At 47.7% G+C, this 72,089-nt stretch overlaps 1 protein-coding gene across 1 annotated transcript; it reads left to right on the top strand.

Moving 5' to 3' along the window:
* The first annotated feature begins 32,729 nt into the window (after positions 1 to 32,729).
* Positions 32,730 to 69,988, top strand: LOC147662078 (protein FAM200A-like). Its single transcript, XM_086951126.1, has 5 exons — positions 32,730 to 32,829; positions 35,389 to 35,484; positions 51,929 to 51,933; positions 68,879 to 68,938; positions 69,557 to 69,988. The coding sequence occupies exons 1-5, from the start codon at positions 32,730 to 32,732 to the stop codon at positions 69,986 to 69,988; spliced, it is 693 nt and encodes a 230-aa protein (XP_086807252.1).
* Positions 69,989 to 72,089: the final 2,101 nt, after the last annotated feature.

The raw sequence follows: 72,089 nt of genomic DNA, 5'->3' as shown, positions 1-72,089 counted from the left end.
AATGCCAGCGCAGTCAACTTGCACCCGAGAAAAACAGACGCCCGCCATGATGAGTGAGACAGACTTGCGTTACTGTACCAGTCCAGGACATGCAGGTGGTGATGCTCTTACTTTTCTATTACGGGTGGCACTGAGAATACTCTGTTACAAGGTCTACTGCTTAATTAATTTAACTTTCACCCTACAGTGCCAATGAATACTAGAAAAGGAAAATGAAGAAGATAAATAATCTGATTATCTATCACTGCACATGGTATGTATTTGCGTACATATGGGATGACTTTAGGTGCTTTGCTTTTTATTGAATGAACAGTGATACATCCACACATGAATGACCGAGTTCTTCTAAACTTATTAACAGAGGTAGCGAGTGGCCATCGTAATAGCCGGATATATGCTGTGCTTGCAATACAAACTACTGCTACTATTCATGGTAGTATTCGGACAAAGTTACAACTTCTTTTCCTTGCCTTTCCTACACTGGGACGGACGTGCGAGTGCGGTGTTACATGCTCTTCAAAGTAACACTTAGGTCATCCAGTGACCGTCTACTCTCTCTAGATACACATATGCTATCTAAGAGTCAGATAGTACCATGATCCAGGCATCCATCCATTCAAACTATATGTCAATCATTCTTCTTCATGTCTCTCATCTGGACAAACCTTACGTTTTCTCACGGGAAAACAACCTTTTCATTTTATTTGGGAAACCGCAAGCCATACATCCGTGCTTGACTTGCATTTGAATTTCAACCAAAGCATATATTGCGCACACATACATTTTCTGTTTCACCCACCCAGGCTGTTCTCCTTCCACCCATCCTTGCTTCATCCTTCACCCAGGCATGCATCAAATTCCTTCCCAGCCACCTCGGGCACCACTCAAACACGTATCATTCTTCTTTGTCAGTCATCATCACTTTTAACTCGCTCGTCCTTCCACACTTACTTACACCCTTCTTTCGCTTTTCGTTCATCCCATCCATCAAGTTCATCTCAGATCTGATTTGGATTCTCGAAAAAAAATTCCCCGCTGAGTTGAAGTAAATTTAGAGGAGGCTACTACCTGCTTGATAAAAACTTTGTTCTACATTTGAAAGTCTGCTTAACTGTATAGTAACTTAACTGTAGAACATATATGCTACACCCGTGCAGAGAGCACACTATGCAGTCTGCAATCTCAATAAGTAAGGAATATAAGAGCTTACCACTGCCCGCCACTACCGTGGCAACCTGCACAGCAGTTTCGTCCGGCACTTGCACCGCCTCCTCCCCAGAAGTGTCCTCCTCCACCTCCGCGCTGGGCCCAGCACCAGATGTTCCACCTACAAAGTACATTTAAGAATGTTAGATGTCATAGACATACACCACTCACTAGTATTTTGTCTAGGAATGAAGAAATGTGAATACAGAAACCAATTTAATAATTTGTGACTGTCTACTCTAAAGTAAAAATGTCCCTTTTTCCAGGGAAGGGTGTTGTATTGCTGCACTTTTTGGCACAATTGATGAATGCTTGCTTTTTAACACGCACCATTTTTCTCATAACAGACAGAAGCTTCACTTCTAAGAACAAATCATCATCACTAGAACGGAGTGACCAATGATTCAGCACCAAAAAGAAAAATTAAAGTTCAAACCAGGTAAGGGCTCGGCTCGCCCACAATAGATGTGTGAAATAAATCACTAAGCACTTTTCCATTTTTAATCAACCGTTTATGTTTTATGACAAGCTTGATTTTAATAAATATTTTTACTTTTAACCAAAAGCAAAGTAGTATCTTATTCTTTCTTGGTGGTCATTAACCTTTTTATTGTTGGTAATTGTCAAAGCAGAAAACTTGAAAAGACATTATGGACAATCCCAGAGGACTGCACTCAGTGCATAGAGCTATTGCTGACTAGAATGGGAGTTTTGTTTAACACCTTTTGCCAAATGTGCAATCTTAGTTAGCTACACAGACAGACTAATAAGAATAATCTAGTAATACCATAGGGAGTCATAGTAGAGGCAGGGTAAGAATTTAGATACAGTCTATAAGAAGATCAAAGACGATTTAGAAAAAATTAAATGAGGACCGCTAGGAAAAAATAGGTACTCTTTATTAAAATTAAAACTTACCGGGCCAGCAAAGGAGCCCTCGCCTGACCGATCCTGGCCTTGAACAGCAGCAGCAGCCGATAACCCCTCCTCCTCTGTCCTCTTGCCCCTGGGGGGAGCTGATGTACAACATGAAAGAAAGAAAGACCCGAAAACATGGATGATTGTTGTCAACCAAATCAAACATTTCAAAAGAACAATAACAAAATATTTAGGCGAAATAGCAAATAGACAACTATTCCACAGGATATATTGACCCATCTCATGTGGTCTACTACGATATTAGTATTGCTTGATTTGCGGACCGTCGACTTGGAAAGTTATGTAACTCAATAAACAAACTACTAAAAAGGTTCACCTAGGACTGCCAGGTAGCAGTCCGCAGCACGCGAAGTGACAGGCAAACTCCATTGTGATTGCAGATCAGCGACAACACTAAAAAATTTCCTACTACATTAACCAGTCATTAAAATACCCAAACTATCAATCCACCACCACCATTTCTTCTTATTGCCAGGTGTACAAAGGAAGGACTGGACTTGAGTCAGTAGGGGCAGATTTACCAGCCCCTTGCGGCTCTTTTGCTCCATTGTTGCGTTTTTTTTTTGGCGCAGCGGCAGAACAAAAGAGGCGCCACGGTGCGGCGTATATTAACAACTTGACACATATGGGAGATGCATCACGGTTTAAAGCCCTGCGCCATCAGGGGGCGTTCCGGCGCAAGGGAGGGCGTTCCTGCGCAGGAACGCATCCTAAAAGTGGCTGAGGGAAATCTACAAGATTTCAATCAGTCACTTTTAGGATAATGATGCGTGACTCAAACCCTGCGCCTGCTTGAAGCAGATGTACGGCTTGACGCCGCATTGGGAAGATAGGGCACCCCAGAGCATTGCTGGAGCTGCGCCATCGATGCGACGCAACTCTAGCAATGCGCCGCCTTTACGGCACAGATGCGTAACGCTTCAGTGACGTTTTGGGCCCAGGGTGCGCCGCATTGTAAATACGGCACACCATGGGTGGTGGTGGCGTGGAGCACAATTACTGGTGCATCCCTGCTACTTTGCAGGGATGCGCCGGTAATTGCAAATCTGCCCCTTAGTGTCTAGCATTACGCAGTTCTTTAAACTACACAAAATCGAAAACAAATAAGCATAGTAGCAACGCTACTGAGAAGTAGAGTAGTGCACCTGAAATGCACAGAAGATTTTGAAATATAATTTACCTACAATGTAATCAGCAGCATTATTGCTCTTGGTAAAAAACAAAAATTTGCAATATAATAACACACAGAGCAGGAGAAAACAGAGTAGTGATGAAATAGCTACTACTACTCACCAAGCCCGGGGATCTCGATGCCGAGCAGGTCGAGCAAGTCGCATTCCCGGTCCAGGAGATCCGTCCAACGGGGGTGGCCTGGTTGTAGGTGCGCCGGACCTGAGAGTGTTGATACATGGCCCGGCACACCTTCTCCCACAGCTTCCGGCGCTCCCGGAGCCCTTAGCCGCTAGCGATCTTGCCGCCTGATGATGGTCCTGGGGAGGCGGCGCTGGGCATAAAACACTAGTGCGGCCACCTCCTCCGCGCTAAAGATCTCCCGTGGCATCACTAGCTCCCCCTCAAACGCCTGCATGGGAGCCGGGCACGGGGTGCGGGACCCTTCCCCTTCTCGGGCTGCTTCCCGGCTCCCTTTACCATGGTCTGGGCAGAAAGGAAGGTAAATAATAAATAAGAAATAGAATAGGGAAGAAGAAAAGAAAAGAGTTTAAAAAGTAGTTTAAAATTAACCAAAAGTAGCAGAAAACACAAAAATATAGAGCTAAAGAAATAGAGGGATAGATAATAAGTAAAATAGATAAAAAAAACTTCAAACAAGCAAAGGATGGCAGAGATTGAAAGAGGATACAGAAAGCATGCCCAGAACCATAGCAATGAATGAAAAACAAGATGGCCGCGCCCGTTCACGAACGCGTGGGTAAGTTTGCGCAAGATTTTCCTCGCGATCACACGCGAACTTGTACTAGCAAGCCGCACACTTTGCGAGATTACACATAGCGCCCGGAAACGGAAATACGTCACGCAAACAAGATGGCCACACCCATGTACGACCGCTAGGGTAACTTCATGCTGTTGCGCTACAAGCGGCTCGCTAAAACGCACAAAACCACGCGCATATCTTGCGCATATTCGCGCCCCACGAATCCCGCAAAATTGCAGAAAAACTGAAAGCACTCAGCAGGTGCAAAAGTTCAAGCTCATCATTAGTAACCATTCCCAGTAGTGCTTCCTGAGGGCCCCCTCCAGAGTTCAGTTGCCTACTTGCAACTATTCTATGACCCTGCTCTGACCCTCACAGCAGGCTCAGATAATAGCTACAAGTATGCCACAAAGGTCCTGTTAGAAAAAATTACACTGCAACAGAAAGCAATTACAGATAAGGAAGCAGGTACCAGACTGGAAGTTCAAATTCAGTGACACATTAATCAACCCCTAATTCATTCATGTCAGTTGAGGCAGGGCAGGTTCCCCCCATAATCTACAGTGATGAACCAGAGGGTGGCAGTGATGTACTAGAGGGTGGCATGGGTGAGACAGAGGGGGGCAGTGGTGAAACAGAGGGTGCTGTGATGAACCAGACGTAGAAACAACATAGTCGCGACCGTTACGACCCGACAAGTAAGTTCGCGTGTGCGAACTGGTAAAAAAACCCTCGCGAACTGGCAGAAACCCTTGCGAACACAAAAAAAAGAAAAAATTCGCGAAAGTTCGCGGATTTTGCGGATTGCGAATTTGTGAATACGCAAATTCGCGAAGCGCGAATTCGCAAAATTCGCCCATACTTAGTATATTTACAAGAAATGACATATCCCTGCACTGTGGCAGCAATGCATGTACATTTCTTGTGCCTGTATGAAAAGTCCTTATGAGGTAATGGATGCGCAGTATTTACATAACAGGACACTATGGCGCAAGGTTCCAAGGATGCCTCATAAAATCTGATGTATCTGTGGGAAGGATGCTGCAAGGCATCTGGCCCAAAAGTGAAAAACTAAGGTGATCCGTCAGTTTTGACTGACCCAAGTAACCTATTCGTATGGGACCAATATAATAGTGTCACAAGGTGAAAAACTCACAGTGCACTCTATCACATTGGTCCTGGATGACACATGTACAAGTGGGCATAGTGAACTTATCTGTACCACTATGCCTACGTATGTGTGACATAAGTCATTAATGGTGTATAATGTGTGATTTACTGTTACCTACCTTATGTGTGCACTTACCTGTTGAGGGAATGTGACTTGGTTGCAGATTGCACTGTTTTAAGTCTCTTTAGGTAGTCAACCTCCTCTGAAACAGCCCATGTGTCATTCCTAAGAAAAAATCATAAATACCACTGTGTCTATTTTACAGTAGATTTTAGGTGGGAATGCCTACCTTGCATAAATTAAAAAAACGTGATGCAGACGATTCTGAAAAAGAACAAAAATGACGCAGGCCAATTAAAAGTGACGTATCAGCCTAGATATGCCCCATAGTGTCCTGGGAAAAGCTTTTTTGATGTGCCTATATCTTTGGTCCCGTTTGACAAATCCACCAAACAAAGAAGCACTTACTTCATATAGTTAGAAAGAAGGACACTTGTTCGGTGGAGATTTACCTCTTTTTGGTTTCCTCTTACGGAAAATTCATGTTATCACAGATTTCTAGATAAAGACACACAAGAAACAATCCCATTGCCAAAACGCACACAAGGTTACTGGTGACATTTCCTCCTGGCCCATTGTGCAACTGTAGTGTAAAGAGTGTGCTGAACATGTACCCAACGAGGTAGCACTTAGTAATTAACCAGTAGAAAGTACTCCACTTGGGTAGAGATTTTATGCAAAACTGTGGACTCTTGTTGGATAAAGGGGCAGGTGTGGTTCCATATGGCTTAGTCAGTCACACAGCTACTGACACACTCACACAGACACTTAAACACCCACTCAGGCACTCACACCAACTGACAGACCCACTCATACTCTGATACACCCATTCACAGACTCATTCAGACACACACACACACACACACACATTCATATATCCAATCACACACCCACTCACAGACCTACTCACACTCATGCACCCACTCAGGCACTCATGCACCCACGCACAGAACCACTCAGATACTCTCACATCCATTCACAGACCTAGTCAGACATTCATGCACCCGCTCACAGACCCACTGAGACATGAACACCCACTCACAGACCCACTCAGATACTCATGCACCTATTCACAGAACCACTTGTGCTCTCTCACAGACACTCAAACACTGATTCAGAGACCCACTCACAGACTCACACACCCACTCTTAGATCCACTCGGAGACTCACACACCCACTCACAGACCCACCCAGACTCACACACCCACTCACAGACTCATTCAGACATTCATGCCCCCACTCACAGACTGACTCAAACACTCATGCAGGTGCTCCTAAGGCTACTCAGACACATCTCACACCCACTCACAGACCTACTCAGACACTCACTGAGACACTCATGCACCCACTAAGACACATAATCAGAGACTTACACACCCACTCACATACCCACACACCCACTCACAGACACACTCAAACATCCAGATACCCACTCACATACCCAGTGAGACACTTATGCACTCACTCTCAGATACTAACACACCCATTGAAACACTCAACTACTCTCTCATACACCTACTGAGACACTCATGCACTCACTCACATATCCACTGAGACACTGACACTCCCACTCACACTTAGTCAGACACTCATGCACCCAATCACAGATCCTCTTAGCTACTCATGCATGCACTCACAGATCCACTCAGACACTTATGCACCCCCTCTCAGACCTGCACAGACATTCACACACCCAGCCACTCACAGACCCACACAGAAACTCAAACACCCACTCACCAACCCATACTGCCACTCACACACTCAATGTCAAAGGTTACATAACCTTGGAATTTCACTGAAATAACAAAGGTTACATGTATGTTATAGTTAGGAAATAACAATAATAATAATAATAAACAAATGTATAAAGTGCATGGCTACACTAACTAGTGTGTCCCCGTGCTGCGGCATAAAATACCTTGTTTAGGAGCAGTGCAGTGAAACAGATTAGAAGGGAAGGCCAATGGACGGAAAAAGCCAAGTCTTGAGTTTTTTCCAAAAGAGTGTCTCCGAAGACTTCATCCGGAGACCCGGGGAAAGTTTATTCCAGTGTTCGGCCATCAGGAAATGGAAGGATCGGCCACCCATTCTTTCTGTTCTGATGGCCAGGATACTAACCTGTCCTGTCCCACTTAATCTTAACCGGCGGGTCGGTATGTAGGGAGTGAGTACATCATGAAGATAGGTAGGCCCTTTCCTCTGTAAGATGCGGTGACTGACACACAGGGCTTAGAAGAGAATTCTTTCCCTCACCGAAGCCAGTGAAGGGAAGCTAGGGCCTGGTTAGAGGTAGCTCTCCTGGGTAGCATTAGAATGAAACGAGCATCTGTGTTCGGAATGCATTGGAGTTTTGCACACAATTGCTACTTGCCCCCAGGTAGAGGACGTTATCATAGTCTAAGTGTGAGTTTACCAGAGCGTGGACCATGGTTTTCCTAGCTGTCACAGGAAGTATAACAAGGGTCTTCCGGAGTCCTAGCATTACCCCAAATCATTTCCCTGTGACCCGCCTGGTGTGGTTGATGAAGGATAGTTTAGTATCCAGCCACATACCTAGGTTCTTAACCTGTTCGCAGGGTGGTGGGGTCGGTCCCAGTGTCTGAGGCCACCAGGATGAGGACCAAATCGAGGTGGCTCTGCCTATCACTATCACTTCTGTTTTGTTGCCATTAAGTTTCAAACAGTTGTTCGATATCCATGATGCCAGTTCTTGTAGGCAAGTCGAGAAGTTGATGGCTGCCTCATTGTGGGCTTGTGTTAGAGACACCACCAATTGCGTGTCATCAGCATGTGGCACGACACTGATGCCAAATTTTCCAATAATCTCTGCCAAAGGGGTGATGTAGAGATTAAAGAGAGGAGGGCTGAGTATGGAGCCCTCCGGGACCGCTTGGGCCAGCTTAATGCTCCAGGAGTGGTATGGTTGCTGATACACCTGAAAACTGTGGTCATGTAAGAAGGACCCCAGCCACTCTAGGGCTCGTCCAGCCAGACCTCCTTTCCTGAGGTGCTGAAGGAGTGTTGGATGGGCTACAGTGTTGAATGCGGCACTGAGGTCTAAGAGGACTAGGGCGACCATCTGGCCCTCATCTACATGTTTGCGGATGGTTTTTATAGATAGGAGCAGTGCTGATTTCGTAGAGTAGGTTTCACGAAAACCCGACTGTGTAGGGTGAAGTAAGTTGTGTTTATTAATATGGGCTGTCCACCTTCTCTGCTATTTTGGCAAAGTAAGAAAGAAGTGAAATTGGACGCAAATTCTCAATATATTTTTAGCCAATAATTTTCGTTATTAGCCTTGCTGAATTAATTATGTTTTCTCTGTTTTACCATGACTCCTTTGTCTGTCCAGTGTGTGTATTTGTGTGTTTGCCATAGGCCAACATTTGCCTTTGTTCCAGAAGCCAGGCGGCCACTGGCCAGGAGCCATTTTGTATAGTCAGTGCACTGTCCCAGCCTAGGCCTGCATATGCTGTTTGATTGTTTTACAGGCTTCCTGCCTCTTGTTGTGACCATGTGGCTGGCAGCCATTTTGTGTAGGCAGCCAATGTGCTTTTGCCATAGGCCTGCATGCGTTCTTTGTTGTAGGCCTCCAGCTTCTAGCTGGGAACATGTGGCTGCTGGCCATTTTGTGTAGGCAGAGAGTGTGTTTTTGACTTAGAACCTGCATGCATTCTTTGTTGTATGCCTCCAGGTTCTTGTTGTGACTGTTAGAACTGGGGGTCTCTAGTTGGCAGAGGTAGGTACCACTGTCCAAATAGGGACCCTTGCTGCTAGTCAGGGTAAGGAGGATACACTCTTTAGATAACCCCTGCTCACCCCCTTGGTAGCTTGGCACGAGCAGTCAAGGCTTATCAAAGGGAATTTGTAAAGTATTTGTACCAACACTCACAGTAATACAGTGAAAACACCACAAACTGACTCCACAACAGTTTAGAAAAATAAAGGTATTTAATCTAAACTACACAAGACCAAAACCTCAAAAATCCAACATACACAGTTCAAGAATATGGTTTCAAAAGAGTTCTTAAAGTTGCAATAAAATAATCCACAGTTGCGTAAAAAGTTCACAGTTGCGTCACGTTTAGCCAACAGTACCTTTAAATGAGACAAAGTTACAAAACAGAAACTAGTGCGGTGGAAAACAAGCAATGCGTCACTCCTGACACCCTGGGTAGGCGATGCGACAGCCCCACTGGATGTAGCGGGCGTGATGCGGTGACTCCGGTCTGAATGGGGAGGGTTGTGATACCTTGTATGGATTCCGGTGCGGAGGTTCCGTAGTGAAGAAGCTTGCAAAGGCACAATGCGATGATCTTTGGAGTTGCGACGATCTCCGGGGCGATGATGCGCGGACCAGCGGAGATATTCCTCTCGCAGCTCCTCTATGCGATGGCTTCCGCTATGACACTCGCAGCAACGTGATGCGGTTTGCAAGCAAGCGGTGCGACGATCTCACCAACCGACGACAGGCTCTGCGACGACACTCGCAGCGATGGTAATTTTCCCGCACCGTTCTGGTGTGTCCCTTAAACGAAGGATGCAACGACTCTGGCAGCAGCAACAGGCGCTGCGACGATCTTGGCCTTCATAGTGGTGGGAAGTTCCTCTCACTGACAGGGATGCACTCCGCAAGCCAGCGATGCGACAAAACTTGCAGAAAGTCTTAAAAAGCTTAGTTTCCAGCTTCCAACACAGGTACAACTTCCAGAGGCACCACAACTGGCCCAAACACTCTACGAAGGATATAACTGTCTCAGCAGAGTTCAGGGAAGCTGGGGGTGAAGCCTTTTTTAAGCATGGGTGAATTTTGCGAATCTGGCATTCGAGAATTTGCGTATTCGCGAATTCGCAATCTGCAAAATCCACGAACTCTTGCGAATTTGCGGATATTTCGTTTTTTTTGTGTCCGCAAGGGTTTCTGCCAGTTCGCGAGGGTTTTGTACCAGTTCGCAATTGCGAACTTACTTGTCGGCTCGCAACAGTCGCGACTATGTTGTTTCTACGTCTGGTTCATCATCACAGGTTCACAGCACCCTCTGTATCAACACTGCCACCCTCTGGTTCACCACTGTAGATTATGGGGGGGGGAAAGCAAGCACACCTGCCCTGCTTCAACTGACATGAATTAATTTGGGGTTGATTTCTTAATGTGTCACTGAATTTAAACTTCCAGTCTGGCACCTGCTTCCTTATCTGTAATTTGCTTTCTGTTGCAGTGCAATTGTTTTCCCAGGACCTTTGTGGCCTACTTGTAGCTATTCTATGAGCCTGCTGTGAGGGTCAGAGCTGGGTCATAGAATAGTTGCAAGTAGGCAACTGAACTCTGGAGGGGCCCCTCAGGAAGCACTACAGGGAATGGTTACTAATGATGAGTTTGAACTTTTGCACCTGCTGAGTGCTTTAAGTTTTGCAAAACTCGTTTTTCTGCAGAAGAGCAACTGTAATGCCCCAAACAAACTTACTTGTGAAAGTTGATTTCTAATCCAAAAGTGATCCAAAGAAAGTCAAAAAGGCCTCAAATCCAGAAAAGTGCAAGCAAATGTCAACCTGAGGAGTTATTCTGATAAAAATCATCATTTTCAGAATGCTGCTTGCTGGTGGATTTCTTGTGCAGAATTGCAAATTTTGTAATTTCGCGAGTGCGAGATTGTTGCTGCCCGCCGCATCTACGTGTTCGCAATTGCGAACTCCCGCGATACGTGATCACGGCGTACTCGATGTGCAAGGTGGCAAGCCGCGATGACGTAATCGCGGTCGCCAAACTCCCGCGGGATCCCGCAGTAAGATCCAAAATGGCGCAGCACTCGCAAAATATCGAGAAAAACAACTCGGCAAACGCTGAATGACGGTAAGTGAACGCCGCGCTTGCGAATTTACCGAAAATCCGAGAAATCAGCGGAATCCGCAAGCGGAACGGATTTTACGCCCATGCTTAGTCCTTTTATTCCTGGACTTCTTAACAGGGAGCCAGCTCTTCTCAGGCCCTTGGAGATTCCCTCAAGACAGGGGACACAGCACCAAAAGCAAAGTCCTTCCCCTCTCCTTGGCAGCAAAGCAACAGGAGGTCAGTCCAGAAGAGCAACAGCAGGATAGTCTTCCTTCTTCAGTTTCAGCTTTCTCCTTGGCAGAGGTTCCTTCTTGATTGCAGGATGATCTATTTTTCTGTAGTCAGGGGTCCTGTACTTATACCCCTAAAAGTCTTTGATCCCTTTGTGCAGGAGGGCTCTGAGCCCGGTCTGAACCAGTTCTGGATGTTCCTTGAGCACTTTGTTTTCCTGGCCTCTCCTTTCCTTTCAGAGAGAGGGGCAGGGTTGTCAGCTGCCCAGTAGGAGGTGGAGCCAGCATTGTGGAAGGTAGGCACAGCCCTATTCAGGCCCAGGCGCTACCCTCTCCCACCACTCTAGATGCAGATGGAGCTATTCAGCCCAGGGATGGCCCACTCAGACTCTGGGAGCCACCCAGCCCCTGTCACTCACAAACCAGACAGTCAATTCACAAACAGGCCAAGGCACACAGAAAGGTCAGACAAGAGTACAACAACTTTCTAAAAGTGCTGTTTTCAAACACAGGATTTAAAAACAACCTTTCCTAAAAGATGTGTTATTAAATTCTGAGTTCAGGGATACCAGACTTGTATGTCCTATCTTGCTCCTATGGGAAGATATGCTGGTAGCCACTGTAACAAGCATCCTCCATGATAGCCTATGGGGCAAGATAGCCTTACAATAGTGAAAAACGAAAATGGCTGTAATTCATTACCAGAGCATGTCACCTGCACAAGTACATGCTCTACCTTTCAAATACACTGCACCCTTCCCAAGGGGGTACCTTGGGCCTTCCATAGGGGTTACCAATGTGTACAGAAAGGGAAGGATTAAGCCCGGCCAGTGGGGACACTGACCAGGAGGACATGGAAGTTCACAGACTGCACAAAGGCACTGTGGTGGCAGGCCTGAGACACCATTTTAGGGCTACTCATGTGGGTGGCACAATCAGTGGTGCAGGCCCACTAGTAGCATTTATTATCACCCGCCCTGGCACACTCAGTGCACTTTACTGGGGACGTCTGGGTGACACAAATATGCCACTCATGGATAACAATCATAATATCAATTTACACAGGGAGCACTTGCACTTTGACACTGGACAGCAGTGGCAAGTGCCCAAAGCATCTAAACTAGCAAAATCGAAATCCAGCACAGCATAAAAAATACAGGAGGTAGAGGCAAAAGGATAGGGGGAAACTATGCCAAAGATGCCAGGTCTAACAGTGACCATGTGGCTGGCGGCCATTTTGTGTAGGCAGCCAGTGTGCTTTTGCCATAGGCCTGCATGCGGTCTTTGTTGTAGGCATCAGCTTGTTGTTATGACCATGTGGCTATTGGCCATTTTGTGTAGGCTGCCAGTGTGCTTTTGCCATAGGCCTGCATGCGTTCTTTGTTGTAGGCCTCCAGCTTCTTGTTGTGTGACCAAGTGGCTGTGAGGTGGCGGCCCCGCGGGCCTCCCAGGACGGCTGTTCTACCCCGCACCTACCTCGGTCTCTCCCACTACCGGGACGGCAAAAGCGCACACCATATCCTACGGCAAAGACAGAGCTCGGCGATCCGGCCATAACCCACGAGGCTCCGCCCTTCTCTCTTCCCCAGGGGCCAACCAGAACCAAGAGCCCGGAGGAAGTATATCCCTCCGACCCCGGAAGTCCCGCCTTAGCGGCAGAGTCAGCACAGGATAAAAGCGGGATCCAAGCGGAACACCCTGTCGGAGTTTTGTGGCAGGAGATTCGGACTGGAGCTGAAGAAGGAGAGAAGACGTGTGACGGAGACGTGTGGACCGAAGAGTGGTGGAGCCCACAGGAGGTGGCTGAAGAGCAGCCGTAACTCACTTGGAGAGTTACGGCGGACCGGGTGAGTGTCTTAAGCCTTCCTTAACCCCATCTCAATAGGAGTCCTAGTAACGCCCTGTAAATACACCCTTCTCTTTAGCATCACGTACCCCCTCACTGTAGCATATTTGTACAGCACTTGCACTGTTTGAAGTGACCCCGTGTCCCCTTTCCCACACACCCCTTCCCGACACCCTTTCTATAAACCCCCTTGTGTTCCGACCTCCCTACACCCTCCTTTCCTCACGATATCCTTTCTCTTCCCGCCCCCTCACGACCCGGGTGACGGTGTTCGATATAACATCTGACAAGGATAAGACTAACGGTCCTTTGTTTCTTCTCTTACTGCCCTCCGTGGACCTCCCCTACACCGGAGCTGTCGGAGAATCCCAGACCCAGGACTACACCCAAGACCCGGAGCGGACTGCGAACCCGGAACCCTTCTTACCTTCCTTTTTGTTGTGACATTGATTCTGCCTCCTTGTATAAATAAACCTACAGAATAGCACACTACATACGGCCTCCTCGCCTGCTTTTCCGGCCCGCAGATCGCCCACCATTACATCTGGTGTCAGTAGTGGGATCTGCTGGAGGCATGGAGGCCGTGGTAAAACAGATGGCGGAATCCCAGGAGCTATTCAGGAAGCTTATGGAACAATTCCTCAAGACCGCTGAGACCGACAGGGGACAGCTCCATGAGGTCCTTAAGGGTCAGGGGGTGGCCCATGAACAAACAATGGAGAAGCTAACTACCGCCCTGGGACAACCTAGACCGGTTTCCTCTTTCCCGTCAGTCGTTTTACAGAAGTATGTCCCGGGAGAGGACCCGGACTACTTCTTCACCAACTTTGAAAGGCTAGCCCAAGCGGCCAACATGCCTGCGGATCGATGGGGTCAATACTTAGGTCCCCTGTTGACCGGCGACCTACAAGCGGCCTACCAGCAGGCCAACATCCAAGGCACCACCCCGTATGCAGATATCAAACGGTGTATATTGGAACGTTTGGGCATCGATGATGACACCTACAGAGTTCAACTGCGACAAGCAAAGGAGAAACCTCAGGAGAATCCGAGAGCTCTCTCCTTTTGGATCAAGGATCTCGCCAACCGATGGCTCCGACCCGAGACATCCACCAAAGACAATATCCTTGAAAAAATATGTCAATTTCTGAACTCCTTGCACCCGGCCACCCAGCGATGGGTAAGGCAACACTCTAGACTCACTCTGGAAACCGCCATAGAGATAGCCTCTGCCTACAGCCGGGCTCAAGAGCTCCAACGGGGAAAGGAAGAACATTCACACAAGTATTCCCACAGTATGGTCTCACGTCCCCCTCGTCCCCAACCAGCACGAAGACCGGAACCTCCACCTCTTTTGCCCTCACCGGTCCTGTTCCGACCCCCCAACCCCGGTCCCCAGTGTTACTCATGTGGTGGGTTTGGGCACATCGCACGGATGTGCCCGCAGAAGGAGGAGCCTATGGAGATCGGCCTGGTACGGAACTACCGGTGTCACCCTCCCGGGGCCGCTCCCCCGCCATTTCACTGTCAGGTGTCTGTGGACGGACGACGAGTGATGGCCCTGGCTGACACTGGGTGCCGTCAGAGTGTAGTAAGACCCCAAGATCTGGCACATCCTGTCCAACAACCTACGGGAGTAGTGGCCATCCAATGTGTCCATGGGGACACTAAGCACTACCCTACCACTCAAGTGCGGATCCATCATCAGAAGGATCCAGGAACCAACCTCACCGTAGGCCTCGTACCTGCTCTCCCTGAACAAGCCATCCTGGGGAGTGACTATCCGGGATTACCCACACTACTTCAGGAGACCTCGGATTCTCTGACCCAATGGTGGAAGGATGCTCCTTATCAGGGACAGTCTACCCCGGAGTCTACACCCAAACCACATAAACCCAAAAGCCAGAGGAGAAAAGAAAAGAAAGAGTATGTCAGCGCCTATCCCGTGTTAACTGAAGACCATCCCTGGCAGACCGATAGAGAATTCAGGGCGGCACAACAGGAGGATCCCCTCCTGCAGGAAGCCTGGGGAAGGGCCCTTGACCACGAAGATCCCTTACAAGTAGGTCCTTACTTTTTCAAGAGAAACGGGCTGCTGTACCGGGGAGGGGGGACACAACAGAACGCCCAGTTGCTTATCCCAGGTCCCTTCCAGCACAAAGTCCTCTTCCTTGCTCATAGCCACCTTTTAGGGGGTCACTTTGGGGATGAGAAAACCAGTCAAGCAGTCCTGGAGAAATTCTATTGGCCGGGGGTGCACCAAATGATCAAAACCTACTGTAGGGAGTGTGAGGTCTGTCAGAAAAACAGCCGTTACCGACCACCCAGAGTCCCTTTACAACCCCTACCCCTCATAGACGTCCCGTTCAGTAGGATAGGAAAGGATATCATAGGCCCCCTCCTACCTTCCCGCAGCGGGTGTCGCTATGCGTTAGTCATAGTCGACTACGCCACCCGCTTCCCGGAAGCCATACCCCTGCGCCAACCCACTATCCAGGCGATAGCAAAAGCCCTGATCACCCTGTTCTCTCGCGTAGGCTTTCCCAGAGAGATCTTGGCTGATCAAGGTACACCGTTCGTGTCAGCCCTTATGAAGCGGGTCTGTGCTGAGCTGGGGATTAAGCAAATCCGTACCTCTGCCTACCATCCGCAAACGGATGGTTTGGTAGAACGGTACAACGCCACTCTCAAACAAACACTCAAAAAGCTTTTGGGTTTGGAAGCAAAAAGGTGGGAAGATATGTTGCCACTGGCTCTGTTCGCCATACGCTGTAAAACGCAGAGCAGCACCGGCTATTCCCCTTATGAGCTGCTGTATGGCCGACCTCCCCGCACCCTGTTAGACATGGCCCAGGAGGCCTGGGAAGCAGAGCCGGATCGCACTCGGCCGCTTCCAGAATACTTGGATAACCTCAAAACACATCTAGCCATGATACGGGACATAGTCCGACAGAACCTCGAAAATGCCCAAACCAGCCAAAAGAAACAATATGACAAAGGCACCCGTCCCCGAGTATTTGCTGTTAACGATCTGGTCCTTCTTATGATGCCCTCGTCCGACCAGAAACTCCTAGGTCGTTGGCAGGGCCCTTACACCATTCTACAACAGGTCACGCCGGTTACCTATGAGGTGGAACTGGATGCAACACGCGGTGTCTCCCAGATATTCCATGTGAATCTGCTTAAAAAATGGGAAGGACCCCGGCCGGTGTTAACAGCAACTGGCCCGACCCTGACCTTTCCTTTTGACCCTTGTGTAGACCCTGAACTGCCTCCTACTCTAGTCCAGGAACTCCGCAAAGCCCTAGGACCCCTTCAGAGAGTCTTCTCCTCTTCCCCAGGTCGAACCAATATCACTGAACATTCCATCGAAACTGAGCCAGGAAAGGTGGTCCGGCTACGACCCTATAGAGTACCCGAGGCCCGTCGGGCGGTCATAAGGCAGGAGATAGAAGACATGCAAAGGATGGGAATCATAGAGCCCTCAGTAAGCAACTGGAATTCCCCTATAGTCCTTGTCCCAAAACCCGACGGGTCGGTCCGCTTCTGTATCGACTTTCGGGAGGTCAACAAAATATCCTCATTCGATACCTATCCCTTGCCCAGGGTGGGCGAAATGATAGAGAGGATAGGGAAGGCGAAGTATATTTCCACCCTGGACCTCTGTAAGGGGTATTGGCAAATACCCCTCAGGGAACAAGACAAGAAAAAGACAGCTTTCTCCACCCCTGAGGGGTTATACCAGTTCCTAGTCATGCCCTTTGGTCTTCACGGGGCGCCTGCCACCTTTCAGCGTGCAATGAACCATGTTTTGAGACCCCATGCACAGTACGCAGGCGCCTATCTAGACGACATCGTCATATTCAGCGACGATTGGCCACAGCATGTGCAACATCTATGCAGCGTTGTCACTTCCCTGGGTTCTTTTGGTTTCGCCATAAATCCCGCCAAAACCACTCTAGCCGCAAAGACTGTCAAATACCTGGGGTATCTTCTGGGGGAGGGGCTAATAAGACCTCAGGAAAGCAAAACCGTGGCTATCAGTTCCCTATCCTTTCCACAAACAAAGAAAGACCTTCGAGCCTTTTTAGGGCTTCTCGGGTATTATCGGCGGTTCGTGCCCAACTTCTCCCAGAGAGCCGCCGCCCTGACGGATCTTCTCAAGAAGACTAACCGTTCGGATGAGCTGTTACGAAACCAATCTCCCGAAGCCTGGCACGCGTTTGTTGATCTAAAAGAAGCCTTGACCTCAAGCCCTGTTTTGATACCCCCTGACTACTCCTTGCCCTTTATCCTGCAGACCGATGCTTCCGAACATGGGCTGGGGGCGGTGCTGTCACAAAAAGATCCCCTAGGTAACGAAAGGCCCATTCTCTATGTTAGTCGTAAACTATTTCCCAGGGAAAAACACTACGCAGTGGTGGAAAAAGAAGCCCTGGCCATAAAGTGGGCGATAGACAGCCTAAGGTACTACTTGGAGGGCCGAGACTTAATCCTCTATACTGACCACGCTCCCTTGGAGTGGATGGCCCGGAACAAAGGCCAGAACGACCGGGTCCTCCGCTGGTTTCTTTCCCTTCAGCCCTTCCACTTCAAAACTCTACACAGGAAAGGGGCAGATCAGGGCAATGCCGATTATCTGTCACGCTACCCTCATACTCCATCCAGTACAAGAAGGACAGCTAGGGGAAGGGTATGTGAGGTGGCGGCCCCGCGGGCCTCCCAGGACGGCTGTTCTACCCCGCACCTACCTTGGTCTCTCCCACTACCGGGACGGCAAAAGCGCACACCATATCCTACGGCAAAGACAGAGCTCGGCGATCCGGCCATAACCCACGAGGCTCCGCCCTTCTCTCTTCCCCAGGGGCCCCCCAGAACCAAGAGCCCGGAGGAAGTATATCCCTCCGACCCCGGAAGTCCCGCCTTAGCGGCAGAGTCAGCACAGGATAAAAGCGGGATCCAAGCGGAACACCCTGTCGGAGTTTTGTGGCAGGAGATTCGGACTGGAGCTGAAGAAGGAGAGAAGACGTGTGACGGAGACGTGTGGACCGAAGAGTGGTGGAGCCCACAGGAGGTGGCTGAAGAGCGGCCGTAACTCACTTGGAGAGTTACGGCGGACCGGGTGAGTGTCTTAAGCCTTCCTTAACCCCATCTCAATAGGAGTCCTAGTAACGCCCTGTAAATACACCCTTCTCTTTAGCATCACGTACCCCCTCACTGTAGCATATTTGTACAGCACTTGCACTGTTTGAAGTGACCCCGTGTCCCCTTTCCCACACACCCCTTCCCGACACCCTTTCTATAAACCCCCTTGTGTTCCGACCTCCCTACACCCTCCTTTCCTCACGATATCCTTTCTCTTCCCGCCCCTCACGACCCGGGTGACGGTGTTCGATATAACATCTGACAAGGATAAGACTAACGGTCCTTTGTTTCTTCTCTTACTGCCCTCCGTGGACCTCCCCTACACCGGAGCTGTCGGAGAATCCCAGACCCAGGACTACACCCAAGACCCGGAGCGGACTGCGAACCCGGAACCCTTCTTACCTTCCTTTTTGTTGTGACATTGATTCTGCCTCCTTGTATAAATAAACCTACAGAATAGCACACTACATACGGCCTCCTCGCCTGCTTTTCCGGCCCGCAGATCGCCCACCATTACAGTGGCTTACAGGCATTTTGTGAAGGCAGCCAAAGGGATTTCCTCATAGGCCTGCAATAGTTCTTTGTTGTAGGCCTCGAGCTTCTAGTTGTGACCATGTGGCTGGCAGCCAGTGTGCTTTCCATATAGGCCTGCAGGTATTCTCCTTGTTTCCAGTGTTCTTGAAGCCCATGTGGCAAAGTGCCTGTCTAATCTTTTGGTGCTTTTAGTCCTCTAGATCGCTTTTGACACGGTCAACCATGTCATCTTAATGGACCGTGTCAGACAGGCTGGCATCCAAGGCTCAGCCCTCAGCTGGATTGGGTCCTTTCTCAAGGTCCGCACCCAAGCGGTACGTCTAGCCCTATTCACCGCACCTAAGTTAACCATCACGTGTGGGGTCCCTCAGGGATCTTCACTTTCCCCCCATCTGTTTAATCTTTATCTCCTATACCTGATCCAGTCTCTGAAAGAACGGAAGGCCATCACCTTCAACTATGCGGTTGACCTACAGCTAATCTTTACCATAGATACCTCCCTCGAATCAGTCCTGGAATTCCAGTCTGCCATGGTCCATATCCACCAATGGATGGACCAAAACCACTTAAAACTGAATCCAGGCAAGATGGAACTAGTCCTGACTGGGAACAGTCAGACCTTCTGGGGCCCACACTACTGGCCGGCGGAACTCAGTCCCCCCCCAAACCTTCCACCTCCGTCAAGAACCATTAATAACGACAAAAATATCACTAAAAACACAAGTGGGCACAGTGGTCTCTATTTCTTCCAGTTACGTAAGATCAGGAAGATCAGCCGTATGCTCTCTCACACAGCACTGATTCAAGTCGTGATAGCCCTGGTACTATCACATCTAGATTATGCCAACTCAATATACCTTGGCATGCCACTTTTCTTAATCAAACAGCTTCACCTGGTTCAGAATCAAGCAGCAAGACTGATCCATCAGCAACCCAGATGGCAATCCGCCAGACCCCTGTTAAAAAAACATCACTAGCTCCCCATTCCCCAAAGTATGGCCTTCAAGACGGGTTATATCATCTTCATGTCTCTTCACAGCCAGAGCCCTAAATTCATTAAACGTCTCTTACCTAGGTACACTCCCGCCCTCACCTCCATTCTGCCCACCTCCAACTTTTGATTACCCCAGCTAAAATGTCAGGGAGGTTGCAGGTTCGCGGCCTTGGCCCCCAGACTGTGGAACTCCTTTCCACTAGAGATTCGATCATGTACTAACCTGCTGAGCTTCAGGAAAATGCTCAAGACATGGTTGTTTACGGAGGCCCACGCTTAACTCCTTCCATTGGTCCCGGCACACACTAGAGCCAGCGCCATGAAACCTTCTGGTGTACGTGCGCTATATAAGAAATTGGTAACATAACATAACAATGAATGCCTTTCTGTTCAGTCATGTTGTTGATGACAATGTGGCATAGGTTGGCAGCAATTTTATGGATGCAAACAAATTCAGCCTGTTTTGCCATAAGCTGAATGGATGGTTGAGCAATGAGATAGCAGTTTAACAATACATTTTTATGATATATTTAAGGATAACTTCAATTATGTTTAATTAGTTAAATTTTTCCAATTTTTGTTAAAATGATATTGTGAATACTGTTTTTAAATAATTTTTTATTTTTATTTTGTGGAATTTATAAAAGTATTCTTTCTTTATACAATTTCCCACTACATCTTGCTTCAATCAAATCAACCAAATGTCTGCTATAATTGCACAACAGCATTCATTGTCTAGGGATTATTCCTTCCAATTTCATTTGTCAGGTGCACCTTTCTTAGAGTCAGTGCCACATCTTACGTCGTGAGTGAGATGACATCACATGCCGCACATAAAGCAAACAGTTTAATCTGTATGTTGTTGTTGTTGTTTTTGCTCTCTCTTATTTTTCCTCAGTTTTCAGTCACCATGAAAGCAATTATATGTTTGTATGGGTTTACGAATGAGTAATTATAGTATTTTTAATTGAGAGCATTGCTCCGCCGCACCAGCCGCAAAGGGCCGGGCCTTGCTCCGCCTGTTTCCCGGCCGGGCTTGGCTCCGCCGGGCCCCTCCCACCACCAGTGACGCCCACAACAGCGCCAGGAGGCGCATAAAGGCAGCGCCAGGGCGAAGTGCAGTGGGGGTTTGTGTTCGAGGAAACTTCACGGCCGGGCATTGCTCCGCCGCACCAGCCGCAAAGGGCCGTGCCTTGCTCCGCCTGTTTCTCGGCCGGGCTTGGCTCCGCCGGGCCCTTCCCACCACCAGTGACGCCCACAACAGCGCCAGGAGGCGCATAAAGGCAGCGCCAGGGCCAAGTGCAGCGGGGGTTTGTTTTCGAGGAAACTCCATGGCCGGGCATTGCTCCGCCGCACCAGCCGCAAAGGGCCGGGCCTTGCTCCGCCTGTTTCCCGGCCGGGCTTGGCTCCGCCGGGCCCCTCCCACCACCAGTAACGCCCACAACAGCGCCAGGAGGCGCATAAAGGCAACGCCAGTCCCTCGTCCTGCGGGACGCGCCGGGCGAAGCCCGGGCAAAGGGCGGGCCCTCTGTGGCCCTCAGAGGCCTGAAGAGACTGGACTGGACCGAAGACCCTGGTCCTTTTTGAACAGACCCCTCATAAATTTCCTTTCAAGTGAGACTTTATTATTTCTTAATATCTGTGTATAAGTCGCATTGTCATTTAAACACTCCTGGTGGCCCCCCGCCCTGGGCACCGCACCCAAACCGACTAACCACGCACGCAACCTGGGCTTCATCCTGGACTCCTCCCTCTCCATGACCAAGCAAGTCAACGCCGTCTCCTCGGCGTGCTTCAACATCCTGCGCATGCTACGGAAGATCTTCTGGTGGATCCCCACAGAGACCAGGAAGACCGTCACCCAGGCCCTCGTCACCAGCCGACTGGACTACGGCAACGCCCTCTACGCCGGAACCACCGCCAAGCTCCAGAAGAGACTTCAGCGGATCCAGAACGCCTCAGCCAGACTCATCCTCGACATCCCACGTAACAGCCACATCTCCGGACACCTGAGAGACCTGCATTGGCTCCCCGTCAACAAAAGAATCACCTTCCGTCTCCTCACCCACGCACACAAAGCCCTTCACGATCAAGGCCCGAGCTACCTCAACAATCGAATCAACTTCTACGCTCCCAAACGCCACCTCCGATCAGCCAGCCACGCCCTCGCCGCCGTCCCACGCATCCGTAGAGCGACAACAGGAGGAAGGTCCTTCTCCTACCTTGCCGCCAAGACCTGAAACTCCCTCCCGACCGACCTGCGCCTGACCCAAGACCACCTCTCCTTCAGGAAGAAGCTCAAGACCTGGCTGTTCGAGCAGTAACGGCACCCCCTCCCCCCCCCCTTAGCGCCTTGAGACCCTACGGGTAAGTAGTGCACTCTATAAATGTCTTTGATTGATTGATTGATGGTTTGTATTTTAAGTCAGGATGTCTAAATCTAAAAATGACAAACCTGCCACTGGCCACAGCACTATTGAAAATTACATGGTTAAAAAGGTTAGCCAGATTAATAGTGAATGTCGGGCATCTCTAAGGAAGGGGACCCCAGCACCGGTTCTGGGTGAGCCGCCTCCGATAGCGGTGGATGCTGAGGGTGAGGCAAGTACCAACGGCACAGCTAGAGAAAATCCGATAACACCGATTGTGGTGAGGGCTGAGGTCTACTTAGATAATCATGACACATCAAGTGAGGAACTGGAGAAAGTTCCACCTGCCCTAAGGCCGGTACGCACCTGTAGGAGAGCGCAGACAAAAAGGGGTGGGAAACAGAATAACAAAAGAACCGCTGTAGAACCTGCAACTAGTAATGCCCCACTGAATAACCCCTTTGTATTTACTGGTAATAAGGGAGACAGCTCAAATTTAAATCTTTAACAATTTGCTGCTCTTATAAAAAACCTAGAGTCCAAATTAGAGGCGAAGTTAGAGGAGGCGATCAGACCTTTAACCATTAAGATAGACACCCTGACTGCGGAGGTGGCCAGGCTAGGCGGCCTGGTATCTTCTTATCAGGCTGCAGCCACCGGCACAAGGGTTAATCCTGGGGAAAGAAGGCAGGCAGTGGTGGTGCGTGGTAAAACTCAGTTGAATTCCGGTAATACTGTAATAGCACCCACTATTGTGAGCATAAGCTTTGCAGCAGAGTGCTGTCCACACTATTCACCTGACAACAGACATATGGACCTGTTGTCAAGCGACTGGTTACACGTGTATCATTGCACACTAGATCTGTGGGAGCTAGAGAAAAAATATTTACAGGTGTTGACACTGCAGAGATTTTTAACGCTGCTTGGAAGCATGCCACAGTAGCGATGTTCGCAATGAAGAAATCACACACAGCTGCAAACCTTTTGGAAGACTTTAACAACAAGGTCATTGAATGGCTGTGACCAAGAGGGCTTCAGGCTGGATTTGTTGCGACAGACAATGGCAGTAATATAGCAAGTAAGTCCCGGGCACACGCGAACAAGGTGTGAATCAAATGATAATTTGTTAAAGTTTCCAAAAAAGTCTCAAAGTTTAATCTTCAGTATATTCTGGTTGTTTATTCAAGGCAACGCACGAAAACCAGCCGACACATGTTTCGTCGCTAATGGGAGTTATACCGCGACTTCCTCAGGGCTGGAAAAGATACAAACAATACTGTCAACGTAGGAAGACAGTAACAGTTTATACGTTCAGGTAAGTTAAGTGCCTTAATATAAGTGACTTCCACCTTAAAGTTGAAACCCTAAATCTCCAAATAAAGTCAAATTACCACAACAAAGCAATACAAACATGCACAGTTTTGTGACTACCTTGTGTCTTTAAAAACACTGTGACAGTGTGAACTCATTCCTGAGTAACCATGTGTAACTATTCACAATTAAGGATGTGTATCGGGAAAGTTGCGCCTCACATTATATTTGTAAACGCCTCCCAAAGGGCAAGACCATAAGAGCCCTAAATTATAAAGGAAAATGACACATATACCATGAAAAAATCTTTCATAATTCTTTGGGCAACTCTAATTGGGCGTAAATACATCGGAAAAAGTTGTGATAGTCTGGTAGAAACTGTCCTAGTTTCTGTGTCCCAACCTTCAGTTGCTGATACATATATTATATTTTTTTGCCCTTACAGTTTCTAACAGACTATCACCACTTTCTCCGAGGTATTTACGCCCAATTAGAGTTGCCCAAAGAATTATGGAAGACTTAGCAGAGCACCTTTTTTTCTTCCTGAGTCACTAAAAACCCTTCATATACATTGCAATGGCAGTAATGTAGTAAAGGCCATGGCCGACGGTGGTTATTTCAGGGTCCTGTGTTTGGCGCACTGCCACAACATCATTATACAGGGCACTCTCAAAAAAGAAGACCAAGTAAGCAACTTACAGCCCACCTGCAGAATAATCTGCACTCATTTCAGCCATTCATTTAAAGAGCGGAAGCAGCTAAGGGTCATTCAGCGTGATAATAGAATGTCTGTTAAAGCACTCCTACAAAAGGTGCCAACACTATGGAACTCCACTTATTACATTCTTGAACGCCTGTTTGAGCAGTACAGACCTATCAATGAATATGTCATGCAAAGAGGAGATGCAACTTTAAAAGGCATGATCATTGAGATTGACCAATGGGGCCTATTCAAATGCCTGACAGAGATGCTACTTCCTTTTGAGGTGTTCACACAGGAAGTCAGCAAAGGGGACAATAACATGGGCCAAGTAATCAAGTTGTTGCACATGCTACAGGAACAGCTAAAGGAGGTGTCTGCAATGTATGCAGGTATGGAGGAAAAAAGATGCATATGACTTGGTGGAGAACCAAATCTTTCTCTTGTCTGCTAATACAAAGGTGCAAAGAGACATTGTGTCCTCCAAACATTACATCTGTGCCACAATTCTTGATTCCCGGTACAAACGATTACTGTCTACTATCATTCCATTTTCAGACGGGGATGTTAGAAAATACAAAACACGGATAGCTGAGCAAGGCCGTGAGCTAGAAAAGCAAGAGGCAGGGAATTAGAGGCCCACTGGTCCATGGCACAAGCCCTGTGGTGCAGCCTTCAGGTTCAGAGTTTGAGGGCAGTGCTGTTGGCTCACATCAGCCAAAACCGATGCCAAGAACACCATCAACAACACCAAGACCAGGAGCACCAGCCCCCAAATCTGTGAGTGGTTTCTACTGAGAGGGCTTAAATCCAGCACAGAGGTGAAAGCAAAAGAAGTCAAGCAAAGTAGAGCACCACCAATGAACATTGAGTTAATGATCTAGACCTATGTGGATGACGCGACAGAGGTGTACCTTGATCAAAACCCATTGGTGTATTAGTATAGGAAGAGGCGCCAATGGCCAGTGCTCAGCAGTCTGGCAATAAACTATCTGGCTTGCCCTGTAGCCAGTGTCTCCGCTGAGCTTGTTTTCAGTGCTGCTGGTACTGTTGTCACAGTGAGAAGGAGCAGTATATTGCCCCAAAATGTGGAGAGATATACCATGATCAGAATGAATCAGCACTTTATACCACCGGATTACCTCATACGTGAAGTGCCACAAGTAGAAGATGATGGAGACTCAAGTCATGGAAATAGTGTGTTAGATTACCTACTTCTGGGTGAACCACTAGAGTTTGAGGATGAGCTCTACTTCCCTACTGGGCTTTCTTTCTTTGACACCCAAAAAAAATTCTTTATAACTAGGGAACATTTACTTTCTTATTTGTGTGTCAACTGTCTGGTTGACCAATTAATCCCACCAACTTACAAAGAAGACACATTTTTATTGCCAGATTGGAGTTGCAACTGAGTGCAGTCAGTGAAGAAGTCCAACTACCTACTCGCCCTCCAAAGCCATTTCCCTCCAAACCTGGGCCATGACTATTAATGCTTGCCTACCCTGGAGAGTCTTAACAAAAAGTGAATCGATCTTTCCCAAAATTGAACTGCTACAGGACGATCTGTTGCATTTTGACTTTGAGTGGGGACACTCACACTGTTGGTGCAAAGTTGTATACCATACTCAGGATCAGACTCAGGAGGATCAGAAATGATTGAATGACTCGGGGCTTGGGCGATAGCATGACTACGGCCAGAACTACCACCAGATGAAGATGGATGTTTTCAAATTCAGTGGAACCAACTGATTTGGATGATGATGACTTTGAAGTGACCTAAAGGTAAACAACAGTACCAGACCTACACAAGTCTGTGTAGTGGTGGTGGTGAGTGGTGTGACTGACAGTGTGTTGATGTTCTAATTGAGTGGGGAAAATGCTAAGTTGGTATGTGTGTGTGCTCACTGCTCAGTGCCGTCTGGCTCCAATTTATCGTATAATTCGCAGGTAAGTGGTGGTTGTGTGGGGTGCCTATTGTTGAAGTAACTGCCGTAAACAGACCTTTAGCCATGCTGCCTCTGAGTCTTCTCTTCTTGTTGTACACTCCTTTTAATGCAGTGTAACTTTTCTTCTTGACTCTTCAATATCATTTTTGCTTTTCAATCTACAGGCCCTGGCCTTTACCCTGCGCCTTACTGGAAAAACAATGTAGCATGCTCACACCTACTTAACCAAACCACACCTGCCAGGCCCCTAAGATTGACGGACAGTCCAAGAGGAATGCAGATGCAACTCTCAATTTGGCAATACACGGCATCCCTCTCTCTGTATTATGGGTCATAAGCCCACAGACCCAACAATCAGTGGTGTTCATTACCAGCTGATGCTGATGCAATAACTGAATAAATGAATTATTAAAGTATTCTGTTCTTCTAATCTGCTCATGTTCTGGGAGTGTATGAAACCGATGTGGAGAGGCAGTGGTAGGAAAAGACAAGGAAACAGAAGTTGGAACAGGTGCTTGCTGCATAGTGTAAACAACCCAACTTACACACGCCAATAAAATACATGAACATATTAAAATACATAAGGTTATGTCACACGGACTAACCAATAATTTCTTACATTTACTTTTCATTTTTTCGTTATTATCGTATATTTCCACTTGGGTATCCATACTCTAAAGCGTTGCTCACGGCAATCTTTCTAGATCACTTAGCTGTGATTATTAGCCGTCCTATGACACTGCAAGAACTGCAGACCTACTGACACTACTCAGGTCACAGCTTAAGACTCCTACCGTGACCCTGCAACTTGATGGATAGTGGAAAAAAAATGTCTCTCATAAAAAACGTAATCAGAAAATGAAAAAGAACAATTCAATTGTCTTTCATTAGTCTTGTTCGTTAAAATTGAACCGAGTCTTATTAGGGATTGTTTGCTCCTTAAACGAAGTTTCTGGATTCACTGTGTTCAATCGCAGATATGATGGTACAGCTTCTTGCAACACGTCGTCGTCTTCTTTGTCAGAGTTCGTTTGATCCAGGCGTGCACTACTAAAAGGTACAAATCGAGGGACCCTTTTGCCTTCACTGTCACTCATGCCCTTACGAACCCACTGATCAAAAGGTAGAGGCAAAGGTACCCTCTTACAGTGCAAGCCGTGGACCCAGTTCTTTTTCCCGACGACCTTTACTGCTGTACGTGTTGCTAACAAGACTTGCTGAGGCGAGCCCCAATGAGGTTCCAGATCCCTTTTTCGCTGGAAATTCTTCAGACAGACCCAGTCACCGGGTTGGATGGAGTGACCTGGATCCGCAGAGGCCTCTGGCAGAGCGTTTTGAACCTGTTGATGAAGAACACGTAATTTAGTGGTGAGGTCATGCAAGTAATCAAGCAACATTGGGTATGGGATGTCGGAATACTTTTTAGGTCGAGGGACTCCCCAGACATTAGCTGGGCGCCCAAAAACGACCTCATATGGGCTGAGTCCTAAACGAGAATGCACAGTAGTTCTTGTAGATAAAAGTGCCAAAGGTAAGGCACCAAGCCAAGCAAGACCCATGCCGGCCTGAATCTTTGCCAATTTAAGCTTGAGAGTGCCATTATAGCACTCTACCAAACCTGCTGACTGAGGGTGGTTTGCCGCATGGAATTTCTGCCTAATACCAAGACCTGTACACACTTTCTGCCTGATTTGGCCTACAAATTCACTCCCATTGTCACTCCAGACAATGCGCGGCAAACCGAACCTCGGGAAAAACTCCTTCAAAAGGACTTTGGCAGTAGACAAAGCAGTATTGTCCTTTAGGGGGTAAACCTCTATCCATCTGGAAAAGGCACACACCACCACCAGAACATACTTGAGGTTTTTGCAACGATCCATATGAATGTAATCGATTTGTAATACCTCGAAAGTGTACGTAGGGGGAGCAAAATGACCTGCTGGAGTTGGCGTTCCTTTTCCTGGATTATGCATTAAACAAACAATGCAATGCTTCACCACATTTTCCGTACATTTAGGAATTCCTTCATTCTGCCATACTAGAGGCAGAAGTTTACATATGCCTTTTGCACTAATGTGGGCTGGACCATGCACCATAGTAACTACAGGTAGTACATAGGCGTCTGGTTACAGCCAACGCTGATGCTCTGACAATTCCGTCCAACACCCTGTCGCGTCCAACATTCCCGTACTTTCTTTCGACTTACTCAATCCCTTCTCAGTAGCTTCTTCTTGAATCGTTCTCACACTTTCTATTGTGTCCTCAAGCATTCCTCCCTCTCTGACCCATCTTGCATGGCCTGCAACACACATGCGACTCGTAGCATCTCTCGCCGTTTCTTTTGCTACTTCATCTGCAAAAGCATTCCTGCGACCCACATCATCAGTAATCTTCTTATGTGCACTACACTTGACTTTTGCTATTTGCATAGACAGAGCAAGTGATTAGAGAAGGTCAGTCACCAACTGGCCATGCTGTATCTTAGTCCCATGGGATGAAAAGAATCCTCTTTCCTTCTACAAACGACCGAAGCTATGAGCCACACCAAAGGCGTATTGGCTATCAGTGTAAACATTCACTCTTTTTCCCTTAGCCAACACACACGATCTCGTTAGGGCAATTAGTTCTGCTGCTTGGGCTGAATTCTGTGGAATGCGTGCTGTCTCCACTACCGTATACAAGGTGGTAACAGCATAAGCTGCAGTCGTCTCGCAATTTGGAAGCTTAAAACAAGACCCATCCACCCATAGGATTCCATCCGGGTCCACAAGTGGTGTGTCTTTTAAGTCTATTCTGCCTTTCGTTTCCTCCTCTGTTCGAAGAAAACAATCATGTGGTTCTTGAATGCCTTTCTCGTCCGGAATGGGCAACAAATGTTGCTGGATTCAAAGTATTACACCGCTTGATGTGTATATGGCTAGCCAAGAGTGTCAGCTCTTATCAAGACAAGCGAGCACTCGTGAGGTGTTGTGTTTTTGTTCTATTTAAAAGAGTATCTACTGCATGTGGTACCATAACAACAAGAGTGTTATCTGATACCAATCCAGCAGATTGACGAATTGAGATTGCTGCCGCTGCTGTAGCTCTGAGACAACTAGGCAATGCCTTGGCTACTGGATCCAACGTAGCCGAAAAATAGGCACATGGGCGTTGTTTGTCTCCAAATTGTTGTGTTAAAACTGACAACGCGCAACCCTCTCTTTTGTGAACGTAGAGTGTGAAAGGCTTACTGTAATCTGGAGTACCTAACACAGGGGCAGAACACAAGGCAGTAAGTAAGTCAGAAAAACTTTTCTGACATTCATCAGTCAAAGGAAGAGGTTGGGGTGTATCTTTCAGAGTAAGTGCCAACAGAGGTTTAGCCAACAAAGAAAAATTCAGACTCCACTGTCTACAATAGGAGGTAATGCCCAGAAAGGCACGCACCTCCCTTTGTGTGGATGGCACAGACATTTGCGCAATTGCTTGAATACATTCTGGGGTCAATCGTCTTCCCTCCTTCGACAAGAGATGACCTAAATAGGTAACCTCTTGGCGATAATATTGCAACTTAGAGGGGGACACCTTGTGATGCAGGTCAGACAAATGACGTAACAGTGAAACAGTCACATCCTTACAAATGTCCTCCGAATCAGCAGCAACTAACAAATCATCCACATACTGAAAAAGAGTTGCACCTGGGGGTAAAATGAAAGCGTCAAGCTGATATTTCAAAGCCTGACTGTAAATGGAGGGACTCTCAAAATAGCCTTGAGGTGCACGATTGAATCAAAAACTTCGACCTCCAAGAAAGAAGCCAAATATATCCCTACTTTCCTCAGCAATAGGAATGCTAAAGAAAGCCTTTTTGAGGTCAATAACCGAGAACCATGCCGCTGAACCGGGTATCATAGTAAGCAAGGCAGTGATATCTGAGACAACAAGAAACTGGGGGACAACAATCTTGTTGACCTCCCGAAGATCGATCACAAAACGATATACAGGAGGCTGAGAAGGATCAGTGCGTTTAAGAACATGTAGAACAGGACTATTGCAAACATTACCTCTCGTCTCTTCAACCACACCTTTCTGAACCAAATCATAAATAATAGCCAACAAAGCTCGTTCACCATCATTGGAAATCTTATACTGGGGAATGCGTGGTAATTTAACATCAGGCTTAATGGTAACCACGTAAGGTGGAATCTGGAGCAAACCAACACATCATTGGGACCCGTAGCCCAAAGCGTAGCAGGAAGAGACTGCAATTCAGGCGGGAATCGATCTTTAGATAAATACATAGGAGAAACCAATTTCGCACCCAAGGTAAGATACACACCAGAAGGAGAACAATAAAAAGTTGCATGAAGACGTTTCAACAAGTCCAAACTAAACAAGTTCTCTCCGCAACCAGTCGTTAAAATAAGCAGAGCTTCCAGATCGTAAGGACCAACTGAAAGAGGCAAAGGACAAGAAACCGGGTTAGTAACTGGGGCGCCAGAAAATCCTACAGAAACATTCATTAAGCCAGACAAAGGTGCCCCAGGGAGTTTGGAATGAATGATAGAACTTCTCATTGCATCAGTATCCAAAAGAAATGGCTCTGCAACACCCAATGCAACAACTTCAACATAAGGCCCATTCTAATCCACTGGAACTGATACGACTCCCTTACTTTGTCCATGGCTGTCCTAACTAGAATGAAAATCCTGAACCTCACCCTCAACACAATAATCGTCATTATAATATTACGCAGACTGAATACTCTGCTGATCAAAATAATTTAAAGAATTCTGAGGGAGAAAGGGACGCTGTCCTTGAGGCAACACACCTCGCCATCTACCTCTAAGTGCTGATTGAAAACCACCACGGCCTCGCGGCCCTGGGTATCCACCATTACGCTGCAATAAAACCGGACAGCTATTCTTAAAATGGCCTTCCTCTTTACAATAGGCACATTGATTAGGACCAAGCAAAGGTCGCGGAACAAAAAGTACAGGTTTCTGTAACAACCTCTTTAGCTGGGGTGGCTGTTGAAACTTGTGCTGGCCAGAACGAGGGGGAGAAGTCTGTTGAAGAAGAACTTTCATTTTTAATTCCTTAGTCTTCTTCTCAACCTTATCTTTCTCCTCTTTCTCCCTATTCTCAAAATACTGATCAGTGGCTAATATCTGTGCAGACGAAGAAACAGCCCATGAACTTTCGGAGTCTTTCAACTTATATGATAATTCAGGAAGCAAATTAAATACAAATTTATCCACAAATAATCGCTGTCCACCTTCAGTACTCATATCCTGACCACTGTGATCAATAAACGTCTCCTCAAAACGAGTAAAGAAATCAGAGGCACTCTCATCTTTCTTCTGTTTACACGCAGCTAACTTATCCCAGTTAACGCGTAAGTCAGGCATCATCGTCTTCATTAAAGCGAGGATTCTACCAGGCAATTGTGTAATCAAATCATCTGGCTTGGCACCGCCCACTTGTGCTGCATCTGCGGCAGCAATAGCTACCCAAATACCACCTAAAGCTTGATCATGGTCTTCCCTACGAATCCGGGCCCACAACGCTTGTGGAACCACATTCCCCATCAGCATGTCAATATCGGCCAAAATCATAATACATGCATCAACAGTCTGGGACAGCTCCTCATAATACCCAGCAGGATTTGTACGAGGGTCCGGTAGAGACTGTTTGAGTGCCAAAACTTCAGATCGTTTCCAGGGAACATGTACCCATATACGCTGGAAATGAGCAGGGATAGCCTGAACAGCACCTGCTCGTAGAACCTCTTCTCTCCATACTGGAGGAACTTCTCTCATAGGGTACTGTTTCACTTTCTGTCTAACTGCAGGATCAGGTTCAAGAATAGTCTGAGAGGAATATAAAGACCTGAAAGTGACAAGTGTCTTTACAGCGTCCTCAACTTCGGAACCCACAATAAGTCCTTTATCAAACCTATCCTATATATCTAACAGACCCTGAGGAGTTAAATCCAACTCCATATCCGCCCATCCTTTGACAAGAGCGTCACACATGACATTGAAAACATATCTCTGCATGGGCGCATTCCACTGGAGAAAGGTACTCAGAATATCAGGTACACTATACAGCAGACCACCCATGATCCATTTATGAGCAAGAGAGTCCAATGTAACTCGTTTGGCAGAATCTGGAATTTGACTACGGGATTGCCTTCGAGAAAAAGCAGGAGTCCTATTAAAAGGCCTAAAGAGGGGGGAGAAAAGACTGGAAACAGTATCAACCAACCGATTAGGAGTTGGGGAAGAAGCAGACAGTAAAACTGGAGACGCGGTATTAAGCAAAGGAAGAGAAGGACTAGCCGTCACAAGAAGGACTGAAGGTGAAGGAGACTGAGGTGCAGAAGTTGGTGGCAAAGGAGGTGCAGGTAGCAATGCAGGAAGGGGCAATTGCGGAGGAGCCGGACCAGCTGGCTGAACAACAGGTTGCTGCGCAGGTGGCAACAATAAGGGTGCATTAGCACCTGGTACATAAGGCGGCGGTAATGTCAACAAATGGGACATCAAGGGATCTTCGTCAAGATCCTTACTCTGTGGAAAAATAGGCAACACAGGGTTGCATCTATCCATTACCATACGATATTGTCTGTCGATCGCTCGATCAGTCTCATTGTCCTTAAACTGTTGGGCAGCCTGTATGATTGTCATATCTTTCGCTTTTTTATCTCTTTTTCCCTGCTTAATTTCTCTCTGTTTGGCTTCTTTACGCCAAAGGCGGAAAGAGTCAAACATTGCCGGCCGGGCTTTTCTCTTTAACAAAATTGTTTCTAAATGATCTAATATATCAGGATCAAAGCTACGATTTTGTGGCCACCGTAAAACACCATCTTTCTTCGTGTATCGGATCCATGCCTCATTAAAGGCAGTGGGACCAACACCATGTTTAGAATAGAGCTCATAAGTGGGAGTTCCAACCGAAGGAATCGGACATGAGTCCTCGAGCCGGGAATTCCTATTACAACCAAAACAACAAAACTTCCTAAATCCGCTAAAAACAGGCATCGTAAGTTCACTGGTCCGTTTACCAGTGAAAACAGGAGTGAAAACAAAGAACACAGTACAAATGTACTCACCCCTTGGCTTCGGCTATTGCAATGGTCGAATAACAAAATGCAAAAAGAAAACAAAGAAGTGGGCGCTACCCATGAATACTTAACTAAGTGGTCTTCTCACGCCAACAGAGGTCCGTCTAAAGTCTCGCGATACCAGTCATCACCAGAGGGTCCAAGGCAGGGCGGCAGTCAGGGCAGCAGTCGTCAACAGCCGTCGGAAAGGAGTAGCCACGCTGCAAAAGACCTTCGGTCCACTTCAACATACAGGGGTCGCTTGACGTGGCTCGCGTATCCTCCGGAATTTTCTTGCGGGGCTTCTCACGACCCTCGGGCTGAACCGCTATCACTGAAGCCACCCCACGGGCCTTATGGCCCTTGGTTAACAAACTCGCCCAGACCCTGACATCGGTTTCGTAAACAAGGGCAGGGGGTTACTCTTTAACAGAAGAGACACGTAGCAGCTGAGAAAAGCAAAAACACTCCGTTCGCCGTGCTGCCTGAGTTAGGGCAACACAAAATGGCGACAAACGAGACACAAACTGGCGGCTAAATACGGGACGAAGTCAGAAATCTAAGAACCTCATATGGCAGTGTGTTACGGCTGCCATGCTCACCCAATCCCCCGTAGCAGTGCTCCATGTCCCAGTAACCAGGTTCACGAGAGCCCAGTTGGGGGCCACTCAAACGGCAGGCTCTGTGTGGGGGGGCAGAAGCCACGAGTGCCTCAGAGCTCCCCAACCTTCCCCTGCCCACCAAAGGCAGAGCCACCCAAAAGCAGAACCTCACGGTGGTGGCAGGCGTGGTCAGTCTATCTATCCCACACATCTCTTCACTCACTTTCAGTAGGGAAGGCATGGGCCCTCTCGACCAGTAGTAAGGCCCACCAGGATGTTGCAGATGGCTCACGCCCCCTCCAGGAGTGAGAGGGAGGGTGGGAATGGAAGCATAAATGCATTGGGGGTATTCACAGACTGTCCTCACCCATCGTGTCCTCCAGCAGTCAGTGGGCCCCTGATGCTTCCACGAAGGCTGGAATTTTCCAAAGGAGGAAGCCATTTTGATTCCTTTTTGGCACACAATGCTTTGACTTTGTGTTTAGAAACAACATGGCGCCAATCAAGACTAGTAAAAGTAAAAAACTGAGGTTGGCCAGATCGGCATGGTATTTTAAATAATTGTAGTATCTCTTGCATTATTTTTTCAGTGAAAAGGCAGGTTTCACGGAGCTCGTTAAAGAAATCATAAGCCTTATTAACATAATTTCTTTATTTTAACGAGCTCCGTGGAGCCCGATTTTTAGTGTACAAATAATGCTTTTTAGTGTACAAATAATGCTGGTGATCCTGATTATGACAGATTAAACTCAATGTTCCATTTTCTCAGAGTGGGTCTCAGTACCAAAAGCTACTGAAAGCCGCAGCTGGCATAAATAAGGTTTTGGGACCAGGCACACAGTTTGCAACACTGGAGCATGTGTGTGCTCTCTGTTGCATCTGCTGCCTTTTCATTGACTTACATGTGCTCCACTACACTTTTGCAGTGGTGTGTGTGCTCCACAGCATTTGCTGAATTGGTGTGGGTTTTGTTACATTTGCTGCGATGGTGCTTATGTGTGTGCCGGGCTATATTTTCAGGATTTGCATGCATTTGTGTGTGAATGGCAGTGTATCTGTGTGTGCTGTCTTGTGTTTGCTTCGCGAACTTGAATGTGCTCTGCTGCATATGCTACTAAGCTACTTGGATGATTGTGTAGCATTTGCATAAATTATTCGAGCTTTGCTGCATTTGCGGCTGCAGCTTGTTTCTGTTGGGAAAAAAACGATGGATTGGGATGCAGCAAAGTGATTGCCAGTGGATGAGATTAATAATTCAAGCATTCCAACTATCACGTTGTTCTTTGTACTTCACTTCTTTAGGAATGGATAATAATTAATGAGGCTCTGAATAAATGGAAAAGTAATTTCAAGTTATATTTGCCATTTGAACCATGTACAGATCATTATTTATTTAGATAGCATGCTGTATTAAAGCTTTGGTTGGTGAAAGAAAACTAGAGTAATAATACTTATAATTTGTCTCATTGCTTTAAATCCTGGTTGTAGGGAAGAAGCATGCTGCGGAGGAAATGCCGATCTCACCAACTGAACCCACTGAGCCAGTTCCTCCAGGCAGAACAGCCATTGTTGAAGTACGAGCAGGTACGTGAAGTGGTATCTACCCAGCTTATATGAACTAAGTCAGAGTTGCTCATGTTTTCTATTGTTGGTTGCATCCGTTGCACTAAAATGCAGCAAACTTTCCATTTGCCATTTTATTGTTCTGTATATTTTGCTATTCTTACTCTTGTGGGCCCAGGACTTGTAAAATGGACATGCAAATTTTTTTTCTCTAATGCTGCTCTGCCTTTCATTGCTGTCACGTTTATGCCAGCACATTGACCCAAAACCATCCCAATGAGCACAAACAGCAAATGGCATGTATTTGTACATTTTTTTTGCCTTGATTGCAAAATACAAAACAGATATTGGTTGGTTATGTTATAGAATGGGGCCAATAGTCAATTACTGGCATGATTTTGATGGAAAACCATATGTCCGTGCTGTAGCGTACTCTGTACTACTGTGATCTGTAATTGGATGGACCCAGGAATTGTTGAAGTGTGCTATTTGCCATTTCAAACAGTGGCGGCTAGTATTAAGGGGCGTAGGGGGCGTTGCTCACCTACCAGCGTCAGGGAAACCAAAGGGAGAGAATGAACACCAATGGAGCAGTTTAAAGAGGTGCTCACTGTTTGGTGCTCCACTGCTCCCCCGTGAAACTTGAAAATTAAACTATGTAAAATATATTTTTTTACTTTCGTATACTTTTTTCTCGAACAGTCTTCCTGCGCAATGTGCACAAGCATGTGCAAAGCTGGGTGAGAACTATTCCTCGCCCTCGAGGCACAAGCGAGGAGCCTAGTGGGAGTGGCTGAATAAAGCGGCAGTAAATGTGTTTGAAATGGGGCGATAATGAATTGGCCAAGGGCACGGTCAGTGGAGCGCCATTCAGGGTAATGGGAAGGGCAGGGCTGGCTCACAGTGCACTGAGTGCAGGGGGTGGTAACCATTGTTGCAGCACTCCTTTCACCTCATTAAATTAGGCTTTCTAATTGGGTCAGGCTGAGGCGACCTTAGGGGATTGGGCGTCTATGTACTTAGGGGCAGATTTATGAGGCCGTTGCGCCTCTTTGCGCCGCAATTGCGTCACTTTATTTGATGCAACTGTGGCGCAAACAATGCGCCCTATTTACAACGTGACGCATCTAGGAGATGCGTCACGTTGTAAAGCACTGCGCCATAAGGAGGCATTCCTGCGCAGGAACACCTCCTGAAAGTGGCTGAGTGAAATCTATGAGATTTCACTCAGTCACTTTCAGGGCAATGCTGTGTCAAAACCCTGCACCTGCTTGAAGCAGGCGTAGGTCTTGACGCAGCATTGTGCACCTGGTGTACCCCCGAGCCTTGCTGGAGCTGCGTCGCGCTTGCGACGCAACTCCAGCAATGCGCCACATTTCCGGCACAGATGCATCACGCATCTGTGCCGTTTTTGCACCATGGTGCGCCGCATTATAAATGCTTCAGAAAAGGGGGTGGTGATGAACAGAGTGTCTGAATTAAGCAGACCACTCTTACCCAGTCCAAAGATCAGGGCTAGATCCATCACCGTTTTTTAGCTCACTGCACCATCCCAGCTTAGAACTATTATAAATGCGGCGCACCATGGTGGCGGAGCTGTGGCGCACTGTGGCGCATGTTAACTGGCGCATCCCTGGGGATGCGCCAGTTAACATAAATCTGCCCCGTAGTTTCAGTTTGGCCGCAGCTCTTATTTCCAGGAGGGGACACAGTTGCTGGAGGAAGAAAGGCGCCTGCAGCCGTGGTTTCAAACGACACGACACACGTGCAGGAAAGCCTTTTCCATTTTTTAAACCCAGGACTCGGCAGACCTGCTGTGCTGTTAAAGGTCGGATCCTGAGTCCAGAGCCCCCACTGCACACACGATCTACTCAGGAGCCCATCACTGCACAGTGGGACTGAAGGCAGGTGCGTGTGGGGCTCGCCTCATCCTCTCAGTGAGGCAAAGGGGAGAGGCGCCTCTGAGCGCTGACGGCTCCTGCCTCCATCTCTCAGTAGTTTACTCAAGCCAGGTTTTCCCCCTTGGCATCCTGGTACTTGTAGTCTTTGTTTAACCCCTTTATCAATCTGCCTCTCATGTTTGTAATGAAGAAACTTCCAATCTCTGGACGTGGTGGGGAAGTGCGTGAGTCACCCTCACCCTTTTATTGCCCCGTTGTTTGCGGAGCTTGTATCTTTTTGGGAACAACAGTACATTGTGTATTTTACTGTTATTTGAGGAGTGTGGGTGGGGGGGGGCAGCACTTCTTGAACCGTGTTAGCTTTTGTAGGAAAGTAAAGTTAGGGGGTCTCATTTATGAGGCCATGCGTCACTTTTACGCCGCCGGTGCGTCACTTTTTGTGACGCACCAGTGGCGTAAAAAAGGCGCCTTGTTGTGTCATATTTACAAAGTGACGCATCTAGGTAGATGCGTCACTTTGTAAACCCCTGCGCCACATTATACCTGCGCCAGGTATGATGTATGCAAGGGGGGCGTATTGACGCAAGAAAGGTCGTAGAAGTGACGCAGTGAAATCTATGAGATTTCACTGCGTCACTTCTAGGACGCCGTTGCGTCAAAATCTTGCGCCTGCCTCACAGCAGGCGTAAGACTGACGCAGGCCCTTTCACATGGGGCTTGCCCCATGTGAAGGACGCATTGCTGGAGTTGCGTCACTTTTGTGACACACTCCAGCAACCTTTGCGCTTACAGATACGTCAGAAATACTGACGTATCTGTAAGTCCTTGCGCAATGATGCGTCATATTGTAAATATGACGCATCATTGGGGTCGCAAGGAGGGCGCAATGAAAAGTGACGCATCCCTGTTTTCTCGCAGCGATGCGTCACTTTTCATAAATGAGGCCCAGGGTCTTTCCTCGATCCTGCCATGCAGCGTGGACATTTCTCGATGCATGGCATGGTGTTTTAGAAACATAATTGCTGCATTGATGTGTAATTTACTTTTGCGACTCTCTAAAGCCCCAGGGTATCCATACAATATACGAGCAGGTGGTACCTCATTCAATGGTACTTCTTGTTTCAACTCCAGAAGGATAAACGTTGAATCGGCCCTGCTGGGTTCACGCGTGAACTGCAGGTTGAATGCATGTGCACCTCACTAAGCAAACTCGCCTCTGGCTCGTCCAGCTGGGTTTGAAACCCAAGACCTCATTGTTGGGGTGAGATTGGGTGACCTGCATGTTACAGAAAAATATATAAGTGCTCAATTTAACCTGAGCATGGCCTTTCATTCAGAGCTGGATGCAATCTATGTTTTGTAGGGGCGACCTACTCTCCTACAGCTCATGCAGTGCTATTTATATGCACGTGGTGGATGCAGACAGAAATGGTATAGTACAGTGGTTATTAACTCTTTGACTTATGTGGACCCCCTCTTAATCATTATTAAACATGGGGCTCCCTACTGAACCCATATTGGAATCCAGAGACCCCAAATGAGTCACTATTGGAGTCCAGGGACTCCCGCTGACTGGCCATACAGTCTACTCCGGAGCCCCTTGCAGAACACGTCATCTACCCCAGCGCACTGTCTGATCTGAACTGGAGCCTTTCACTGCACACACCATCTACCGAGTCCCGAACCTCCCATTGTATCTACTGCTACGCTACTACTCCTCCAGGTTGCACTGCACATATGTTCTACTCCCCAAGTCCCTCACTGTACACAGTGCCTACTCCCGGTCCGCTCACTGCACATACCTATCATCTACTTCTGGGCTTCTAACTGCCAAAGCGAACCTCTGCCACTCTTCCTGCTCATACAAACTGTGGTACCACCCTGCCAGTAACCTTCAAAACTCAAGAGAACACAACCCTTGACCCCTTCGCACTGTTGCTCACGTGGTTCTAAACTAGAACATCACTCTCATTGTAAACCGTTCAAAATTTAACACAAATATTCAAAACAAAGACTTCCTTTGTTTACATGCTCATTTATAGGTTCTAAGCAAACTTAATCAAAACTTCAAATTAGTCGAACAAACAATTACATTATTACAATTTGGATGTTCTCAAAACAATTCGAATCATCAAACTTTCAATGGTTACAATACATTATTCATAACATATCCTTGATGACTCCAAAAACATGCCCAATGCATTTCGAACCCGGATGGGCTCTTCCTCGAGGGCCTGAAAACTAAATACATACATAACTTTAGTGAGAATAAATGTTTCCACAGGTATACTCTTAGCAAGCTTCCAAAGACATTGCAAGGAAAAGGATTACCATGTTTGCACCTCACGGATATTACCCTACTCCTTACTTTGAAAGAAAAGAATCTCACAAGTCACTCCGTCTTACTACAATGTAAATCCAAACATTTGCTTACCTTCGCTTTATTTCCCACGGTCCTCTCTGCCATGCGAGTTCAACCGCTGCTCATCACAAACTTAGTGGAAATTTCAATAACTTTCGGTTAAACTCTCTGAAAGAGTGATGCCCTTAATTTAACTTCATGGAGGCGGCGCTGAACCGTACCTCTGTTTAAAGGGACTCTCCCGAAGCCACCTCAGCATGAACAGGCAACCCTCCCTGAACACCCTGTCATAAATCCCTGCGCACATCACTTGCTGATCCTGGTGTGTAAAGGAAGGGAGAGGCACTGACCTGTACGGAGGGGTCAGTCCCACAGGGCCCGCACTGGTGATGGGGGTCGCTGGGGGTGGCAGAGGGCATCCTTCCCACAAGCAGCTGCAGTTCCTGCAGTCCCCGTGGCTCCAGCGGGTCCTGCTCCCAGCTGATACAGGACGGGACCAGCCCCTTCCACTGTTGTTCCTACTCCTCGTTTCCATCCCCTCCTGCTTGCTGCTTCTTGCGGCCCAGGACCCCCTGCTTTCCTGCAGCTCCCAAACTGCGGGTCTAACGAGTGGCAAAGCACGTCCCGCAACCCCTGGCGGCTCCTGCAGGTCTAGGGTTCAGCTCCTTCACCCGGGGCTGTTCCTGCTGGGACTGCCCCCGTTCCTGCTGGGACTGCCCCTGTTGGCAAAGCTCAGGGACCGTGCCTGCAGCTCCTTAGACTGGTTGGGCCGTGCACTTTCTGCAGCTCGAACTGCAGCCCCTGTTGTCTCAGCTGGCCCTGCTGGGAAGGAATATGTTTTTGGCCATTGGCAGCTTTCGGCGAGAGTAGTGTTTTTTTTTTTTCGGTTTTTTTTTTTCCGAGAAATCTTTATTTCGATCACAAGATCATAAAAGATGTGCATTACATTCTATACAAAATTTTAAAAACGTATTAAACAACATTAGTGATCAGAATAAAAAAGATAAAAGTAGCAATGTGCCACAAAATTAGAACTATCTCAAGTCTTCAGGTCTTTTACACAAGCATTTTTACACATCGACTTTGGGCGTACCACATAGAGGTTAAAAATTTGGATAGAGCGAAAACTACAGTAGCGGATAAATCTGTCTTTAGGACTCTGTAAGCGGGTAGAAAAGTTCTGAATCCCAGATTCCTGAGCAAGGGGACTAGCCAGTATTTCCTGCTCCTCTCATAGCCCCTGCAAAAGAAGACAACATGGACGTCGTTCTCCTTTGGGTGTGCACATGCCGGGCAAGTTTCTGAAGAGGAGCGACAAGACCAGGATGCTGTAAATGATGCTAGGGGAAGAGTTCCATATCTCCATTGGAGAAGTAATTTCCTAGTTAATTGTGGGGTAATGGCATCTAAGACACTTTCGAGTTGATAGGAATCTTTTGTTTTTATGAACTGGTTGGACAATGATCCGTCCCGGGTACCTTCTGTAACTCTGGTGAGCATGTGTTCGTAATAAGCTCTCGCAAGTACCTTTTTCGGGATCTTTGGACAGATGTTTAGTGGGTCCAGCCATAGTTCAGGGAGTCCGATTGCCTCCAGCGTTCCCTTGATTTTATTTTTTATTTTTTTTTTAAATATATTTTTATTGCAGGAATTAGTATATTGGTACATTTTCGGCCAGCAGTATAAAGCAATCAAAATCAATGGAACACAACCCTCCGTCCCCCAGCATTATATATCCTTACACAGCCATTAAGCCCACAACCCAATGGTCGGGCGGCGATATCCAATGGGGACTCAACAGGAGATCGAAGCTGGCCCGGATAATCCATCGTCCGTCATCTGCTTTTCTAAACAAGCCTACCCAAACCAAAAGAAAATCCCTCCCTCAAAACACTCTGAACCAAATTAACCCCCGCCCAACCCCGCCATCAGCGCATGGTAGCAACCGCAGTATGATCTGTGAGAGGACCCACGAGGGAAGCAATAGACCTGTAAAGCACAATCGCCTATCGGGACTCGGGGCGAGCTGCTTCCTCACTTTCGGAATCGCTGGGGGCGCAATAATCCCTGAGAGCCTGCACTAATGTCTCCCATTCCAGCGCTGCCTCCTGTGCCTTTTCATTCTGGTGTCTCCTAGCTAACTGGTACCTCAGCGTGCTTTCTCCCGCCGCCCACTTCAAGAGTTCACTGTGCCATCAGCCCCCCGTCGGACCAACCCGTGCCTTCCAGTTCCTGGTCACCTCTCGTTTGGCAAGGAGAAGCCCCAAATCAATGAATTTGCTAGTAATTTTGTGTTTGGGGGTATGTGGAAACCAGTGTAGGAGTCCGACTGCCGCATCCACCGATAGGGACCTCCCCGTCACCTCCTCCAAGGTCTTCCCCACTTCCATCCAGTAAGAGGATAATCCCGGGCAAGACCACAGCATGTGGAGAAGGTCTGCATCCGGTGCCAGGCACCTGGGGCAGTCCGCGGAGCTCGTAGCAAAATACTGTTGGATTTTCGCCGGGGTCAAATATGCCCTATGGAGTATGTAGTAGTGGACCAACTGAAAGCGGGCGTGGCGCGTGCCCTTCCAGGCTCGCCGCACGAGTTGGGACCAGGTCGTCTCTGGGATCTCCTTACCTATGTCTTCCTCCCAACGGGTTCTTAAGGTAGTGAGGGGGGCTAGCCCCTCGTTGAGCAATCTACCGTAGAGGCAAGTGACCGCCTTCACCGTCCCCGCTGACATCATAACGTATTGGCACACCTGAGACGTTGGAGGCTCCTCCTGCCCGTGCTTCCAATGCGCTTGGATTGCTAGGACCAGGGCCGAGTGCAGTAGAAAGTCGCCGCGAGGAACCTCGAAACGATCAATGAGCTCCTGAAAGGGCAAAAGCACTCCGTCCTCGTAGAGGTCACCTACCAATTGCAGGCCCGCTTCCTCCCAGTCCGCTAAACGTGACCAATCACCGCCATGGGGCAGCGCCGTCAGCATACCCAAAGGTATTTCGGGTGCATACGGTATTCGCAACTGGCCCCGGGTGTGGACTCGGTTCCAGCACAGGCGAATGGTCTTCTCCTCTAGCGTCAAGTCCTGCAAGGCCAAGCGTTGCCGCAGCGCTATGAAGGAGAGAACATGTCTAGCCATCCCCGTGCCTGTCCTGTCCTCCGGACCCCGGAATTCCCTAGCGATCTCCTGGGTGAGGGTCTGTAGCTGCGCTGCTAAATAATACTTCTCAAAGTCCGGAACCGCAAGCCCACCCTCGGACTTCGGCCTCATCAGGGTCTTGAGGGCCACCCTTCTGCGGCTCGAGCCCCAGAGGAATCCAACCACCATTGACCGCAATAGTCGAAAAGTGGCCGGCGGGATCCAGATCGGGAGCGCCCTGAAATAATACAGTAACCGGGGGAGCGCCACCATTTTGAGCAATGCGATCCGTCCCGCCACTGAGAGCGGTAGAGTAGCCCAGAAGTCCATGCTACCCCGTAACGCTCGAGTGCTGCGAGCTATGTTCCCATCCAAGAGGTCGGATGGGTCATGGTGGACATATACCCCCAGGTATTTAAAGCAATCAGGTTCCCACCTAATCTCCCTACTGAGAACAGGGCTAGGTGTGCCTTTGCGGACCGGAAAAAGACAAGTCTTAGCCCAGTTTACCCGGAGGCCCGAGATCTCCCCAAACTCCGTGAGCGCCGTCTCAGCTCCATTGAGGGCGGCGACCGGGTCCTCAAGGAAGAGCAATAAGTCATCGGCGTACAGCGAAATGTAATGTGTGCCCGAAGGTGTCCACAAGCCACCATAATGGGCTCCCGAGCGGAGTAGTAGCGCCAGTGGCTCCACTGCTAATGCGAAGAGGAGCGGGGATAATGAACAACCCTGCCTCGTGCCTCTTTCCACCAGATACTGTGAGGAGATCAGCGGGCCTGCCCGGACCCTGGCCGACGCCGAGGCATATAGGACCGTGGTCCATCTGACGAAACCCTCGCCCAGGCCGAATCGCAGTAACACAGTGCGCAGGTAGTCCCATTCCAGGCTGTCAAAAGCCTTCTCCAAATCTACCGATAGGACCACCGGGCAAGGGGCGTCCACTAGCGGTTCTCCCAGCAAGCGCAACAGCCTACGGATGTTCATGGTCGTGTTACGCCTGGGGATGAATCCAGCCTGGTCCTCATGTACCAGGGAACTCATGTGGCCCAGCAACCTTGAAGCCAAGATGCTGCTCAGTATCTTATAGTCAACCGTCAGCATTGATAAAGGACGGTAGGACGCCGGGTCGGACGAGTTCCTTCCCGGCTTAAGGAGGGGAACCACCAAGGCCTCGCACATCGAGCCGGGGAGCCGACCAAGCCGCTTCGCCTCTCTATACACTATCAGCAACCGTGGTGCTAGGAGATCAGCATAAGCTGCATAAAATTCTACCGGAAGGCCATCCAGGCCCGGGGTCTTATTTCTCGCCATCTTTTTAATGGCGCTGCGAATCTCCCCCAGTTCTATGTCGGATCCCAGGGCTTTCGCCACGTCAGGCTCCACTGTTGGGAGCTCCAGGGGCCGCAGATAATCATCGATCATGTCAGGGACTTTGGCAGAGCGACTGCGGTACAAACGTTCGTAGTAGTGCAGGTAGCAGCTCAGAATCTCAGGCTGAGTGCGTACTTCGGTCCCGTCCGCCATGCGCATGGACGTCGTCAGAGAAGTCTGGCGCGTAGGGTTAGCTAGCCATGCCAGCAATGCGCTCGATCTATCCCCCTCTGCGAGGGACCGGACCGTGTAGGCCTTGTAGTCGAAACAGCGTAGCCGTTCGACCTCCGCCGCTACCGCCTCCTTCGCCTCTGCCGTGCCTTCCTGGAGTTCAGGGCGCCCGGGGCGGCGGAGCTCCAACTCACGGAGTCTCCGATCCGCCGTGTCCAAATCGTCGAGGATAACTCGCCTCATGCCTACCTTCTTGGAGATGCAGTAACCCCTTACCACTACCTTAAAAGCGTCCCATTCCATCGCCCTCGAGCTCGCAGTGCCCCTGTTGGACGCAAAGTATTCCGAGATCTTATCTCCAAGGTCCGCCTTAAACACACTGTCCTCAAGGATCTCAGGACGCAACTTCCAGGTGGGCACTGCTGGCACCCCAGGAAACCAGCGAAGGTCCAGCAGGAGAGGGTTATGATCTGAGATGGTCCTGGTCAAATACTCAGACCGGACCGCCGCTGAAATCAATTCAGTCGAGCCAAGAAATCCGTCCAGTCTAACGTGCAACTCGTGTAGGCCTGAGAAATAAGAATAGTCTCTCGTGTCGGGGTGTTGCGCCCTCCAAATATCCGCCAGACCCCAGTGCGTCTGCCAGTCCCTGCGACCCTTAGCCACACGGCAAACCGGAGAGTCAGGGAGGGGTGGGTGCGAGCGGTCTTTCTCCACATCCACTACTGAATTGAAATCCCCACCGAGCAGAAGGGGCCCGGAGAAGAAGTGGGCTAACGAGCCCGATAACCTGGAAAGGAAGGCAAGTTGGTCTACATTGGGTGCGTAAACGCAGCAAACGTTTAGGTCCCTCCCCCCCAGAGTGCCCGAGATGGCCACATAGCGCCCCTCCGGATCCACCACTGTATTCGTGACCTGGAAGGGAACCCCTGCTCTGATCCAGATTAGCGCCCCCCTGGCATACGCGGAGTACGTAGTGCAAAAGACCTGCCCCCTCCACCTACGCTGTAGCGCCGCCCCTTCCGCCTTGTTCAGATGGGTCTCTTGCAGCAGCGCCATTTGTACCCCTCTACGCACTAAATAAGCGTGGACTTTGTGTCGCCTAGACATGGTGTGAAGCCCCCGCACGTTCCAAGTAATACATTTCACAGTAGCAACATCAGCCATTGTCCCATATTGTTCGTGTAAAGTCTCCCCATCCGGGTCCCGACAAAGAAAGAGCAACAATCAACCCAGCACTGATGGCGGCCATTTTCCCCAACCAAAACTCAACAACCCCAATTCGACCCAGACCCCTGCCCACCCTCCCCAGAACAGGACCCAAATAGCACCATCTAGTTCCCATCCAAACCATACCTTCAAAAACCCCTGTCCCCGACTAATCCTGCGGTCGCCACCGTAGGAAGGCCTTAAGGGCCAGGTGCGGGCTGGACGTTGGCAGTGGGCCCTCGATGCTCTGGCTACCAGGACTAAAGTAAGCCCAAAACAGTAAAAGAACCCTTGGGGCACGAGCATGGCACCCCCCCCCTCTTCCCAAATATTCATGATCGATCACCGACCCCCGCCACCCCCGTTGCGGGTCCCCACCCAAATTGATGCAGCTCACCCCATCAACCCTGTCCATCCAGAAGGTCCTCCACAGAATTCGGCGTGATCACCGGCGTGTGGACGCTATCAGTTACCGACTCCTCCGAGTCCGTTGGCACCCCCTCGTCGCCTGGGTCCGCTTCCTCTTCGATGGTACCGTCTCGTGAGCCAGACAGCGCAGATAACACCTCCAGCACTCCCTTCCGTTCCGTCGACGTCTCCGCAGTCGAGGGACCATTCGACCGGCCCCGGCGACTCCGAATCCTTTTGGACCGCAGTCGCTGTCCAGGTTCCTCTGCCAGCTGAGATGAGGAGCCAAAGCCATCTTTCCCGGCTCTATAGAGTTCGAGCCAGTTACAGACCTCCTCCGGGGTATCAAAGAATTGAGTCTTGTCATCGACAATTATACGGAGCATTGCAGGGAATAGGAGCGAGTATTGGATACCCTCGCTCCGGAGTTCGCGCTTGACCGCCAGGAATGAGAACCGCCTGCGTTGGGTCTCATAGGTGTAGTCTGGGAAGATGTTCACCTGGCTGTTCGCCACCTTGAAGGGGCCATTATGTCTGGCGGCATTGAGGATGAGGTCTCTGTCCCGAAAGTGCAACAACCGTGCCACCACCGGTCGCGGGGCGCGGCCCTGTTGCGGCGGCCTCGCCGGAACTCTATGTGCCCGCTCCAGGGTGTAGAAGGAGGATAGACCCTCGGGGGCCACCGTGTCTCGGAGCCAGGTTTCCAAGTAGGCCACCATGTCGTCATCCTCAATCTTCTCCGGCAGGCCCACCACACAAATGTTGTTTCGCCTGTTACGGCCTTCCGCGTCTTCCGCTCTCCGCTCCAGGGCAGTAATCCGGGACAGGGCATCCTTCATTGTCGCAGCCAAAGTTCGCTGTGCCGGCTCCAAGGTTTTAATCGAGCCCTCCACGTCCTTGACCCTATCCGAAAGTTTGCCGTGATCCGCTCTGAGGAGGCCCAAACTCGTCGCCACCTGTGCAATGTCCTGTTGGAGGGCCGAGCGCGTGGTCGCAATCGCCTCCAGAACACGGTCAAATTGTTGCTGCAATGGTGCGCCACCAGAGCTCTCCAGGTTCACATGTTCCTCTTTGTCCGGGGCCTCCGAATCCGAGGCGGCTGGGGTAGTCCCCTTGGCTCCCCTCGGTTTCCCCATGTCGCAGGATCCACACAGTGTGGGGCCAGGCAGGGGCGCCACCAAGTGCGGTCGTCGGCTATGTTTCTCCCGGTTGTTGGTCTTCGGGCCAAGGGCCAGCGAATTCCGTCTCCAGGGCCTATCGGATCTCCACTGCTTCGGCCCGCGCCACCACCCTGTTGTCGGAGGGCACCGAGGAGGAGGCGGAGACAATCGGCGCCAGGTCTGGCAGGCCCGTTTGGTTGATGAGGGTCTGGAGCGAGGGTCACCAACCCCAACGGAGACTCTGTGGCGCCAAGGGGCCGTGCCTCCCATAGGAGTGTGTCGATCGGGGAGACGCAGCCAAGTGTGGGTTAGGGGGTCTGCCCCGAGGCTGGGGCCGCCCGGCATCCGTGAGTCGAGGTCCACTATAGTGAAGGCACCCGACCATCTAGGTGCGATCTCCACTGCCAAAGTCCAAGCAGATCGATATCCAGATCATCATATCCCGGGGAGATGAAAAGGTGGAGGGTGCGCTGTAGTCAGCGATGCTCCTCCAGTCTAAAGGTCCCGACCAAGGGGACAGAGCGGTCCGGGCGCCATGTTGGGTCGCACCCCGCACATCCTCAAACTCCGATTTTCGGTCGGATCAATGCGCGATCGAGGTGCGCCAGGTGCCTCAGCAGGTCCCAATCGGTCCAATCGATGGTTTGCGGGGAGAAGGGTGCCCCGCGGCCTCCGATTTACAGGATAATCCCGGGCTCAGTCCCAGAGCCGAGCTCTCAGGCGACCATCGCCATCGGCGTCCGAGCCACGCCCCCCTCCAGCGTTCCCTTGATGTAAGTTAGCCACGGAATTCTTTTGGCATTGGGTAACTCTAAAAATTCCTGTAACTCAGCTCTGTAGTTTAAAAGGTCTGGGCTACTCCTTAGACGCCGCCAGAACGTCAAAGGCGTAAGACCCAGCTCCTCCGTTATTGGTCGAATGTCCAAGTCCAATCTGAGCGGGAGTAGTGGAGTACTCTGTGGAAGAGCAACAATCTGTCTCAGGAATTTATTCCCAGTTGTTAATAATTTGGATATGGAATGTGACCCCACAACTCGCCCCCATATGTGACACCCCCCCGGGCTTGGGCTTTGTAAATGTGAATAATGGGGCTGAGTGGCCGGTAGGGGGATTTGCTCCCCAGTCTCATAGTGCCACCCGCCGACTGTGCCAGTTTGATGTTCACTTTCGACTGGTGAGCCGACCACGTTAAATTTTCGTTGAGAGTGATCCCCAAATATTCAATTGTATGCACTCGTTCCAATTGGACTGTTCCCAACCTGGGTGGTACACGGTTATGGGGCTTGGGATTGAGAATCATGTATTTGGTCTTCTGTGGGTTAATTTCGAGTCCCCGGTCTAAACAGAACTGTAAGAACCCGTCCATAACACGTTGAATGCCCATAGGGGATTTAGACAGCAGCAGGGTGTCATCTGCAAACATAATTGCAGGCACCCTGCTGCCAGTCAGTTTTGGGGCGTCAGTGTTGGGAATCCTGGTCAGGTGGGCAACTACCCCGTTCACAAAGAGGCAGAACAGGGTCGGTGCGAGCACACAACCCTGTCTTACCCCTCTGCGAACGGGGAACCTTTCGGTTAAGTTGCCACCTCTGTCACACCTAACGCGGGCGTAGTTGTTGTGATGCAATCTCATCAGGATTGCCAAGATATCTCCAGGGACGTTCAACTCCTCCATAACTTTCCATAGTTTTGCTCTAGGTACCAAATCAAAGGTGGAACGCAAGTCTACAAAGACAGTATACAAAGTACCGCCCTCGATTACAGCTGTTCTCCAATATAAGAGGTTCAGCCTGAAAATTTGGTCTATTGTGGAGACTCCCTGTCTAAATCCCGCCTGATAGGGAGTCAAGATACCCGTCTCATCTACCCAATCCTGTAACCGGTCCAAAATCAGTCTCCCAAAGAGCTTTTGGGATATGTCAATAAGACTGATTGGACGATAGTTGGCTGGGAGCAGAGGGGACCCCTTTTTATAAATTGGAGCCACCTCTGCACCCAACCACGTATCCGGGACCTCCATACCCCCCAGAATAGCATTAAATATCAATGTAAGGTATGGGGCCCATATCCCTGGTTCCTGCTTGAACAGGTCCCCAGGTACCCCATCAAGACCGGGCGCTTTCCCTGCGGACAGCCCAGCTATAGCCGCCCTCACCTCTTTTTCAGTGAAAGGGTCACCAGTTGGACTTGGGACTATCATACTGTTTGGTGTGTTGGGAGACCCTTCTTCTACTGAGTACAATGCCTGAAAGTGACTCTGCCATAAGCTAGGAGCTATATTAGGCTCGATTGCTGAGGATAAGTCCTCTGTACCATTAGAGACTATACGCCAGAATTTGCGCGAGTCTTTGATGGTTAGTGATCTTGAGAGGTTTTCCCAATATTCTTGATCCCATTCAGCCCTCGCATCCACCAGAAGCTTTCTATAGGATCTTCTCCTGTCTTGAATTTCCTCCCTGCTTTTGCCCCCTTTATTGCAAGTAGCAGTTTGGCCTTAGATTCCCTGCAGGTAGCATTGTACCAGGTCGTCTTGACTGAAGGTCCTTTTCTTTTCCCTGGCTTTGAAAACAAATCTAGCTCTAGGGTACTAATTAGATCTGCATGTGTCTGAGCGAGCTTTTCTCTATTTGCTATACCTTCCACCTCATTCCCTATCTGAAAAGCCTTCTCCAAAAGCGGGATAATCCTTGCGTATAGTTTTGGTATTCTGTCTCCGCTAGTGGCCAATTTCTCCCACCTGACTTTTCTCCGATTGTTTTCTAATAGGAGTCCTGACTTGTCTTTATCCGTACCAAGCATTGTAGCCTCATTCCCTGGTAAGGTATAAGAAAGTTCCAGGGCATTGTGGTCACTGGCCCTTCTCTCAATAACTTTAAAATCAACTGCTTGTGACCACATTAATAATTTGACAAGGATATAATCTAGTCTCGATTCTCTACCAGTTTTACTGTAAGTACAGATACTTGGTGTGTCTGATTTACAACGACCATTGCAGGCCCTTAAACCTTGGTTTAGAGTAAGGGCAGTTATCTGCAAGGCCAGGGGGGTCCTGGCCCTGGGGGGAGGTGCCACCGTCGCAGGAACAAGCCAACGTGAATCTTCCTTGAGAGAGGGTCCATCACGTAGGCCTGCTAGTGGTTCGTACTGTGAGTTTAGATCACCTCCCACCAGGCATTCAAGTTCCCAGGGAATACCATCTAGGAACACAGAGAGTTGCTCTATGGTGCTAGATTCTTTAGACGTGGGTACCGGCCTTGAGTATATGTTGACAACCACCAATTTCGAGGAATTTGGCCACTCTAGTAGGACGGCCAGAATATCGTCGGAGTCTGTCTCCAAACAGGTAGCCTGGCAGCCTAGATCCGTTGCTATCCATGTCGCGAGTCCTCCCGATGGCCTGCCCCTTCCCCCCCACTTAGCGGGTTTAGAAAAGACTGCATATCCCTGAAATAAGAGTTCCTCACGCGCCCAGGTCTCCTGAAAAAGTAGAATATTTTTTGAGCCAATAAAAGAACCCCACTCTGTGGAATCAATTTTACTGGCTAAACCTGCGACGTTCCATGAAATCAGAGTTAGCGGGTATGATTTGGTAGTAGATGAGCCTTTGGTGATGGTGTTAACAACACTAATCTCTGAAGTGGCCTTCTGAATTGGGAGTGAGTGGCTCAGAGCCGATCTTTGATTAGTGTGGGTCGCAATTGGATCCTCTATGATAGGCTCTAGAGCTAGATTTAGTTCCAATACATTTTGTGCCCTTGTGTGTAATATGGGTACTGGGAGCGAACTATTCCCTATCCGTTCTGATGCGGACAATTCACACCCCTCATTATCCGAGTGTCAATCCACCATTTCCAAGCTACTATATCTATTGTAGGTAGGAAAATGGGCTGGATAATGCATTCTGTGGGGCCCTGGAATTCCTCTCATAAATCCTCCCCCGCCGCCCCTCCTCCTTGTGATAGTTTCCCAGCCTGCCTCTTCCCCATACGGTAGAAAGTGGTCTATAGGTCTACCCCTGTGATGAAGTGGAGCGCTTCTCACCCTGCGACAACTTTCCCAGTCGTCGAGCAATTCTTGGTGATGCCCCCATCTCTGATCCTCCAAGTTGAATAGACTTGATGGGTAGAAGAATGAGAGAGGAAGGGGTTGGATGTTGCTGCCTTGGTCGTCAGAAGCCCAGGCACAAATGTAAGCAGCTGTGCCCAGCTCTCTGAAGGTGACCAAAACGCAGTCTCCCCTTAATGATTTTCTGGAATATCCCACCCACGTAGCCCGCCTGACCATAGAAATGTCACTGGTTATTCCTCTCGGGAGCGGTCTATATGTGGATAACCAGCTGATAACCTTATTCCTGAGTGAGGATGTTGATTCTGATGTCATGGGTTTTAGTTCCGGAACCCCTGCCAAGACTAAGGTATAAGGGGCTGCCTCTGGAGGAAGGTTGACGGGTTTTGGTTTACGGGTGGGATCGGATTTCTCTCCCATAAGTGTTGAATCGCCCTTGGTGTTGGTCTGGGTAGGAGCAATATCTTTAGGTGGGGGGATGGTAATTGGAGTAGCAATTAATGTTTGTGGAGTTATTGGAGGGGCGGGGTTGGTATTGGGGTTGGGCGGGAGTTGGAGTGTCTTGTTTGGAATGGCTTGTGGGGTGTGGGAGTCAGTATAGGGTAACTTATTCTTTACAACTGTAGTGGATTCATTGCCCTTTTTAGACTTTGGATCGGGGCCCCCTTTCACTACTTAGGCTCCATTAAGATCAAGTTTCTTCAAATCAGCTAGTTGCACAGTGGATTTTTCGATGTTAACTAGCCTGGCTTCGATCTTGATCAATCGAGCTTCAAGGGGACTCAATAACGACCTAAGAAGTGTGCCAATATCCTCTAGTGTGATGTCATCGCTAGAGTTATCCACTAGAGTGATGTTTGTGGCCGGTGGTGGTACCGTTTTACTATGACTTATGGGCGGAGTTGGTGTACCCCGCTTCTCTAGGTTAATAACTGTAGTGCCTCCCTTTGCCCCTTTTCCCCTTGATGGTTTAGATTTTGGAGACTTTAACCTGTTAACTTCTTTGTTTTGACCCCCCCTATTCTTTTTTTGTATAGCACCTTCCCTGAACCCCCTATCTCTATCGGGGCTAGACTCTTTGTCATTGACTACCACTGTTTTCGGATCGAGTGTTGGGTAAAGAATTCCTGGTGAGGTTTGAGGCAATTGGGTATTTGGGAGGGCCATTAAACTCATATCCTCAATTTCACTGGGAACCTCGATTGTAAAATCGGGGTCAGTAGTTGTTGCATTCGGTAGTTGATGTACTACCAGGTCAGTCATTTCATTGATTGTAAATTCGGGCCTCCCCTCCGGGGTTCTGGCTTGAGCCATTGGCCCCATTGAAGATCTTCTGACCCAGTCAATTTCCTGAGAAATTCTTCTTTCCAAAACCTCAATTTCCTCAATCAGAAGAGATCCGGCTTTGACGAAGTAATTGTCAATGGGGCCCTTTGCGGCTCCGGCCGTGGCTAAAGTAGTTTTGCTTCTGGTTTCTCTAGTGCTTATTATTCCGTAGCTGGGAGAACAGATATGGCGATGAAAATGGGGGGGGGGCCCGGACCGGACTCTTCCGTACTCGAACGGCCCGCTCTTTGCCCGGTCTTCGCCCGAGCTCCGTCCCGCGCGCGTCCCGCGTCGCGGTGAAGAATGCACCTGTGAAGTACGAGGAGGCTGAGGGCGTGGCTGCCGGGGGAAGAGGCACCAGCTGTGCAGAATGGAGGATGCTGGTCCTCGCAGTACCCCGGTAGGCGCCATGCTCTGTGTTCCCACCAAAGTCCTCAACCTGGGCCGTTATCCACTGGGAGCGAGTGTGGTATCCGCCGACTGCGGAGCCGCTCACACCAAGTTAAACAGCCTCAGGGAGCAGATGGAGAGCAGGGAAGCTGACACGATCCTCGCGGCTGCAGAGTTTGTTTGTGAGCGGCACCCGCGGAGCGGGTGTCGCGAAAGATAGAGGAAGCACGAACTGCCTCAGAGTGCAGGCAGGAGTCAGGGACAATCCTCGTGGCAAAAGGAGATTTCCTCGGTAAGCAGCACCCGAGCAGCGGGTGTTGCAAAGGGTAATTATGGCTGGAGGCTGAGGGCGTGGCCGCCGGGGGAAGAGGCACCAGCTGTGCAGAATGGAGGATGCTGGTCCTCGCAGTCCCCCGGTAGGCTCCACGCGCTGTGTTCCCACCAAAGTCCTCAACCTGGGCCGTTATCCACTGGGAGCGAGTGTGGTATCCGCCGACTGCGGAGCCGCTCACACCAGGTTAAACAGCCTCAGGGAGCAGATGGAGAGCAGGGAAGCTGACTTGATCCTCGCGGCTGCAGAGTTTGTTTGTGAGCGGCACCCGTGGAGCGGGTGTCGCGAAAGGTAGAGGAAGCACAAACTACCTCAGAGTGCAGGCAGGAGTCAGGGACAATCCTCGTGGCAAAAGGAGATTTCCTCGGTAAGCAGCTCCTTAGACTGGTTGGGCCGTGCACTTTCTGCAGCTCGAACTGCAGCCCCTGTTGTCTCAGCTGGCCCTGCTGGGAAGGAATATGTTTTTGGCCATTGGCAGCTTTCGGCGAGAGCAGTGTTTGTAATTAAATAATCTCTCTCAGCAAATACAGCCAATTAAGTATGTGTGGGGTGCACCGTAGTGAGGCAGTGAAAAATGAATGTCCTTTAAGGTGCTTTTGTGGGATTAGGGGCGGTCGTGTGTAGTGATTTGTGGTGCCGTGTGTTGACATTCCAGTGATTTGGGGTAATAATGCAGTGCCCTGGGTAGGGTGTTGCCTGGGATCGCCAACAAAAGGAGAATATTAGACATTCAGACAAATGTCAGTTTTACAAACACAACCCTGCCTAGACTACAATTTATGCTCTAAACGTAATAACAGCTGACAGAAAGAGGAATTGAAGCAAAATGCATGTTTGCAGTGGTGGCTCCTTCGGGGTGTGGGGGCGACAAAAAATTCTCGGGGAAACAACACCTGGTAGGTGCATAAGGCTTGCTTGCTACTCAGTGAAGTACAACAATTGCCTTCCGCCCCACCACTTTCAAATGTCACCAGCCGCCCCTGGTTTCAAATCACAGTCTGATGTACACATTAGCTGCAATTTGGGTTTCCTCATTGTTTGGAAAAATGTGCGATCTTAGATTTCATTAAAAAACTGAAGTCTCTTTCTGTCTGTATGGGGTACCGATAAGAATAATAAGTCCAAATGCTCACCATCATCATAGGCTACTATTGGAAAATAACAGAAATAATAGATCCATCATTAGAAAGCGAATAACTTCAGTTCTTCTTATAGTTGGCTTACCTGGATGTTTTGTACTTTAGGCTTATTATTCCGGGGAGACTGTGGATGAGACCTGAAAGAAACCTGGAAATACTTGAGCAGAGGAAAAGAAAAGAAGACCACGAACTGTACAGATAGAAAGACCTTTCTTAGATCTTTTTTTAATTCTTCTCTTCTCCATCTGAATAATTAAGACGAGCTGAACTGATTTCCATCTTTCTGATTGACAATGAAGAGATTGCTAATGCCAAGTCCGTCTGAGCAAAGTAAAGTTGCAGGTTCTTCTGACAAAAAAGAGGAGGGGAAACGAAAAGCCAAGTACAGAAAGTACGATGACAGGTATCTGGATTATGGTTTCACGTGTGTTCAGGTTAAGGAGCATCCTCAATGTGCAATCTGCTTAAAAGTTTTGGCTGTGGAATCCATGCTTCCAAGTAAACTTAAGCTGCATCTTGAAAGTCTTCACGGAAATGTGGTCGGAAAGCCAAGGGAATTTTTGTAAGGAAAGTGAAACCAAACTACAAAAGTCCACTTTCTCAAAACAAACCAAAATGAACAGTAACACCCTCCTGTCTTCATATAAGGTGGCCTATCTAGTTGCACAGACTAAAAAAAAACACACAATTGCAGAAGAGCTGATTTTACCTGCTGTTGATATGATAACAATCATGCTCAGCGAAAATGCGGGTAAACAGCTGCTGAAAGTGCCTCTTTCTAACAATACTATTAGCCAGAGGATACATGATATGGTTGAAGATATTAACGATCAGCTCATCTGAGAGGCAAAGACTTTGCACTCCAGTTGGATGAGGCAACAGACAACCACAAAGACACCCATCTTATTTGCTATGTCAGGTTTCTATACGAAAAACAAATTGTTGAGAATTTGCTGTTCTGTAAAGGAATCAAAGGTAGATCTACAGGTCAAGACTTGTATATGGTTGTGGAGGATTTTATGCAACAGAATCAAATTGACTGGGAGTGTTGGAGTTTGTACAGATGGGGTCGTTCAATGGCTGGATCTTACCAGGACTTCAAGCTTGCATACGATCTAAAATGCCTAATGCTGTTTGGACACACTGTATAATACACAGAGAAGCACTGGCAGCAGGAAACCTCAGTGAAGAACTGTGGTATTCTAAAAATATTCATCAAAGTGGTAAATTATTGTTAGACTTGGCCCTTTTTGTAGGACCATCCCTGAGCTTTTTGCCTTCCCCCTGTATTTTTTCTGACCTGTTGTTGGCTATTTTATGACTCTGGGCACTTTACCACTGCTGATCAGTGCTAAAGTGCATATGCTCTCCCTATTGTAAACCGATGTATTAATTAGTGATTCCATGATTGACTGATGAATACAGGCCTCAGCAAGGCCTGCGAGTGCAAAGAGTTCTCCCTTCTGTGCACAAAGTCCTCAGACTACACAAGAAATTGGCACGGAAACTGGAAATACAAAAACATAATTTAATAAACCTTTAAAGGTGGTACTACAGCCCTTACAACACTCTACAGTATTGTACAAGGTGCACAAAGAACTCAGACATGCGGTCCCCTTTTATACACAAAAGAAGGGACTCATAAGTAGGCGGTTACAGCTTAAAACATGATTTACAACCATATATGGTCATTTCTTGAACATAATCGATACATGGGTGGAGTTAACGGTTCTTGAGACCCGCCAAATACACATTCCAATCTACGCTAATCAAAAACAGATGTGACTCCTACTGGGCATGCGCTAGACGCACAAGGAACTATTTATAGCCTGTTGCTGGGCAAACTTCAGGGGTGACAATCAGTGAGGTAGGACTCGCCTCGTGGCGAGCACATGGCAACTAAGCATGGGCGAATTTTGCGAATCTGGCGTTCGCGAATTTGCATATTTGCGAACTCGCAATCTGCAAAATCCGCGAACTCTCGCGAATTTGCAGATTTTTTTTGTGTGTTCGCAAGGGTTTCTGCCAGTTCGCGAGGGTTTTGTACCAGTTCGCAATTGCGAACTTACTTGTCGGCTCGCAACGGTCGCGACTTTGTTGTTTCTACGTCTGGTTCAGCATCACAGGTTCACAGCACCCTCTGTTTCACCACTGCCACCCTCTGATTCACCCATGCCACCCTCTGGTACATCACTGCCACCCTCTGATTCATCACTGTAGATTATGAGGGGGAAAAGCAAGCACACCTGCCCTGCTTCAACTGACATGAATTAATTTGGGGTTGATTAATGTGTCACTGAATTTAAACTTCCTGTCTGGCACCTGCTTCCTTATCTGTAATTTGCTTTCTGTTGCAGTGCAATTTTTTTTCCCAGGACCTTTGTGGCCTACTTGTAGCTATTCTATGAGCCTGCTGTGAGGGTCTGAGCAGGGTCATAGAATAGTTGCAAGTAGGCAACTGAACTCTGGAGGGGCCCCTCAGGAAGCACTACAGGGAATGGCTACTAATGATGAGTTTGAACTTTTGCACCTGCTGAGTGCTTCCAGTTTTGCAAACTTGTTTTTCTGCAGAACAGCAACTGTAATGCCCCAAACAAACGTAGGCAACTGAATTCTGGAGGGGCCCCTCAGGAATCACTACAGGGAATGGTTACTAATGATGAGTGAACTTTTGCACCTGCTGAGTGCTTTCAGTTTTGCAAAACTCGTTTTTCTGCAGAACAGCAACTGTAATGCCCCAAACAAACTTACTTGTGAAAGTTGATTTCTAATCCAAAAGTGATCCAAAGAAAGTAAAAAAGGCCTCAAATCCAAAAAAGTGCAGGCAAATGTCAACCTGAGGAGTTATCCTGATAAAAATCATCATTTTCAGAAGGTTTATGCTGCTTGCTGGTGGATTTCTTGTGCAGAATTGCAAATTTTGTAATTTCACGAGTGCGAGATTGTTGCTGCCCGCCGCATCTACATGTTTGCAATTGCGAACTTTCGCGATGCGTCGCCAAACTCCCGCGGGATCCCGCAGCAAGATCCAAAATGGTGCAGCACTCGCAAAATATCGAGAAAAACAACTCTGCAAACGATGAATGACGGTAAGTGAACGCCTGCACGCCGCAATATTGTATCACCAAGCAAAAAAATCCGTGAATTTGCGGATTTTCGGTAAATTCGCGAGAGTTCGCGGATTGCGAATTTACCGAAAATCCGCAAAATCCACGAGCGGAACGGATTTTCCGCCCATGCTTAATGGCAATGTATAGCATACAAGATGGACGCCGGAAAACAAAATGGAGTCTGGCCGTATTTCAAGTACGAGCAGAAAAACTCAAACAAAGACACGATAGCATGTCTTCAGTGAATGCTTAATACTATCGCTGTTTTATTTACAACAGACGACCCTTACAGCATTTGCTGAAGACATTCGGTTTCCTTGGATAATCTAAATACTCATCGTTTATATCGATGCTCATCATATCAGCTATCTCTCTAGTTATAGTTTTCTGATGGGTAGCTTCTGCAACGGATCGTTTATTAGGCACACAAAATGAAACACATAAAGAGCATATCATTGGACTACATTGGATACATACACAACACGTGAATATTATGGCAACAATTATACATAGTCCAGTAAGAACTTTCCAACCCCATGTAGAAATCAAGGTCCATAACCACCCAGAGAAAGTCCAGGACCCATTTTCAATATGTATACCAGCTGCAATTTTATGTAATTTGTTAATAGCTTTATACACAGAAGGAGTGTGGTCAGGGATAAAGACGCAGCAGCTTCTTCCGATAATCCTACAAGCTCCGCCTCTATCTGCTAACATCACGTCTAAAACCATTTGGTTCTGTAACACAACAATCCTGGTAATTTGCAACTCTTCAGTAAGGTTCCCAAGGGCTGCAGCAGTTTGGTTAGTAACAGCTTCAACTACCCTCGTTAATCATCGTATCTTTCTACTGTTCAGAGCAGCTCCCACAAAGAAAAATAATCCTAAATTGAAATCTATATACTGCTGCAGACTAGTATCAGTCTGGTCAATATCATCTACGGACAAAGTTCGTTTGAATCTATTTACAGTCACATTATTCAATAATTTCAAGACTTTATGATATGATGCAGGTGCCAGGAATACAGGTGGTAATAAAAATGATACATAACATACTCCAGACCATCCAGCTTGTAATCAACAAAATAGGTATTATGAGAGGCGAGGAAGGTACTATTATTAAGGCCATCAATGTTCAATATAACAATACAATCACTAACACCTACAGGAATATGGCCTACACTCTGTACACATAAATCTGCTTGTGCTTGGGCCACTGAGATCACAAACTTCTCTTGTCCAACAGTGTCTCTAGTGTTCGTAAAAATATACTGTGTCGATTCATTAGCCGGTCGATATTCTTCCCACTCCCATATAGTTCCGTTGGCTGGTGGATAGCCTTCTTTATCTTGATGACATTCTTTATTCAGTCTAAAAAGCAATCTTCCTACTGTAGGCTTTCTCGTAGCAAAAAGCAAAGTGTACCATGCTCTACAAGAGCCATTATGAGAGAAAGGAAGAGGTATGAACGGTGTTCCCCCTTTCTTTTGATGTGCTGGCATCATCCCACATATCCAGCAGTCTGTAGCATTTGTAGCAACGTGGGTATGATGCAACATCTGGATGAAAGTGTTATTCAAATACGACTGTTGATGTCTTGATATGGGAGTGTATAGAGAAAGTGCTCATTTGGAACTGGAGTAGAAACAACATACAGCTCACGAGCAGGAGCTTTATCCTCCACAAACCACGCAACTGTAGCAATGACTGCTATGATGATAACGAACCGTACAGAACCAAAAATCTTCTTCTTATCCGTTCGAACAAATGTACACAGTATCTTCCTGAAACTAAAGTGTTGTCAGAACTCTTACCCCTAGGTAGCCGTTGTTTTCTTTTGCAGATTCTTTTGGTCGCAGATTATATCTTCTTTATCCAGGGATCATCTGGTCCGGGAAGAACTCCTCAAATTTGTTTGGTACCACAGCACGGCCTCTTTCCGTAGTCAGGATATCACGATGGTCGGTCAATACAGCAGGCTCCATCAGGTCAGATTGCACTTTCCAGCAATGAATGGAATGGATCCAATTTCTCCGGTTGGTCACTCGCACAGCCGTTCTTGTCGCGATGAGGACCTGTTCGGGACCGCACCACCTCGGCTCCAGACTACTCGATCTCTCGAAGGACTTCACCAGAACGAAGTCACCAGGCCGGAGGTTATGGCCTTCCCCTGTGGACCGATCCGGGAGTGCTTCTCGAACCTGTTGATGAATGGAAACCAAGCTATCAGTTAATTGTGCCAAATAGTCATTCATTAAAACACAAGGTACATCGTACACTGAGCTTGGTTTGGGCACCCCCCATATGTTCATGGGGCGCCCGAATACAATCTCATAGGGCGTCAGGCCCGTCCGAGAATGCGGTACTGATCTAATAGACAATAATGCCAAAGGCAAAGCGTCTGGCCAAGTCAAAGAAGTAGAAGCCTGTATTTTCGCTATCTTTAACTTCAACGTGCCATTGTACTTTTCCACCAAACCTGCTGATTCTGGGTGGAACACTGCATGAAATTTTTGCACAATGCCTAGTCCCTTCAGGACATACTTAATACCATCCACCACAAAATGGGGCCTGTTGTCACTCCACAACAATCTGCAAACACCAAAACGAGGAAAGAATTCCTTCAGCAGCACCTTAGCAGTAGTCATTGCAGTATTGTCCTTCGTAGGGTATGCTTCAATCCATTTACTGAATGCACAAACCACAACCAGGACATACTTCAGATTATTGCAGCGTTCCAGCTGAATATAATCCATTTGCAATACTTCAAAAGGTGCAGTTGGTGTTGCAAATCCTCCTGCTGGAGTACGTGTTCCTTTTCCTGGATTATACTTAAGGCAAATCATGCAGGTATGTACTATTCTCTTTGCCGTGCTAGCAATCTCTGGATGCTCCCAAACTTGCGTAAGTAATTTCACAATTGCCGAAGCTTCAACATGTGCTAGCCCATGTGCCATCTGAACCATAGGTTGTACGAAGGCTGTGGGTAACTTCCACCTATCCATCTGCTTATTCCTCCAGCAGCCTTCATCGTCCAATTCTCCATCTTTGGACCATTGTTCTCGTTCTTTCTCAGTAGCAGTCTTTTGCATCTCTAACACCTTTTCCCTAGCATCATGCCACCGCTCAGCTTGTGACTTCACACATTACATTGGAGTGGAGCCAGGCTGCATCGCAGTTTCACGTGCAACTCGATCTACAAAAGCGTTTCCTTGTCCCACTTTATCTGTCACTTTCTTGTATGCGCTACATTTCACTATAGCTATCTTTTTAGGATAGGTCAGTGCAGTCAAGAGATTTTGTACTAATTCTCCATACATTATCTGTGCTCCATGTGATGTCAAAAAGCCCCTTTCCTTCCAGAGCAGGCCAAAATCGTGCGCTACTCCGAAAGCATAGCGGCTGTCTGTATATACATTCACGCATAATCCTGCACTGAGCTCACAAGCTTGTGTCAACGCTATCAGTTCTGCTGCTTGAGCTGATTTCTGCGGTATGCGTGCTGTCTCCACTATTGTGTGTAGCGTAGTAATTGCATATGCTGCTGAGGTAGTCCCATCCGGTAACTTCAAACAAGACCCATCCACCCACAGCTCTCCATCCACATCTGTAAAGGGTGTATCTTGCAAGTCAATACGACCCTTTGTCTGTTCCTAGGTCACAAAGACACAGTCATGTGTCTCTTGCGCCTCAGGCTGAGTTGCTGGAAAAGGCAACAACGTGGCTGGATTCAGTGTTGCACATCTCTTCAATGTAATATGAGGAGCCAATAGTGTCAGCTCGTACCCTATCAGACGAGCACTAGTTAAATGCTGCGTCTTTGTTTGGTTTAAAAGGGCATCCACAGCATGGGGGCCAACACCAACAACTTATGAGACAACACAATCCCTTCACTCTGGCGTATTGACACAGCTGCTGCTGCAACTGAGCGAAGACAACCAGGCAGTGCTCGAGCAACAGGATCAAGCATCGCCGAGAAGTATGCACAAGGGCGCTGTTTATCGCCGTGCATCTGCACTAACACGGATAACGCGCATCCATCTCTCTCATTCACATACAATGTAAAGGGCTTCGTGTAATCAGGGGTGCCTAACACTGGTGCTGAGCAAAGGGCCTGACGTAATTGTTGAAAAGCATTCTCACATTCATCTGTCCAGGGAAGGGGAACTGGAGTATCCTTTGTCAAAAGGGCTAACAGTTCTTTAACTATGTACGAAAACCCTAATATCCATTGTCTACAAAAGGAGGTGAGACCCAGAAAAGCTCGAACATCTTTCTGCGTGGAGGGTGCTGGTGTGTCTAAAATGGCTTGAATACGATCTGGTGTAAGTGCACGCCCCTCCTTAGACAAAAGGTGACCTAAGTAGGTTACCTTTGGTCTACAATATTGCAGTTTCTTTTTCGATACCTTGTGATTGTGCGATGCCAGGAAGGTAAGTAAAGACAATGTACACTCCTCACATTGTTCGGGGGTGTCGGCTGCCAACAAGATGTCATCGACATATTGTATACGTGCCACACCTTCAAGTAAAATAAAAGAATCCAACTGCCGTTTCAATGCCTGACTATAAATGCTAGGACTCTCAGTATAGCCTTGAGCCTACAAAATCTGTACAATCTATTATTCAAAGTGAATCCGAAAAGATATCGGCTGTCAGGATGAATAGGGATCGAAAAGAAAGCGTTCTTCAAGTCTATAACTGAGAACGTTGTTGCAGTTGGCGGGACCAGTGTAAGAAGTGTCGTAATATCAGAAACCACTGGGTATTGAGGTATCACTATCTTGTTGACCTCCCTCAAATCGATAATAAATTGATAAATCCTAGTGTCAGTTTCTTTCTTCAAAATCAGTGGTATAGGGCTGTTACACACATTGTATGGGACTTCTTCAACAACCCCTACTTTAATCAGATCCTGCACTATCTGTATTAGCGCCTCCTCCCCCTCCTGTGAGATTTGATACTGAGGCAGGCACGGCAACATCGCTCCCTCCTTTACACTAATGTGCACCGGAGGAATGATCATCTGTCCCACATCAGTGTCCGAAGTAGCCCACAAAGTATGAGGTAAAGATGCTAGTGCAGCATCTTCTTTAATCGTGTACACCCTCTCCATTGTAAGATAATTGTCATTTAAGATGACACGTACTCCTTCAGGGGAGCATCGTATCGTAGCCCGAAACTGCTTGAGCATTTTCAGGCCCACAATGTTATCAGGCGTGTTCGGGGAAAGCAAAAATGGGCATGGTGCAGCAAACGGATCTACATAAAGTGCAAGAGGTTGTGATAGTGGGCTAACAGAAGGCATTCCATCAAACCCTATTGACGTAATTGTTAAGCCAGACAGGGGAGCCCTCAGAACCAATTTTTTAGACAAAGCGCTACGAGTAACTCCTGTATCAATCAGGAACCGATCAGTAGAACACAAAACATGTGCTGTGACATATATGGACCCCTCTGATCTACTGCCACTTCAACTGATTCCTTACCACATCCTACGCAATCCTATGCATACTGTGAATCGTGCTGTTCAGGAGGTACATAATCAGACATTTGATATTGGTTTCGTCGATCAAAAACGTTGGACCCCTCTCGCAGTCGCATACTAGAGTCAAACCTAGCTCGATCATTCGTATTGCCCCTAGGGCCTGAAGAACCTCCTCTACCCCTCGCGAATCCCTGCCTCCGCTCTTGCCACTGTGCACGCAACAATGGACACTCATTCGCCCAATGGCCTCTCTGCCTACAATATGCACATTGATCCCGTGCCAAATCAGTACGGCCTGAAGAGGAGGGAGCCGGGAAATTTCTGCCGCCCCTATCATTACCTCTACGAGGTGGCCCATACACTTGCGCTAACATAACCTTCGTTTTTAGATCTTTAGATTTCTTTACCTCACTACCTTTCGCTTCTAGTTCCTGACGCTCATAATACTGAGCCATCGTCAGGAGGGATGCTGGCGACGAAGTCATCCAAGAGCTTTCACTCGCTTTCAATCGAGCTGATACTCCCGGTAATAAATTCGAAACATATTTATCAACAAAAAGATGTCGACCCGTGTCGTCCGTAAGCGACTGGCCGCTGAAGTCATGGAAAGTTTCCTCCAATCGTGTAAAGAAATCTGAAACTGATTCATCTACTTTCTGTTTATATGATGCTAACATAGTCCAATCAATCTTTTTTGGGGGATGAGCGTTTTTAATTTAGTCAAAATAGCAGCGGGAAGGTCTAAAAACGACTGGGGCGGTTTCTGTGCAGGTTTCCTTTCTCTATCCTCATCCTCAAGATCTGCTCATTTAATTTTAAATGTCTGAAGGTCATCTACCGTTCTTATAGATCTCCACATATCTCGGGTAATATTAGCCCGAAAAATAAATCAATATCCGCTAAGGTCATAGTACAAGAATTCAGAGCCCCCTCAACTTCCTCATAAAAGGCGGCGGGATTCTTTTGTGGATCAGGTAATGCAGCTTTTAACGCCATAACATCAGCTCTATTCCAAGGAGTATAAACCCAGCTATAAATGAAATAACCTTGAGCATCAGGAGACCCTCTGTCCATACTAGTACCCACTCCTTTAGGAGCAACGTACAAAGGCGCCGCCTCCCCTATCGGTTTAACATGCACAGCATCGATCTTATCTGAATAAAAGATGGATGACTGCTTCCCGCCGCCACTCAGATTCGTGTTCTCGTCGCCGGCTTTCCTTTTCCGCGCTTCATCCCGTAGCCGAAACATCACCACCCGCAACGCAAATATCCGTCGAATCGGATCAGGCACCTGAGAAGGATGAAAAAGACCTTTACGCATTTCTTTAGAATCGGCTATCACATCCTCTGGTTTAAGAACATCAGAATATTTCCGAAAAGCTGTTACTACTTCATTAGAAACAAATTCAGTAAAGTATAGTTTCTCCCTATCCTCCCATGCTTCAAGCTCTTCCAATTAATCTTTCAGGGAGACAGTATCTTTGTTGACCCGATAAGCGATCTTACGGAGATCAGCCATACCGCGTATCCACTTTCTGCCCGGGCGGTCTAGAATCCTGATCTCCTCCTCTCGGGGCAGACGGGCCAGCGTACGCGGGGGGGGGAGCGATCTAATAACGAAAAATCATCATCCGATTTATTAAGGACAGGATAAAGAGGCTGTCGAACAGGATACTGGCCAGATATTTGCAACCGACTTTCTTTCTCCTGTTTCTCTTCTAATTCCTTTGCTTCGCGCTTTTTCGCCTTGTGCGCTCTCTCACGCTCACTCTTACGTTGCTCCATCTCAATCAGTGCCTGCTCACGCTTCTCACGCTCTCGTACCTCTTTCACCCACATACGTATACACTCAAACATATCTTGTCTCACTCGCCGCTTACACATACACTGCTCCACATACTCAATTTTCCGCAAATCAAATGATCCATACATAGGCCATCATAACTCAGGATCCTTTTTGGTATATTTCCGCCACAACCTGCTGTACATTATGGGGGAAAGACCAAATTTCACATACATATCCCTATTGGGCGTGCCTTCCGGGGGAGCCGGCGGTGATTTTTCTAGTATCAACCGGTCATTTCCAAAACAGCAGCACCACTTACGGAGTGCACTAAAAACAGGCATGTCTAAAAATAGTGCAAACTATGCAATATTATAATTAAAATGGCACTTAAAACGTTGCGACGCTCAAATCCAAAGTTCAGGAGAAATATCTCCACATTGCCTGCCTATATGAGTCGCAACGCACATATACCCCAATGCAAATCAAACAATATGACTAGTCACCTCAAACAAACAAACAAATTAGTCGCGGCAAGCGTATAAAAATGCTTTGCCAATCAAGACTACCAAAGGCTCACAGCAAGTACCGTACAACGATTCTTACCAATCAAGAGCGTCCAGATTCCAACTGCCAAGTTCAGAATTCGCCCAAACGGCCACTATGCAGCAAACCGACAGAAGAGGTCTCAGTCGATGACCAGCGCCACCCAGATGGTCAGATCGGAAGGGAAGGAAGAATACCTCGGGATGCTAGGACTAAGGCGCCGCTGGCAGTGATCACGTCCCCGGCAAGGTTCCAATCTTTCGTCATGACCAGTCCTTCGAGCAACCGAGTCGTCGATGAGCCCCACGTGACGGGCGATGAATGCAGGCCTCAGCAAGGCCTGCGAGTGCAAAGGGTTCGCCCTTCTGTGCACAAAGTCCTCAGACTACACAAGAAATTGGCACGGAAATTGGAAATACAAAAACATAATTTATTAAACCTTTAAAGGTGGTACTACAGCCCACACAACACTCTACAGTATTGTACAAGGTAGCACAAAGAACTCAGACATGCGGTCCCCTTTTATACACAAAAGAAGGGGCTCATAAGTAGGCGGTTACAGCTCAAAACATGATTTACAACCATATATGGACATTTCTTGAACATATCGATACATGGTTGGAGTTAATGGTTCTTGAGACCCGCCGAATACACATTCCAATCTATACTAATCAAAAACAGATGTGACTCCTACTGGGCATGCGCTAGACGCACAAGGAACTATTTATAGCCTGTTGCTGGGCAAACTTCAGGGGTGACAATCAGTGAGGTAGGACTCACCTCGTGGCGAGCACATGACAATGTATAGCATACAAGATGGACGCCAGAAAACAAAATGGAGTCAGGACGTATTTCAAGTACGAGCAGAAAAACTCAAACAAAGACACGATAGCATGTCTTCAGTGAATGCTTAATACTATCGCTGTTTCATTTACAACATGACTATTTGGTTTACTTGTCAGACTCTAGTACAGTGGACCAGGAGTGCCCAGGGCTTGTAAATCCAAATGCTCCGAGTGGGCTTGCAGCACTGGTTGTGCCACCCACAGAGGCTGTCTTGTAAAATATGCTAAGGTCTGCCATTGCAGAGCCTGCGTGCAGTCTGGTACTGTCATGCTGACTGGGCAAGTGCACCCACTTGCCAGTCCCCAAACCTTCCCTTTTCTTCATATCAGTCACCCCTATGGTAGGCCCAAGGGCAGGGTGCATTGTAAGTATAAGGTAGGACAAGCCCTGATGTGTGTGGCATGTCCTAATAGTGAATTACAGCCATTTTCGTTTTTCACTATTGCTAGGCTACCGGTTCTTCGTAGGCCATAATGGGCTGTTAGAGTTATTACATTTTACAATCCTAACTGACTCGGAGAACATGATAGAAATTCGAGTTTAGTATTCCTGGACTCAGAAAGATAACATACATCTTTTAGTAAAGTGGGTTTTAACATTCTGTGTTTGCAAATACCACTTTTACAAAGTAGGTATTTGCTTGCCTAACCATTTAAGCCTGCCTCTGTGAGGTTGTGTACGCCATGTCTGGAGTTTGAGTGACAGGGCTGGGGGATTCCAGGAGACAGAATGAGTCAGCCCAGTGGTTAATAGAGAGATCTGCATCTAGATGGGAGGGAGGAGTTGCACCTGGGACCTGAATAGGACTGTGCCCGCCACCCACAGTGCTGGCTCCACCCCCTGTGGTGCGTCTGATGTCTCTGCCCTGCAAACAGAAAGAAGAGAATGAAGATTGTCAACAAAGTGCTCCAGGACTGTACTTGCCTTCCACAATGCTGGCTCCACCTCCTGTGGGGCGTCTGATGTGCCTGCCCTGCGCTGTGAAAGGAGAGAAGTCTGGTAAACAGAGTGCTTCAGAACTGTTTTTGACTGGGCACAGACCCCTCTCCCCTCAGAGAACAAAGGATTTTGGGGTATAAGTATTGGGACCCTGATCCCAAGAAATTAGATAATTTCTGGACTTACAATACGAAACCTCTGCTGAGGAGAGGAACCTGAAGAAACTTAGGAGAGACTGCTCCCAAGCTGAAGTGCTGCTTGGGGGATTGGCCTACAATGGTTGCCTGACTGCCAAAGAGGGGAGAAAGAACTTTGTGGACTTTACTTTCAGCTTGTACAAAGATCTCCAAATGCTTGGAAGAGAGCTTGTACCCTGACCGAAGTCTCAGGACCAGTGGACTTCACCAGCCTTTGTGAATTGCTGCTGGAAATGCTGTTTCAGTGGCTACAGAGGCAGGGAGCTGTGACCGACTCCCACGACCGGCCCAGTGTCCTGTAGGCACTGCATCAAGCAACGTCTGCCTCTAACAACGCAAGCTCTGAGCTCACCGACTCCGTCCTGACGCCATCACCGAGCCGTTGCCTGCACCCCAGCTGGTGCACACCGCGACATGCAATGCCTTGCTACACCGACTCGTACTGGTCTGACCGTCACGGTCACTGCTGCTGACTTCAAGTCCTGTGAACGCACCGGAGTTGGGCACCGCCTCGCACACTTTGCGATGCACCGCCCGACTCGCACCGCTGTCTGGATTGATCGACGCCAGCTCCCGAACTCTGGCTCTGTCGCCGCACTGCAAGCTGCAAGCACTGCATCGAAGCACTGTCTCGCCCTGCAACACATGCCTTGGATCCACTGACTCTGTCAACGGGCCGCTGTCTGCGCCGCATCGAGGGACAACGCATCCTGCAACGCTTTCTTTTCTGCACCACGACGAATACCAGAACCGGCTCGCACATCCGTGCCAGCCGCCTCAAGTAAAAGGTACTGTGACTGAGTCTGTCGACATTTGAGTGGGGCCGTACTGATGCGGTCCGCTGGATTTGTTAGACTCTGTGTTATTTCAACAACCCTGTAGCCAGACCGGGCTACCGACTCGCATAGAACCTTGATTTAAGCCTTTTCAACCAGAACTCTTGAATTCTAATAGTACTGTGGATTGTAGTGTTGTCACTGGGTTACTGTGTCTGGTCACAAATGCTTAACACCTCTGAGATAAAGCCTTCCTGTTCGTGCCAAGCTACCAAGGGGGTGAGCAGGGGTTATTTTAGGAGTGTAACCCCCTTATCCTGACTGGAGGAGAGGGTCCCTATTTGTCACAAGTACCTACCTGTGCCAACTAGAGACTCCCAATTCTAACAATTATATTAAAACAAGACCAATGCTTGTGAGGACATGGATGCCGAACACTCATGCCTCTTGTTCTACAACTGTTTTCTTTGGCTGTCTCTCTGTATCTCCCTGCTTAGAGTGTATGAGCTGAGAAATGAAATATACTCATATCTACACGATGATGAACATTGTTTTGCTGACAAATTTATTGCTGCAGATTTTCTAGTACAAATGGCTTTTCTTTCTGATCTATTTGAAAAACTGAATGCACTGAACAAGTCCTTGCAAGTCAATAATACTAACATCATGCAACTGTCAGACAAAGTTTCAGGCTTTAAAAAGAAAGTGATCCTTTGAAAAAGCAGTGTAAGCAAAGGTGACTATAAATGTTTTCCTTCACTGGACCAGTTTCTGCAGGACAATGAAATGGTGTTAAAGGGGGAACTGAGTACAGTTTTTGGCCCACATGCATCAAGCGATTTTGGAATCGCAAACGGTGCGAATCAAAAAATTCGTCCGTTTGCGATTCCAAAATCACTTTTTGGGATGCATCGTTTATTTTACATTTATCGCAATTTAAGAAATCGCAATTTTTTGCGATTTCTCAAATTGCGATAGCATTTAAGAAATCGCAAATTTTGCGATTTCTTAAATGCTATGCACGATTTATTTTAATTTGCGAATTCGCAATTATGAAGGGGAAAATTACCATGAAGTACACCTTCATGGTAATTTGCGAAAAGTTTCAAAAATGCAAAGAAATGCATTTTTGAAACTTATATTTTACACACACACATGCCCTTGGGACATGTGTGTGAGTAAAATGTACTTACGTGACATTTCAGGGGTGCAGGCCCTGCACCCTTGAAATTGTATTCTCATTTTGCAATTCCTTAATTGCGAATTCGCAAAATGAGAATGCCTTCCCATTGATTCAAATTGTGAATCGCAATTAAGGAAAATTACTGAATCGCAAAAAAAATTGCAATTTTTTCATGCATTGCCGTTTGCGATTTCTAAATTGCGATTCCTTAATTTTCGCAATTTAGGAATCGCAAACGGAACCGTTGATGCATGTGGCCGCAGGTCCTGTATGTGTCTCAACTGCGTTTTTACCTTGAAAAATATTTTCCAGAGGATAAAGTGGAGCCAATAAAATGGGTGAGAGACACCTTCAATGCTGAGATACCTCAGCATTTCAACAATGAGGAAGCAGAACAGCTTATTGATGTTTCAAGTGACTCAGCATTGAAAGTAAGGTTCCAGTCTCAGTCACTGCTTGAGTTCTGGTGCCAAACTGGAGATAAATACCCAATGATAAGCAAGAGAACCCTGCATGTTTTGAACCTGTTTGCCACTTTGTACCTTTGTGAAGCTGGTTTCTCAGCAGTTACAGTGATAAAGTCAAAATATATGGCAAAAATTAACCCTGAAAAAGAAATGTGTGTTACGATCTCAAAAATAATTCTAAGATTTCAGGAGCTATGTAAGAAAAAACAAGCACATACATCTCACTAAGATTTTTAAGGTAAATTCGGACTCCGTTGTTTTTCCTGTTCATTGAAAAAGCTATTTTATTATACAGAAGTTTTTAAACTATTGTTGTGTGGTTAAAAAAAGTTGCATGGAAACAGTTTTGGCTATCTTGCATCGTTTCTCACTTAACGAGTTTTTATTAAACAACTGTTATCTTTTTATTTTGTTACAAATATGATTATAATACCTTCATTGCATCCCAATTAATTTAAGGAAGACAACAGAAAGTACTCCCGAGGTCGGGCTTACATCCCGCCCACCAGTAAAAAAATGGTGGGGAGCCAAGGCCAACTGCTAATTAGGTCAAGGAAGCTACGGGTCAAAAATGTTTGGGAACCACTGGCATATATTGATTTCATCATAGGTTCATACCTTTTGTGCATCCTCAAACCACTGACAAACTTCCAGAGGTGTGGAAGAGGGTGAAATTCATACATAGAACCTTGATCGAAATGAGAAAAAACGTAGTTGAAGCTAAGGTCAGGTATAAGTACGCAGATCTCCATCGGAGAAGAGAACCAAAATACATGAAGCGAGATGGAGTATGGCTGTCTACTAAGAATCGACGTTTCAGAAGGTATAGTATCTTTAATTCATATTACATTGGTCCATACAGAATCCTCAAGGTGATCAACCCTGTTGCTGTAAAGCTGGAGGACCGGGACTAAAACATTTGTATATATGTAATTGATTCCACTGTATATATCTTGCACCTTTTGAGCACTACACACAAATGTCACTCAATTGCACTTAAACACTCATTCAGACAGTCTACTCATGTATTGTATGTTATCATTGAATGACTTAATTTGGATAAAAAAGAAACAATACAACCACTTGATCTTATGACTTATGTGTTAAAGCATTGTTTTCTGTTAGCTGTGTATTTCAGAGAGCATTCACCCCAGAGTGCATTAACAGCAATGTCAAAGCAATTTTGTCTTACCCAACAGAACCACCTTTTTGTTTAGCCGGGTCTGGTGGCTCAGTGGACTAAAGCAGCCACTGCAGGGGCCTGTTTTCAACCTCATGGTCACAGGTTCAAATCCCGGTGCATCCACACAGCCTTTCATCCATCTGAGGTCCATAAAATGAGTACCATTGAGTTGGGTAACAATTAACATCCGTCATTTAGCGCCAGGACACATACGGGTAATTGTGCGCTTTACAAATACACATGTTATGTGAAGAATCCACCCGGTCTTCCATGTTTCGTTGTTGAAACCATCACTCACCCTGGTAAGTAGGTTGCCTGCTCCTGTTTGGGTTGATCAAGAATGGAGAATGAGGTACAGAGCATTCTTGACTCCAAATTAAGGGGACGTAAACTGTGGTATTTGGTTTCCTGGAAAGGGTATGACCCGGATGAAAATTCCTAGGAACCTGCTTCTGGGGTTCATGCTCCCAGATGAGTTCAGAGGTTTCATGGCCATTTCCCTTGGAAGCCTGGCCCGTGACAGTGTTCCCAGGGGACAGGGATGTAATGTCATGACTTACCTTATAGGCACTGTCCTGGGCACACGTGGTGAGGATATTTGTAATATTACAATAAGTTTCAAAGCGTTATATCAATGCAGTGGCCGACACCAGTATAAGTTCAAAAAGGTTTGTTTATATTGAGGTAACGACTATGTTGAACAAAGCAAACCAGCCGAAATGTGTTTTATCACTGGGAAAGGTCCTGTGACTCATCAAGGCTGGGGAGGATACAAAACAAAGGGTGAGTAAAATTAAATTAAATAAAAGGGGGGGTTATAAATGTTAATGTTAAGCCGTACTTTTTGAGCGCACGGCTACCCCACAAGGGTGTCCCGGCGCTTTAGCAAAGAGGCCCAGAGAAACAAGAAACCAAAGGCATACACACTACAGTCACAGTGGATTACTTGGTGAAGAGCAGCGTCTTCAACTCCTTCCTAAAAGCCAGGAGGTTGTTCGCTTTCCGCAGAGAAAGTGGGAGCTCGTTCCACAAACAAGCTGTCACGTGTTGGAAGGATCGGCCTCCCATCCGGACACGTTTGACCACAGGCACCTCCATTTTGGCCAAGTCCGCTGACCGCAGCGACCTCCGTGGCACATAGAAAGC

This window comes from Lissotriton vulgaris, unplaced genomic scaffold, assembly GCF_964263255.1.
Source record: "Lissotriton vulgaris unplaced genomic scaffold, aLisVul1.2 SCAFFOLD_4950, whole genome shotgun sequence".
Classification (NCBI taxonomy): domain Eukaryota; kingdom Metazoa; phylum Chordata; class Amphibia; order Caudata; family Salamandridae; genus Lissotriton; species Lissotriton vulgaris.
The sequence above is the reverse complement of the archived record's forward strand: the minus strand, read 5'-3'. Positions and strand labels throughout refer to the sequence as shown.

Coding starts and splice junctions, on each gene's coding strand:
- LOC147662078 (XM_086951126.1), top strand. CDS start 32,730: ATGGGACATCAAGGGATCTTCGTCAAGATCCTTACTCTGTGGAAAAAT. Junction 32,830..35,388: donor TACGATATTGTCTGTCGATC/GCTCGATCAGTC, acceptor TCCTGGTTGTAG/GGAAGAAGCATGCTGCGGAG. Junction 68,939..69,556: donor GTACAGTTTTTGGCCCACAT/GCATCAAGCGAT, acceptor ATGTGGCCGCAG/GTCCTGTATGTGTCTCAACT.